At 37.5% G+C, this 72,089-nt stretch overlaps 1 non-coding gene across 1 annotated transcript; it reads left to right on the top strand.

Moving 5' to 3' along the window:
- The first annotated feature begins 58,953 nt into the window (after positions 1-58,953).
- On the top strand, positions 58,954-59,060 carry LOC134757654 (U6 spliceosomal RNA). The gene has a single exon (XR_010131886.1). It is a non-coding gene; the product is annotated as a U6 spliceosomal RNA (small nuclear RNA).
- The last annotated feature ends 13,029 nt before the right edge of the window (positions 59,061-72,089 follow it).

Here is a 72,089-nt window from a genome sequence, read left to right as displayed (position 1 = left end):
TATATATGTATATGGACACACACACAATGAAATACTATTCAGCCGTAAAAAAAGAATGAAATTCTGCCAGTTGCAACAACATGGATGACCCTGTAGGATACAATGTTAAGTGAAATAAGCCAGACACAGAAAGCAAATACCGCATGATCTCTCTCATATGTGGAATCTTAAAAAAAAAAATGTTAATTGAGAAGTAGAGTAGAATAGTGGTTACCAAACAGTGTGGAAGAAGTGGGGAGGGCAAAATGGAGATAGATTGGTTAACAGTTATGAAATCACAATTATATAGGAAGAATAAGTTGTAGTGTTCTTTGCAAAGCAGGGTGACTATCATTAAAAGTAAAGTATTGTATATTACAAAGTATCTAGAAGAAAGGATTTTGAAATTTCTTATGAAAAAGAAATGATGAATGCATGAGGTAAATAATACACTAAGTATCCTTATTGGATCATTAGACAATATACATATTCATTGAAACATCAAATTGTATCCTATAAATCTATATAATTACAATGTGCAAATTTTCTAAAAATAAATTAAAGAATTAAATAACAATTTTAAAATGTTCTCAGTGACCAACGCAATGTTTAGGAGCTTTGTTCTTGACTCAGCCTTAAGGCTGAAAACTAATGTGTTAGAAATATTTGTAGATCCTCTCAATTTTGAAAGAATCCTAGCTAAACTACTGAAATATAAAATATATTCTATGTAATATGCTCTTAGGTATATTCTTAGGTGAACTCTGCTTTTAGATGAAGCTTATAAAAATGAAAAACGTATCTGAAATAAAATTTTAAAGTATTTGGAAAATTACAGCTTAATCTATTAAAGACAAATTTTCTATACAGTAACCTTTTTATGTGCTTTTGAAACGGGATATACAATTATTTTCCCTGATGTGAAACAAAATATAGAAAGTTGGCATTTTATCTAAGAAGTTACCTTAGGAAGAAAGAGTGAGAGGCAGAGGAATGAGGGAAGAAAGGAAGGCTGATGATGGGATTCCTTATCAAGTTGCCTAATGCTGTATTGGAACCTAATACACCTTCTAAGGAGTTTTATTACATAATGCAAGACTCCTCAATCTGGGAGGAGGAAAGGGCTTTATTTTTGAGTGGTCACAGGTTGCCCCATGGGCATAAACTCTACCAAGCTTCTAGGTTACACCTACATGAGCATCCCACCTGCTTAAGTGAGAGCAGCCACTAACTGTGGGCCATTCCAGGTAAGTGTCATATCACACCTGCACCAACTAGTCAAAGCCTGGGTCAAAGCCTGTGCAGAACTGATTGCTACAGCAGAGGCTAAAATAAGAAATGGGGCTAAGAGAATGAAAAGCAGTGCCAATATGTATCCAAAAACAGGTTGAAGATATCTTTAGGAAGGAACAGATAATTTTTTTTATTCATACAATAACAGATGCATATGAACTCCTCGACTAGTCACCCATTCCTGTCAGCCCTTGGGCTTCATAACTAAATCATTCTTCCTTTGTAATCCAGTCCCACATTTTCAGCTATCTCTATATGTTTATTATCTTAAATATTTCTTTGCTCTATACTCTTCCCCTAGTCTTCAACCAATTTCTTTCTTTACTGTCCCAACCCACAGACTGTTATTTCCACTTTGATGTCCCATAGAAGCTTCAAGGGTTTGAAATACCTAAAAAACAACTCATCTTTCTCTCTAAAACTCCCTCTCCTTCTCCCACTTCAAAATTTCAACTAATGGCTCCCCCTGTTATTCCCACCAGAATCCTGAATGATCCGTTTCTCCTCATTCACTCCATACATGTAAATCTCATTAACGTTACTTTCTAGATATTTCATGAATCCTTTCCATTCATTCTGTACTAGAAAGTGTTCCCAGTTTAGACCCTGGTGGTTGGTGGCCTCTTACCTAGGCGCTCTCTCTCTCTCTCTCTCTCTCTCTGTGGCTGTGGGTGTGGGTGTGTGTGTCCTGAGAATTTATTTACTTCTGGTTTTTGTTTGTTTTTTAGTATCCAGAATCTACAGGGAACTTAAATCAATTAGAAAAAAAATAACACAATTAAAAAATGAGCAAAGGACATGAACAAACACTTCTCAAAAGAACACATACAAATGGCCAACAAATGCACGAAAAAAAATGCTTAGAATCACTAATCATCAGAAAATTGCAAATCAAAACACAATGAGATACCATTTCATACCGGTTGGAATGGCTATTATTAAAAAGTCAAAATACAACAGATGCCAGCAGGGCTGTAGACAAGAGGAAGTGTCTGTATATTTTTAGCTATAGCCCTACTTCAAACGTGTCCCCCTTACAGCCAAAAGAGCGGCCTATCTAAAGGACTGTTCTGATCAGCTCACTTACCTGACTGAAACCTTCAGTGACTCCCATGGCCTGCAGGTCAATGCACTAATTCATGACTATAACATCTGAGATATCCTTGATCTGGCTACTGGTCTAGCCCTCTCTGACTCACGCTTTATAAACCATGCATTCTGGAACTTTTTAGTTGTTTCCCACATCAGCATGCTACTTCCCATCCATGTAGATTTGCAGAGACCTCCTCATCTTTTTAATTCCCAGTTCCCACTCTCAACATGGGCCATCTCCTACCCACACTTCAAAACCTAAGCAAAACAACACCTTCCGTGACACCTCCATGCTGAGTCAGATGCCATCCCCTTTGTATTGTAGTTCTTTGCTTGTGTGCCTTTGTCTCCCTTTGTTCTCTTTAAAATAAACTCCATGAGGACAATGATCACCTGCTATTTGTGTTAATATCTGCACCTAGTGGCATAGTGTCTGGAGTATAGTAGGATCTATTTTCAAGGAACAAAAGATTATATCTATACCAATAGACATGAATTAGCGCTTTTTTTTAAAGATAAGCTCCCTTTGAACTAAGTCAATGTTTACAAGAAGAGTTATACTAAAAGGTTCACTTTTGCTGCTTACGTTTCATTTATTTCAGGCAATTAATTCATTGTTATTGGTAAATCGATACTTTTTATTGATACTGAAAAGAGAGAAATAAACTAATGTCTATCTCTGTTAGAGTAGATTTGTTCATATCTATCAGTAAAATGTTAATTATCTGAAAGTCAATAATAAAACAAACTGTGATCTTAAATGTTTTTTAGGGGCTCAAAAATAATTAGAATTCATGTCAGCATATAAAAAAAGATCAGAGTGTTTTTAAGATATGGTAAAATTTTATTTTAGTTTCTTAATAGGGATTTTTGTGACCTTATAGAGTTCAACTAATTATAATTTTAAAAATAGGATTGATAGAGTTTTAGAATTAGAAACAATTTATAGATTATTTTATTTTTCTTTTGAGGAATCAGGTCATCAGAAGATCAAGGAACACCTATAATGTCACTGGATCCTAATTTAATTTAAATTTTAGAATCCAGGTATTCTAACTCCTGTCTTGATACTATTTCTACTTTATTATGTTGCTTCCCAGGGCTTTAAAAAATAAAAGCTGGGAAATTACATTTGCTTTGCATATACAGCACCAATTATCAAATTCAACATAAAAGCATAACATGTGTACATCAAAAAGAAAACATAAAAACTTCATATTAAAAGTATCTCAAAACAATTGAATATAATAGGGAAACCTTATACAAATGCAACACTCCCCCATTAATAAAAAGAAACCAATTGGAGAAAAAAGAAATTCAATATAAACATGTTGGAATATAACCTAATTCATTTTAATCCAATGCTTCAAATTGAAAAAAATTAGCACTAATGTTATTTTCCTTCATCATTACAATCTTGCTTTTCATTACATTATGCTATGTTTTGTATTAAACATAAAATCAATTTTTCACCTTAACACATGCTAGAAATACAGTCACCATGTTGGAAATCAGTAGAAAGTGTCTTTGTTTCTACTTTTTTTTTCTCTGAAAAAGCTTTGGGAAAAAAAATCATTTACAATGTTTAATTTTAATAACTTAAAGAATGTAATTGATTTTTGTTTGTCTTTGACATGGAGTTTCACTCTTGTCACTCAGGCTGTAGTACAATGGCATGATCTCGGCTCACTGTAACCTCCACCTCCCAGGTTCAAATGATTCTCCTGTCTCAGCCTCCCGAGTAGCTGGGATGACAGGCACTCGCCACCACACCTGGCTAATTTTTGTATTTTTAGTAGAGATGGGGTTTCATCATGTTGGCCAGGCTGGTCTCAAACTCCTGACCTCAGGCGATCCACCCCCCTTGGCCTCCTAAAGAGCTGGGACTACAGGCGTGAGCCACCGCGCCCAGCCAATTGAATAGTTTTTAACTCAGAGGATAAATGCTTGAGGGGATGGAAAGCCCATTCCTCATGATGTGATTATTTCACACTGCATGCCTGTATCAAAACATCTCATGTACCCCACAAATATATAAACCTCCTATGTACCCACAAAAATTTTATGAAATAATGAAAATATTTTAAAACTAAAAAAAATTGTTTTCTAATTAAGCAACCTTATTTAAATAAAATCATTCTTCCTCATCCTCAGTCCTGGGATCTACCAGAAAGAATTAGCAACATCTTAAAGATGACAAAGTGTTAAAGATAAGCTGCTATTAAGTAAAAGTGTGAAGTGTGGAGGGGACAAGCTGGATGCCTGAACCATCTTGTTCTATCTTTAGGACAGTGAAAGAGCAAGAAGCAGGGTTGGGCTGGGGGACACATATTCTGTTGAGCATTGTCACCACTATATTCACTGAAATTCATCTGCATGCTTGTATGTATACTTTTGATTCGCCTGATACACTGAAAATTATATGAAATTGTTCTCTATTCTTTAGATAATTATAATCTAAGTGCTAATATGAAGCTTAGAATTTATATGAAATATTTATGCCCACAACAAGACATTTCAGCTATTTCCTAGATAATAATCTCACTTCACCCTGCACAAAACAGGCACATGATCATGTCACTCTGACCTGGTTTGAGTCCAAGGAGACTTTTGTTTTTAAAATAATTTAGGTTAGTAGTTAAAATATGAACTTTGGGCCAGGAGTGGTGGCTCATGCCTATAATCCCAGCACTTCGGGAGGCTGAGGCGGGCGGATGACTTGAAGTCAGGAGTTGGAGACTGGCCTGGCCAACATGCTGAAACCCCATCTCTACTAAAAAAAAAAAATGCAAAAATTAGCTGGGTGTGGTGGTCGGCACCTATAATCCGAGCTACTTGGGAGACTGAGGAGGAGAATTGCTTGAGCCTGGGAAGTGGAGGTTGCAGTGAGCAGAGATAATACCACTACACTCCAAAACAAACAACAAATAAAAAAACTCTAGAGTCACACTGAAAATCTTAACAACCTGCTTCTACTACTCATTTTTTTTAATTTTTATTTTGACCTGATTTTAGATTGATAGTAAAATGCACAAATAACACAAAGTGCCCCCTATGTCCCTCACCCTACTTCCCCTAATACTAACATTTTCAGAGCCATCCTTATTTTCTCTATAAAAGAGCAGAATTCTCCTTTTAGAGATTTGGAAATATTATTAAAAGATAAGTTACAAAATACAGTACCTGACACGTATAAAATATTAAATAAATATTAGCCATGCTTAATTATTTTGTTTTAAGTCTATATGAGTCAAGTTTTAGTAGAAATATGGGCTAGAAAAAAAAAGAAACAGAAAGCGGGACTCTGTGATCCGACTTGGGCTTATAGAACAGACTGTACTAGTTTGTTCCCATGCTGCTAATAAAGTCATACCCAAGACCGGGTAATTTAGAAAGGAAAGAGGTTTAATGAACTCACAATTGCACATGGCTGGGGAGGCCTCACAGTCACGGCAGAAGGCAAAAAAAGAAGCAAAGGCACATCTTAAATGGTAGCAGAGAAGAAAGCTTGTGTAGGAAAACTCCCATTTTAAAAGCATCAGATCTCGTGAGACTTATTCGCTACCAGGAGAACAGTAGGGGGAACCCGCCCCTATGATTCAATTATCTCCACCTGACTCCATCCTTGACATGCGGGGATAATTACAATCAAGGTGAGATTCGGCCGGAGACACAGCCGAATCATATCAATGACTAATGAGAGTTATGTCCAGAACCTAATGAAAACCTGTCTGAGGCCACATTCCCTGTAAAGCAGATTTGAGATAGAGATTTGTGTAGAGAACATTTAACTGGGTAAAATCCTAGGAACCAACAACTGTAGCGAAAAAGCTGAATTGGATAAAGGGAGTTGAGATGTGAGGCAGTCACAACAAATACCTCAGCTAATCTCAAGGGGGAGCTGAGAAGCTGGGGTGACCCTTCAGAGTTGCCCTAAATTGAGGCAGGAATATGGAGTTTTAATACCTTTCACTGGCCATTCTTCAGATACGAGTTGTCCCCAAGGATGGACATCAGCTTGACAAGATATTAATTAGATCTCCTGAGAATAAATTCTAGAGAGAATCAGCTGAGAGGCATGATTTGCCAACACTCCCAATAGCTGGGCAAACTTCAGTTTTGAGGGAGGATTTAGGTCACACACAAAAGTCTCCACAACCAATTATTCATGGGAAATTCTATGTACGCAGAGCTATTTCATGGCCAGTTAATCAAAACTACATAATCTATTTGGTTAAGCAAAAGAAATTAAAAAGATAAAATAAAATCTATATATTAACACTCAAAAGTTTTTAATGCATTTGCCTTGCATTTCGTATGTTTTGCCTTCCATTTCATATGTTTTGCCTTGCATTTGTTTGCTTTTAAGAACCTTTAGAGAACAATAATTACTAATATAATATGGAGTAGCACAGCATAGACGAGGGAAGCTAACTCTCTCCCTTTTCCCAGAACCTGGAACAGCTAAAGATCCTAAGAATTGTCAGCTTTGGTGTCTGACATAGTTTGGATGTTTGTCCCCTTCAAATCTCACGTTAAAATGTGATCCCCAATGTTGGAGACAGATGCCTCCTGAATGGCTTGGTGCTGTCTTCTTGGTAATGAATGAGTTCTTACACTGTGAGTTCATGCGATATCTGGTAGTTTAAAAGAGACTGACACCTCCTCCCTGTCTCTCTTGCTTCCTCTCTCAAAATGTGATATGCTGGTTTCCTTTCACCTTCCACCATGATTGGAAGGTTCCTGAGGCCCTCCCTGGAAGCAGGTGCCAGTACTATGCTTCATGTACAGCCTTCAGAACAAGGAGCCAAATAAACCTCATTTCTTTATAAATTACCCAGCCTCAGGTATTTCTTTATAACAATGCAAATGGGCTAACAGAGTATCATTCATGGACAGTGAATGTATTAGTCAATTTTCATGCTGCTGATAAAGACATACCCAAGACTGGGTAATTTATAAAGAAAAAGAGGTTTAATGAAATCACATATCTGCACCGCTACCTGTATAAACATGGAAATATCTTCACCGCTACCTGTACAAACATGGAAATATCTACAACGCTATCTGTAAACATGGAAATGTCTACACCGCTATCTGTGTAAACATGGAAATATCTACACCGCTATCTGTGTAAACATGGAAATATCTACACCGCCATCTCTATAAACATGGAAATATCTACACCGCCATCCGTATGAACATAGAAATATCTACAATGCCATCACTACGAAGGTAGAATTATCTACTCCACTATCTGTATGAACGTGGAAATATCTACACCGCTATCTGTATGAACATGGAAATATCTGCACCGCCATCTGTATGAACATGAAAATATCTACACCGCCATCGGTATTAAGATGGAAATATCTACACCGCTATCTGTATAAACATGGAAATATCTACACCGCTATCTGTATAAACATTTAAATAACTACAGCGCTATCTGAATAAACATGGAAGTATCTACACCGCTATCTGTATAAACATGGAAATATCTGCACCGCTATCTGCATGAACATGGAAATATCTACACCGCCCTCTGTATGAACATGTAAATACTTTCACCGCCATCTGTATGAACATGAAAATCTACACCGCCATCTGTATGAACATGGAAATATCAACACCGCTAACTGTATGAACATGGAGATATCTACCCCGCTACGTGTATGAATGTGGAAATACCTACACCGCTATCTGAATGAACTTGGAAATATCTACACCGCTACCTGTATGAACATGGAAATATCTACACCGCTATCTGTATGAACATAGAAATATCTACACCGCTATCTGTATGAACATGGAACTATCTACACAGCTATCTGCATATACATGGAAATATCAACACAGCTTTCTCTATAAACATGGAAATAACTACACCGCTATCTCTATAAACATGGAAATATCTACACCGCCATCTATATGAACAAGGAAATATCTACACCGCCATCTGTAGGAACATGGAATTATCTACACCGACATCTGTATTAAGATGGAAATATCTACACCGCTATCTGTTTAAACATGGAAATATCTACACCGCTATCTGTATAAACTTGGAAATATCAACACCGCTATCTGTATGAATATGGAAATATCTACACTGCTATCTATATAAAATTGGAATTATCTACACCGCTATCGCTATAAACATGCAACGTTCTACACCGCTGTCTGCATAAACATGGAAATATCTGCACCGCTATCTGTATAATCATGGAAATATCCACACCTCTATCTGTGTAAACATGGAAATACCTTCACCCCTATCTGTATAAACATGGAAATAACTACACAGCTATCTCTATAAACATGTAAATATCTACAATGCTATCTGTGTAAACATGGAAATGTCAACACGGCTATCTCTGTAAACATGGAAATGTCTACACCGCTATCTGTGTAAACATGGAAATGTCTACACCGCTATCTGTGTAAACATGGAAATATCTACACCGCCATCTCTATAAACATGGAAATATCCACACCACCGTCTGTATAAACATGGAAATATCTACACCTCCCTCTCTATAAACATGGAAATATCTACACCGCCATCTGTATGAACATGGAAATATCTACACCGCCATCTCTATAAACGTGGAAATATCTACACTGCCATCTCTATAAACGTGGAAATATCTACAACGCAATCTGTAAGAACATGGAATTATCTACACTGATACCTGCATAAAATTGGAAACACCTACACCGCTATCTCTATACACATGGAAATATCTTCACCACTATCTGTATCAACAAGAAAATATCTAGACAGCCAACTCTACAAACATGTAAATATCTACCCCGCTATCTCTATAAACTTGGAAATATCTACACCGCTATGCGTATCAACATGGAAATATCTACACCGCTATCTGTTCAAACCTGGAAATATCTAAACCGCCCTCTGTATAAACATGGAAATATCTACACCGCCATCTCTATAAACATGGATATATGTACACTGCCATTTGTATGAACAGGGAATTATCTACAACGCCATTCATATGAACATGGAAATATCTACACTGCCATCTCTATGAACATGGAAATACCTGCACCGCTATCTGTATAAACATGGAAATACCTACACCGCCATCTCTATAAACATGGAAATATCAACACCGCCAACTGCATAAACATGGAAATATCTACACAGCCTTCTTTTCAACATGGAAATATCTACACCACTATCAGTATAAACAAGAAAATATCTAGACCACCATCTCCATAAACATTGAAATGGCTACTCCGCTACCTGTACGAACATGGAAATATCTACACCGCCATCTGCATTAAGATTTAAATCTCTACACCGCTATCCATATAAACATGGAAATATCTACACCGCTATCTGTATAAACAAGGAAATATCTACACCGCTATCTGTATAAACATGGAAATATCTACACCGCTGTCTGTATAAACATGGAAATATCTGCACCGCTATCTCTCTAAACGTGGAAATATCTACACTGCTATCTGTATAAAGATGGAAATATCCGCACCGCTATCTATGTAAACATGGAAATATCTTCACCGCTATCTGTATAAACATGGAAATAACTACACCGCTATCTCTAAAAACATGTAAATATGTATAACGCTATCTGTGTAAACATGGAAATCTCTACACCGCTATCTGTATAAACATGGAAATATCTACAACGCCAACTCGATAAACATGGAAATATCTACACCGCCATCTGTATAAACATGGAAATATCTACACCTCCATCTCTATAAACATGGAAATATCTACACCGCCATCTGTATGAACATGGAAGTATCTTCACCGTCATCTCTATAAGCGTGCAAATATCTACAGCGCTATCTGTATGAACACGGAAATATCTACACAGCTATCTGTATAAAATTGGAATTATCTACACCGCTATCTCTATAAACATGGAAATACCTAAACCGGTATCTGTATAAACATGGAAATATCTGCACCGCTATCTGCATGAACATGGAAATATCTACACCGCTATCTGTATGAAAATGGAAATATCTACACCGCTATCTCTATGAACATGGAAATATCTTCACCGCTATCCGTATGAACATGGAAATATCTACACCGCTATCTGTACGAACATAGAAATATCTACACAGCTATCTGTATATCATTGGAAATATCTACACTGCTATCTCTATAAACATGGAAATATCTACACCGCTATCTGTATAAACATGGAAATATCTACACCGCCATTTGTATGAACTTGGAAAGATCTACACCGCCATCTGTATGAATATGGAAATATCTTCACCGCCATCAGTATGAACATGGATATATCTACACCGCCATCTGGATGAACATGGAAATATCTATACCGCCATCAGTATGAACATTCAAATATCTACACCGCCATCGCTATAGAGGTGGAAATATCTACACCTCTATCTGTATGAACATGGAAATATCTACACTGATATCTGTATGAACATGGAAATATCTACACCACTATCTGTATGAACATGGAAATATCTACACAGCTATCTGAATATCTTTGGAAATATCTACACAGCTATCTCTATAAACATGGAAATAACTACACCTCTATCTGTATAAACATGGAAATATCTACCCCGCCATCTCTATAAACATTTAAATAACTGCACTGCCATCTGTATAAACATGGAAATATCTGCACCTCCGTCTCCATAAGCATGGAAATATCTACGCCATCTGTATGAACTTGGAAATATCTACACCAACATCTCTATAAACGTGGAAATATCTACACTGCTATCTCTATGAACATGGAAATATCTACACTGCTATCTGTATAAAATTGGAAATATCTACACTGCTATCTCTATAAACATGGAAATATCTACACCGCTATCTGTATAAACATGGAAATATCTACACCGCCATCTCTATAAACATGGAAATATCTACACAGCCATCTGTATGAACAAGGAAATATCTACACCGCCATCTCTATAAAAGTGGAAATATCTACACCGCTATCTGTATGAACATGGAAATATCTACATTGCTATCTGTATAAAAATGGAAATATCTACACCGCTATCTCTGTAAACATGAAAATATCTACACCGCTATCTGTATAAAGAAGGAAATATCTAGACCGCCATCTCAATAAACATGGAAATATCTACACCGCCATCTGTATAAACATTTATCTACACCGCCATCTCTATAAACATGGAAATAGCTATACCGCCATCTCTATAAAGATAGAAACATCAAAACTGCCATCTGTATGAACATGGAAATATCTACATCGCTTTCTGAATAAACATGGAAATAACTACACCGCCATCACTATAAAGATGGAAATATCTACACCGCCATCTGTATGAACAAGGAAATATCTACACCGCCATCTGTATGAACATGAGAATACCTGCACCGCAATCTGTATGAACAAGGAAATATCTACAATGCCATCTGTATGAACATGGAAATATCTACACCGCTATCTGTATGAACATGGAAATATCTACACTTCTATCTGTATGAACATGGAAATATCTACACCGCTATCGGTAGGAACATGGAAATATCTGCACCGCCATCTGTAAGAACATGGAAATATCTACACCGCCTTCTCTATTAAGATGGAAATATCTACACCGCTATCTGTATAAACATGCATATATCTACACCGCTATCTGTATAAACATGGAAATATCTACACCGCTATCTGTATAAACATGGAAATATCTACAATGCCATCTCTATGAACATGTAAATATCTTCACCGCCATCTGTATGAACATGGAAATATCTACACCGCCATCTGCATGAACATGGAAATATCAACACTGCTAACTGTATGAACATGGAAATATCTACACCGCTATGTGTATGAACATGGAAATATCTACACTGCTATCTGTATGAACATGGAAATATCTACACCGCTACCTGTATGAACATGGAAATATCTACACCGCTCTCTGTACGAACATGGAAATATCTACACCACTATCTGTATGAACATGGAAATATCTACACAACCATCTGTATATTATTGGAAATATATACAGTGCTATCTCTATAAACATAGAAATAACTACACCGCTATCAGTATAAACATGGAAATATCTACACCGCCGTCTCTACGAATATGGAAATATCTACACCGCCATTTGTATGAACTTGGAAATATCTACACTGCCATCTGTAAATACATGGAAATATCTTCAGCGCCATCTGTATGAGCATGGATACATCTACAACGCCATCTGGAAGAACATGGAAATATCTACACCGCTTTTGATATGAACATGGAAATATCTACACAGCTGTCTGCATATACATGGAAATATCTACACAGCTTTCTCTATAAACATGGAAATAACTACACCGCTATCTGTATAAACTTGGAAATATCCACACCGCCATCTGTATGAACTTAGAAATATCTACACCACCATCTCTATAAATGTGGAATTATCTACACCGCTATCTGTATGACTATGGAAATATCTACACCGCTGTCTGTATGAACATAGAAATATCTACACCACCATCTGTATGAACATGGAAATATCTACAACGCTACCTGTATGAATGTGGAAATATCTACACCGCTATCTGTATGAACATGGAAATATCTACACAGCTGTCTATATATCATTGGAAATATCTACACTGCTATCTCTATAAACATGGAAATAACTACAACGCTATCTGTATAAACATGGAAATATCTACACCGCCATCTCTATGAACATGGAAATATCTCCACCGCCATTTGTATGACCTTGGAAATATCTACACCGCCAGCTGTATGAACATGGAAATAACATCACCACCATCTGCATGAACATGGATATATCTACACCGCCATCTGGATGAACATGGAAATATCTACCCCGCTATCTGTATGAACATGGAAATATCTACACGGCTATCTGTATAAACATGGAAATATCTTCACGTCCACCTCCATAAACATGGAAATATTTCAACCACCATCTGTATGAACATGGAAATATCTACACCGCCATCTCTATAAACATGGAAATATCTACACCGCTATCTGTATGAACATGGTAATATCTACACTGCTATCTGTTTAAAATTGGAATTATCTACACCGCTATCTCTACAAACATGGAAATATCTACACCACTATCAGCATAAACATGGAAATATCTTCACCGCTATCTGTATAAACATGGAAATATCTACACCGCTATCTGTATAAACATGAAAATATCTACAACGCTATCTCAATAAACATGGAAATATCTACACCGCTATCTCTATAAACTTGGAAATATCTGCACCGCTATGTGTATCAACATGGAAATATCTTCACCGCTATCTGTGTAAACATGGAAATATCTAAACCGCCCTCTGTATAAACATGGAAATATCTACACCGCCATCTCTATGAACATGGAAATATCTACACCGCCATTTGTATGACCTTGGAAATATCTACACTGCCAGCTGTATGAACATGGATATATCTACACCGCCATCTGGATGAACTTGGAAATATCTACCCCGCTATCTGTATGAACATGGAAATATCTACACGGCTATCTGCATAAACATGGAAATGTCTACAACACCATCTCTATAAACATGCAAATATCTACACCGCTATCTGTATAAACATGGAAATATCTTCACCGCTATGTGTATAAACATGGAAATAACTACACTGGTATCTCTACAAACATTTAAATATACACAACGCTATCTGTGTACACATGGAAATGTCTACACCGCCATCTGTATGAACATGGAAATATCTACACCGCTATCTGTATGAACATGGAAATATCTGCACCGCTATCTGTATTAAATTGGAAATATCTACACCGCTGTCTGTCTAAACATGAAAATAACTACACCGCTATCTCTATAAAGTTGGAAATATCTACACCACCATCTGTATGAACATGGAAATATCTGCAGAGCCATCTGTAGGAACATGGAAATATCTACACCAATATCTCTACAAACATGGAAATATCAACACCGCTATCTGTATAAACATGGAAATATCTGCATCGCTTTCTGTATAAACATGGAAATATCTGCATCACTAAATGTATAATCATGGAAATATCCACACCGCTATCTGTGTAAACATGGAAACGTCTTCACCGCTATCTGGAAAAACATGCAAATAACTACACCGCTATCTGTATAAACATGGAAATATCTACACCGCTATCTGTATAAACATGGAAATATCTGTACCGCTATCTGTGTAAACATGGAAATATCTACACCGCTATCTGTATAAACATGGAAATATCCGCACCGCTATCTGTGTAAACATGGAAATATCTTCCCCGCCATCGGTATAAACATGGAAATATCTACACCGCCATCTATATGAACATGGAAATATCTACATCGCCATCTGTATGAACATGGAAATAACTACACCGCCATCTCTATAATGGTGGAAATATCTACACGGCTATCTGTATGAACATGGAAATATCTACACCGCTGTCTGTATGAACATGGAATTATCTACACCGCTATCTGTATGAACATGGAAATATCTACACCACTATCTGTATAAACATGGAAATATCTACACAGCAATCTGTATAAACATTCAAATATCCACACCGCTATCTGTGTAAACATAGAAATATCTTCACCGCCATTGTATAAACATGGAAATATCTACACCGACTTCCGTATGAAAATGGAAATAACTGCACCAACATCTCTATGAACATGGAAATATCTATACCGCCATGTGTATAAACATGGAAATAACTACACCGCCATCTGTATGAACAGGGAAATATCTACACCGCCATCTGGATGAACATGGAAATATCTACACCGCTATCTGAATGAACATGGAAATATCTACACCGCTATCTGTAAGAACATGGAAACATCTGCACTGCTATCTCTATAAAATTGGATATATCATCACCACTATCTCCATAAACTTGGAAATAACTACACCACTATCTCTATAAACATGGAAATATCTAGACCGCCATCTCTATCAACATGGAAATATCTACACCGCCATTTGTATAAACATGGAAATATCTATACCGCTATCTGTATAAACATGGAAATATCTACACCGCTCTCTGTACGAACATGGAAATATCTACACCACTATCTGTATGAACATGGAAATATCTACACAACCATCTGTATATTATTGGAAATATATACAGTGCTATCTCTATAAACATAGAAATAACTACACCGCTATCAGTATAAACATGGAAATATCTACACCGCCGTCTCTACGAATATGGAAATATCTACACCGCCATTTGTATGAACTTGGAAATATCTACACTGCCATCTGTAAATACATGGAAATATCTTCAGCGCCATCTGTATGAGCATGGATACATCTACAACGCCATCTGGAAGAACATGGAAATATCTACACCGCTTTTGATATGAACATGGAAATATCTACACAGCTGTCTGCATATACATGGAAATATCTACACAGCTTTCTCTATAAACATGGAAATAACTACACCGCTATCTGTATAAACTTGGAAATATCCACACCGCCATCTGTATGAACTTAGAAATATCTACACCACCATCTCTATAAATGTGGAATTATCTACACCGCTATCTGTATGACTATGGAAATATCTACACCGCTGTCTGTATGAACATAGAAATATCTACACCACCATCTGTATGAACATGGAAATATCTACAACGCTACCTGTATGAATGTGGAAATATCTACACCGCTATCTGTATGAACATGGAAATATCTACACAGCTGTCTATATATCATTGGAAATATCTACACTGCTATCTCTATAAACATGGAAATAACTACAACGCTATCTGTATAAACATGGAAATATCTACACCGCCATCTCTATGAACATGGAAATATCTCCACCGCCATTTGTATGACCTTGGAAATATCTACACCGCCAGCTGTATGAACATGGAAATAACATCACCACCATCTGCATGAACATGGATATATCTACACCGCCATCTGGATGAACATGGAAATATCTACCCCGCTATCTGTATGAACATGGAAATATCTACACGGCTATCTGTATAAACATGGAAATATCTTCACGTCCACCTCCATAAACATGGAAATATTTCAACCACCATCTGTATGAACATGGAAATATCTACACCGCCATCTCTATAAACATGGAAATATCTACACCGCTATCTGTATGAACATGGTAATATCTACACTGCTATCTGTTTAAAATTGGAATTATCTACACCGCTATCTCTACAAACATGGAAATATCTACACCACTATCAGCATAAACATGGAAATATCTTCACCGCTATCTGTATAAACATGGAAATATCTACACCGCTATCTGTATAAACATGAAAATATCTACAACGCTATCTCAATAAACATGGAAATATCTACACCGCTATCTCTATAAACTTGGAAATATCTGCACCGCTATGTGTATCAACATGGAAATATCTTCACCGCTATCTGTGTAAACATGGAAATATCTAAACCGCCCTCTGTATAAACATGGAAATATCTACACCGCCATCTCTATGAACATGGAAATATCTACACCGCCATTTGTATGACCTTGGAAATATCTACACTGCCAGCTGTATGAACATGGATATATCTACACCGCCATCTGGATGAACTTGGAAATATCTACCCCGCTATCTGTATGAACATGGAAATATCTACACGGCTATCTGCATAAACATGGAAATGTCTACAACACCATCTCTATAAACATGCAAATATCTACACCGCTATCTGTATAAACATGGAAATATCTTCACCGCTATGTGTATAAACATGGAAATAACTACACTGGTATCTCTACAAACATTTAAATATACACAACGCTATCTGTGTACACATGGAAATGTCTACACCGCCATCTGTATGAACATGGAAATATCTACACCGCTATCTGTATGAACATGGAAATATCTGCACCGCTATCTGTATTAAATTGGAAATATCTACACCGCTGTCTGTCTAAACATGAAAATAACTACACCGCTATCTCTATAAAGTTGGAAATATCTACACCACCATCTGTATGAACATGGAAATATCTGCAGAGCCATCTGTAGGAACATGGAAATATCTACACCAATATCTCTACAAACATGGAAATATCAACACCGCTATCTGTATAAACATGGAAATATCTGCATCGCTTTCTGTATAAACATGGAAATATCTGCATCACTAAATGTATAATCATGGAAATATCCACACCGCTATCTGTGTAAACATGGAAACGTCTTCACCGCTATCTGGAAAAACATGCAAATAACTACACCGCTATCTGTATAAACATGGAAATATCTACACCGCTATCTGTATAAACATGGAAATATCTGTACCGCTATCTGTGTAAACATGGAAATATCTACACCGCTATCTGTATAAACATGGAAATATCCGCACCGCTATCTGTGTAAACATGGAAATATCTTCCCCGCCATCGGTATAAACATGGAAATATCTACACCGCCATCTATATGAACATGGAAATATCTACATCGCCATCTGTATGAACATGGAAATAACTACACCGCCATCTCTATAATGGTGGAAATATCTACACGGCTATCTGTATGAACATGGAAATATCTACACCGCTGTCTGTATGAACATGGAATTATCTACACCGCTATCTGTATGAACATGGAAATATCTACACCACTATCTGTATAAACATGGAAATATCTACACAGCAATCTGTATAAACATTCAAATATCCACACCGCTATCTGTGTAAACATAGAAATATCTTCACCGCCATTGTATAAACATGGAAATATCTACACCGACTTCCGTATGAAAATGGAAATAACTGCACCAACATCTCTATGAACATGGAAATATCTATACCGCCATGTGTATAAACATGGAAATAACTACACCGCCATCTGTATGAACAGGGAAATATCTACACCGCCATCTGGATGAACATGGAAATATCTACACCGCTATCTGAATGAACATGGAAATATCTACACCGCTATCTGTAAGAACATGGAAACATCTGCACTGCTATCTCTATAAAATTGGATATATCATCACCGCTATCTCCATAAACTTGGAAATAACTACACCACTATCTCTATAAACATGGAAATATCTAGACCGCCATCTCTATCAACATGGAAATATCTACACCGCCATTTGTATAAACATGGAAATATCTATACCGCTATCTGTATAAACATGGAAATATCTAGAACGCTATCTCTATAAACATGGAAATATCTACACCGCTATCTCTCTAAACTTGGAAATATCTACACCGCTATGTGTATCAACATGGAAATACCTTCACCGCTATCTGTGTAAACATGGAAATATCTAAACCGCGCTCTGTATAAACATGGAAATATCTACACTGCCATCTCTATAAACATGGAAATATTTACACCGCCATCTGTATGAACATGGAGATATCTCCACTGCCATCCGTATGAACATGGAAATATCTACACCGCCATCTCTATGAACATGGAAATATCTACACCGCCATCTCTATGAACATGGAAATATCTACACTGCTATCTGTATGAACATGGAAATATCAACACAGCTATCTGTATATCAATGGAAATATCTACACTGCTATCTCTATAAACATGTAAATAACTACACCGCTCTCTGTATAAACATGCTAATATATACACCGCCATCTCTATGAACATGGAAATATCTACACCGCCGTTTGTATGAACATGGAAATATCTACACCACTATCGGTATGAACATGGAAATATTTTCACCGCCATCTGTATGAACATGGATATATCTACACCGCCCTCTGGATGAACATGGAAATACCTACACCGCTATCTGTATGAACATGGAAATATCTACACAGCCATCTGCATATACATGGAAATATCTACACAGATTTCTCTATAAACATGGAAATATCTACACCACTCTCTGTATAAACTTGGAAATATCTTCACCGCTATCTGTATAAACATGGAAATATCTGCAACACTATCTGTATAAATACGGAAATATCTGCACCGCTATCTGTATAATTGCGGATATATCCACACCGCTATCTGTGTAAACATGTTAATATCTTCACCGCTATCTGTATAAACATGGAAATAACTACACCGCTATCTCTATAAACATGTAAATATCTACAATGCTATCTGTGTAAACATGGAAAGGTCTACACCACTATCTGTGTAAACATGGAAATATCTACAATACTTTCTGTATAAACATGGAAATATCTGCACCGCCATCTCTATAAACATGGAAATAGGTACACTGCCATCTGTATAAACATGGAAATATCTACACCGCCATCTCTATAAACAAGGAAATATGTACACCGCCATCTGTATAAACATGGAAATATCTACACCGCCATCTCTATAAAGGTGGAAATATCTACACTGCTATATGTATGAACATGGAAAAATCTATACATGCTACCTGTATGAACATGGTATTATCTACACCGCTATCGGTATGAACATGGAAATATCTACACTGCTATCTGTATGTACATGGAAATATCTACACCGCCATCTCTATAAACATGGAAATATCTACACGACCATCTGTATGAACATGGAAATACCTACACCGCCATCTGTAGGAACATGGAAATATCTACACCGCTTTCTGTATAAACATGGAAATATCTTCACCACTATCTGTGTAAACATGGAAATATCTTCACCACCAACAGTAGGAACATGGAAATATCTACACCGCTATCTCTATAAACATGGAAATATCTACACCGCCATCTGTATGAACATGGAAATAACTACAACGCCATCCGTATGAAAATGGAAATGTCTACACCACTATCTGTATGAACATGGAAATATCTACGCCGCTATCTGTATGAAGATGGAAATATCCACACCACCATCTCTATAAACATGGAAGTATCTACACCGCCATGTGTATGAACATGGAAATATCTACACCGACATCGGTATGAAAATGGAAATAACTGCACCAACATCTCTATGAACATGGAAATATCTACACCGCCATGTGTATAAACATGGAAATATCTACACCGCTATCTGTATGAACATGGAAATATCTACACCGCTATCTGTATGAACATGGAAGTATCTGCACCGCCATCTGTATGAACGTGGAATTATCTACAACGCCATCTGTACTAAGATGGAAATATCTACACCGCTCTCTGTATAAACATGGAAATATCTACACCGCTATCTGTATAAACATGGAAATGTCTACAGCGCTATCTGTACAAACATGGAAATATCTACCCTGCTATCTCTATAAACATGGAAATATTTGCAACGCCGTCTGTATGAGCATGGAAATATCTACACCGCCATCTGTATGAACATGTAAATGCTTTCACCGCCATCTGTATGAACATGGAAATACCTACACCACCATCTGCATGAACATGGAAATATCAACACCGCTAACTGTATGAACATGGAAATATCTACACCGCTATGTGGATGAACATGGAAATAACTACCCCGCAATCTGTATGAACATGGAAATATCTACACCGCTACCTGTATGAACATGGAAATATCTACACCGCTATCTGTATGAACATGGAAATATCTACACTGCTATCTGTATGAAGATGGAAATATCTACAAAGCTATCTGCATATACATGGAAATATCAACACAGCTTTCTCTATAAACATGGAAATAACTAAACCGCTATCTCTATAAACTTTGAAATATCTACACCGCCATCTGTATGAACATGGTAATAGCTACACCACCATCTGTAGGAACATGGAAATATCTACACCGCCATCTGTATTAAGATGGAAATATCTACACCGCTATCTGTATAAACATAGAAATATCTACACCGCTATCTGTATAAACTTGGAAATATCTACACCGCTATCTGTATAAACATGGAGATATCTGCACCACTATCTGTTGAAACATGGAAATATCTACACCGCTATCTGTATAAACAGGGAAATATTCACACCGCTATCGGTGTCAAAATGGAAATATCTTCACCGCCATCTGTATGAACATGGATACATCTACACCGCCATCTGGAAGAACATGGAAATATCTACACCGCTATTGGTATGAACATGGAAATATCTACACAGCTCTCTGCATATACATGGAAATTTCTATACAGCTTTCTCTATATGCATGGAAATAACTACACCGCTATCTCTATAAATTTGGAAATATCAACACCGCCATCTGCATGAACATGGAAATATCTACAGCGACATCTGTAGGAACATGGAAATATCTACACTGCTATCTGTATAAACTTGGAAATATCTACACCGCTATCTGTATAAAGATGGAAATATCTACACTGCTATCTGTATAAACGTGGAAATATCTGCACCGCTATCTGTAAAAACATGGAAATATCTGCACCGCTATCTGTGTAATCATAGAAATATCCACACTGCAATCTCTGTAAACATGGAAATATCTTTACCGCTATCTGTATAAACATGGAAATAACAACACCGCTATCTCTATAAACAAGTAAATATCTATAACGCTATCTGTGTAAACATGGAAAGGTCTACACCACTATCTGTGTAAACATGGAAATATCTACACCGCTTTCTGTTTAAACATGGAAATATCTACACCGCCATCTCTATAAAAATGGAAATATCTACACCGCCATCTCTATAAACGTGGAAATATCAACACCGCTATCTGTATGAAGAAGAAAATATCTAGACCGCCATCTCTATAAACTTGTAAATATCTACACCGCTATCTGAATAAACATGGAAATATCTACACCGTCATCTGTAGGAACATGGAAATATCTACTCCGCCATCTTTATGAACATGGAAATATCTACACTGCTATCTGTATGAACATGGAAATATCTTCACTGCTATCTGTATGAACATGGAAATACCTACACCGCTATCTCTATGAACATCTAAATATCTACACCGCTATCTCTATGAACACGGAAATATCTACACCGCTATCTGTATGAACATGGAAATATCTACACCAGTATCTGTATGAACATGGAAATATCTACTCAGCTATCTGTATATCATTGGAAATATCTACACTGCTATCTCTATAAACATGTAAATAACTACACCGCTGTCTGTATAAACATTGAAATATCTACACCGCCATCTCTAAGAACAAGGAAATATCTGCACCGCCATGTTTATGAACATGGAAATATCTACAAAGCCATCTGTATCAACATGGAAATACCTTCACTGCCATCTCTATGATATGGATATATCTACACCGCCATCTGGATGAACTCAGAAATATCTACAATGCCATCTGTAGGAATATGGAAATATCTACACAGCCATCTGTATTAAGATGGAAATATCTACACCGCTATCTGTATAAACATGGAAATCTCTACTCCGCTATCTGTATAAACTTGGAAATGTCTACACCGCTATCTGTATAAACATGGAAAATCTACACCACTAACTGTATAAAGATGGAAATACCTGTTACGCTATCTGCATAAACATGGAAATATCTGCACCACTATCTGTATAATCATGGAAATATCCACACCGCTATCTGTGTAAACATGGAAATATCTGCACCGCTGTCTGTATAAACATGGAAATAACAACACTGCTATCTCTATAAACTTGTAAATAACTACAATGCTATCTGTGTAAACATGGAAATGTCTACAGCGCTATCTGTGTAAACATGGAAATATCTACACCACTATCTGTAAAAACATGAAAATATCTACACTGCCATCTCTATAAACATGGAAATATCTACACCGCCATCTGTATAAACATGGAAATATCTACATTTCCATCTCTATAAACATGGAAATATCTACACCGCCATCTGTATGAACTTGGAAATATCTACACCGCCATCTCTATCAACATGGAAACATCTACAACGCTAACTGTATGAACATGGAAGTATCTAAACCGCTATCTGTATGAACATGGAAATATCTACACTGCTATCTGTATGAACATGGAAATATCTACCCCGCTATCTGTATGAACATGGAAATGTCTACACCGCTATCTCTATAAACATGGAAATATCTACACAGCCGTCAGTATGAACTTCAAAACATCTACACCGCCATCTCTGTAAAGATGGAAATATCTACACCACAGTCTGTATAAACATGGAAATATCTACACCGACATCTGTATGAACATAGAAATATCTACAATGCCATCTCTATAAAGGTGGAATTATCTACACCGCTATCTGTAAGAACATGAAAATATCTACACCGCTATCTGTATGAACATGGAAATATCTACACCGCTATCTGTATGAACATGGAAATATCTACACAGCTATCTGTATATCAGTGGAAATATATACACTGCTATCTCTATAAACATGAAAATAACTACACCGCTATCTGTATAAACATGGAAATATCTACACCGCCATCTCCGTGAACATGGAAATACCTACACTGCCATCTGTATGAACATGTAAATATCTTCACCGCCATCTGTATGAACACGAAAATATCTACACCGCCATCTGTATGAGCATGGAAATATCTACACCGCTAACTGTATGAACATGGAAATATCTACACCACTAACTGTATGAACATGGAAATATCTACACCGCTATCTGAACATGGAAATATCTACACCGCTATGTGTATGAGCATGGAAATATCTACACCGATATCTGTTTGAACATGGAAATATATACACCGCTATCAGTATGAACATGGAAATATCTACACCGCTATCTGTATGAACATGGTAATATCTACACAGCTATCTGTATATCATTGGAAATATCTACACTGCTATTTCTATAAACATGGAAATAACTACACCGTTATCTGTATAAACATGGAAATATCTACTCCGCCATCTGTATGAACATGGAAATACCTGCACCGCCATGTGTATGAACATGGAAATATCTACACCGCCATCTGTATGAACATGGAAATACCTTCCCCGCCATCTGCATGAACATGGATATATCCACACCGCCATCTGGATGAACATGGAAATATCTACACAGCTATCTGCCTATACATGGAAATATCTACACAGCTTTCTCTATAAACATGGAAATATCTACACCTCTATCTGTATAAACTTGGAAATATTTACACAGCTACTTTATATACATGGAAATATCTACACCACCATCTGTATGAACATGGAAATATCTACACCGCCATCTGTAGGAACATGGAAATATCTACCCCGCCATCTGAATTAAGATGAAATATCTACACCGCTATCTCTATAAACAAGGAAATATCTACACCATTATCTGTGTAAACATGGAAATATCTTCAGCACTATCTGTATAAACATGGAATTAACTACACCGCTATCTCTATATGCATGTAAATATCTACAATGCTATCTGATTAAACATGGAAAGGTCTGCACCGCTCTCTGTGTAAACATGGAAATATCTACACTGCTATCTCTATAAACTTGGAAATATTTACACCGCTATGTGTATCAATATGGAAATATCTACACCGCTATCTCTGTAAACATGAAAATATCTAAACCGCCCTCTGTATAAACATGGAAATATCTACACCGCCATCTCAATAAACATGGAAATATCTACACCGCCATCTGTATAAACATTTAAATATCTACACCGTCATCGCTATAAACATGGAAATATCTACACAGCCATGTGTATGAACATGGAAATACCTACACCGCCATCTCTATAAAGGTGGAAATATCCACACCGCTATCGGTGTAAGCAAGGAAATATCTAGACCGCCCTCTCTATAAACATGGAAATAACTACACCTCTATCTCTATAAACGTGGAAATCTCTGCACCACTATGAGTATCAACACGGAATTATCTACACCGCTATCTCCTTAAACATGGAAATATCTATACCGCCCTCTGTATAAACATGGAAATATCTACACCGCCATCTCTATAAACAAGGAAATATCTACACCGCCATATGTATGAACATGAAAATATCTACACGGCCATCTCTATAAACATGGAAATAGCTATACCGCCATCTCTATAAAGATGGAAATATCTAAACCGCCATCTGTATGAACATGGAAATATCTACACTGCTATCTCTATAAAGAAGGAAATATCTGCACCGCCATCTATATGAACACGGAAATATCTACACAGCAGTCTGTATAAAGATGGAAATATCTACACTTCTATCTGAATAAAAATGGAAATATCTATACCGCCATCGCTATAAACATAGAAACATCTACACCGCCATCTGTATGAACATAGAAATACCTACACCGCCATCTGTATGAACATGGAAATATCTACACCGCCATCTGTATGTACATGGGAATATCTGCACCGCAATCTCTATTAACAAGGAAATATCTACAACCCCATCTGTATTAAGATGGAAATATCTAAACCGCTATCTGTATAAACATGGAAATATCTACACCGCCATCTCTATAAACATGGAAACATCTACAGCGCCATCTGTATAAACGTGGAAATATCTACACCGCCATCCGTATGAACATAGAAATGTCTACACTGCCATCTCTATAAAGGTGGAGTTATCTACTCCGCTATCTGTATGAACATGGAAATACCTACACCGCTATCTGTATGAACATGGAAATATCTACACCGCTACCTGTATGAACATGGAAATATCTACACCGCTATCTGTATGAACATGGAAATATCTGCACCGCCATCTGTATGAACATGAAAATATCTACACCGCCATCTGTATTAAGATGGAAATATCTACACCGCTTTCAGTATAAACATGGAAATATCTACACCGCTATCTGTATAAACATTTAAATAACTACAGCGCTATCTGTATAAACATGGAAGTATCTACACCGCTATCTGTATAAACATGGAAATATCTGCACCGCTATCTGTATGAACATGGAAATATCTACACCGCCATCTGTATGAACATGGAAATATCAACACCGCTAACTGTATGAACATGGAGATATCTACACAGCTACGTGTATGAAGATGGAAATAACTACACCGCTATCTGTATGAACATGGAAATATCTACACCGCTACCTGTATGAACATGGAAATAACTACACCGCTATCTGTACGAACATGGAAATATCTACACCGCTATCTGTATGAACATGGAAATATCTACACAGCTATCTGCATATACATGGAAATATCAACACAGCTTTCTCTATAAACATGCAAATAACTACACCGCTATCTCTATAAACATGGAAATATATACACCGCCATCTATATGAACATGGAAATATCTACACCGCCATCTATATGAACATGGAAATATCAACACTGCCATCCGTATGAACATGGAAATATCATCACTGCCGTCCGTATGAACATGGAAATATCTACACCGCCTTCTCTATGAACATGGAAATATCTACACCGCCATCTGTATGAACATGGAAATAACGACAACGCTAACTGTATGAACATGGAAATATTTACACCGCTATCTGTATGAACATGGAAATATCTACACCGCTATCTGTATGAACATGGAAATATCTACACCGCTATCTGTATGAACATGGAAATATCTACACCGCTATCTGCACGAACATGGAAATGTCTACACCGCTATCTGTATGAACTTGGAAATATCTACACAGCTATCTGTATATCAATGCAAATATCTACACTGCTATCTCTATAAACATGGAAATAACTACACCGCTATCTGTCTAAACATGGAAATATCTACACCGCCATCTCTACGAACATGCAAATATCTATACCGTCATTTGTATAAACATTGAAATATCTACACCGCCATCTGTATGAACATGGAAATATCTTCAACGCCATCTGTATGAACATGGATACATCTACACCGCCATCTGGAAGAACATGGAAATATCTACACCGCTATCGGTATGAACATGGAAATATCTACACCGCTATCTGCATATACATGGAAATTTCTACACAGCTTTCTCTATAAGCATGGAAATAACTACACCAATATCTCTATAAATTTGGTAATATCTACACCGCCATCTATATGAACATGGAAATATCTACACCGCCATCTCTACGAACATGGATACATCTACACTGCCATCTGGATGAACACGGAAATATCTACACCGCTATCTGTATGAACATGGAAATATCTACACCGCTATCTGTATAAACATGGAAATATCTGCACCGCTATCTGTATAATCCTGGAAATATCCACACCGCTATCTGTGTAAACATTGAAATAACTTCACTGCTATCTGTATAAACATGGAAATGACTGCACGTCTATCTGTATAAACAAGTAAATATCTACAACACTATCTGTGTAAACATGGAAAGGTCTACAGCACTATCTGTGTAAACATGGAAATATCTACACCGCTTTCTGTATAAACATGGAAATATCTACACCGCCTTCTCTATAAACGTGGAAATACCTTCACCGCCATCTGTATAAACATGGAAATATCTACAGCGCCATCTCCATAAACATGGAAATATCTACACCACCATCTGTATGAACATGGAAATATCTTCACTGCCATCTCTATAAACGTGGAGATATCTGCACCGCTATCTGTATGAACATGGAAATATCTACATAGCTATCTGTTTGAACATGGAAATATCTACACCGCTATCTGTATGAACATGGAAATATCTACACCGCTATCTGTATGAACCTGGAAATATCTACAGCGCTATCTGTATGAACATGGAAATATCTACAGCGCTATCTGTATTAACATGGAAATATCTACACAGCTATCTGTATGTACGTGGAAAACTCTACACCGCTATCTCTATAAACATGGAAATAACTACTCCGCTATCTCTATAAACCTGGAAAAATATACACCGCCATCTGTTTGAACATGGAAATATCTACACCACCATCTGTATGAACTTGGAAATATCTACACCGCCATCTGTATTAAGACATAAATATCTACACTGCCATCTATATAAACCTGGAAATATCTACACCGCTATCTGTATAAATATGGAAATATCTACACCGCTATCTGTATAAACATGGAAATATCTACACCGCTATCTGTATAAACATGGAAATATCTGTACCGCTATCTGTATAAACATGGAAATATCTACACCGCTATCTGTGTAAACATGGAAATATCTTCCCCGCCATCTGTATAAACATGGAAGTAACTACACCGCAATCTCTATAAACATGTAAATATTTACAACGCTATCTGTGTAAACATGGAAATGTCTACACCGCCATCTGTGTAAATGCAAATCAAAACCACAATGAGATACCAGTTCACCCATTAGAATGGCTATTACCAAAAAGGTAAAAGATAACAAGAGTTTGCAAGGAAGTGGAGAAAAGGGAACACTTACACACTGTTGATGGGGTTGTAAACTAGTACAACCATTAAGCAAAACTTTATGGAAATTCGCTAAAAAATAAAAAAAAAACAAAAAAAAATCAATCGATCACATAACCCAGCAATCCCACTACTGGGTGTATATCCATAGGAAATGAAATCATTGTGTTTGAAAAATATCTGCACTCTTATGTTTACTGTAGCACTATTTCTAATAATCAGATAAGGAATCAATCTATGTGTCTAAAAACAAACAAGTGAATTATATATATACAATGTATATTTTGTATATTATATATAATATATATTGTATATTATATATAATATATATTATGTATATAATATATATCATGTATATTAGATATAATATATATTATGTATATTATATAATATATATGATGTATAATATATATATTATGAATATTATATATAATATATATTATGTATATTATATATAACATATTTTGTGTATATTATATATGATACATATTATGTATATTATACATAATATGTATATAATATACATAATATATATTATGTATATAATATAATATACATATTATATATGTATAATACATATTATATATAATATACATAACGTATATCATATATAATATACATAACGTATATTATGTATATTATATATAACACATATAATATATATTATTATATATATAATTATATATAATTATAATTATATATAATTTTATGTGTAATTATAATTATACGTAAAATTAATTATAATTATATATAATTTTATGTGTAATTATAATTATGCATAAAATTATATATATATATATGTATATGGACACACACACAATGAAATACTATTCAGCCGTAAAAAAAGAATGAAATTCTGCCAGTTGCAACAACATGGATGACCCTGTAGGATACAATGTTAAGTGAAATAAGCCAGACACAGAAAGCAAATACCGCATGATCTCTCTCATATGTGGAATCTTAAAAAAAAAAATGTTAATTGAGAAGTAGAGTAGAATAGTGGTTACCAAACAGTGTGGAAGAAGTGGGGAGGGCAAAATGGAGATAGATTGGTTAACAGTTATGAAATCACAATTATATAGGAAGAATAAGTTGTAGTGTTCTTTGCAAAGCAGGGTGACTATCATTAAAAGTAAAGTATTGTATATTACAAAGTATCTAGAAGAAAGGATTTTGAAATTTCTTATGAAAAAGAAATGATGAATGCATGAGGTAAATAATACACTAAGTATCCTTATTGGATCATTAGACAATATACATATTCATTGAAACATCAAATTGTATCCTATAAATCTATATAATTACAATGTGCAAATTTTCTAAAAATAAATTAAAGAATTAAATAACAATTTTAAAATGTTCTCAGTGACCAACGCAATGTTTAGGAGCTTTGTTCTTGACTCAGCCTTAAGGCTGAAAACTAATGTGTTAGAAATATTTGTAGATCCTCTCAATTTTGAAAGAATCCTAGCTAAACTACTGAAATATAAAATATATTCTATGTAATATGCTCTTAGGTATATTCTTAGGTGAACTCTGCTTTTAGATGAAGCTTATAAAAATGAAAAACGTATCTGAAATAAAATTTTAAAGTATTTGGAAAATTACAGCTTAATCTATTAAAGACAAATTTTCTATACAGTAACCTTTTTATGTGCTTTTGAAACGGGATATACAATTATTTTCCCTGATGTGAAACAAAATATAGAAAGTTGGCATTTTATCTAAGAAGTTACCTTAGGAAGAAAGAGTGAGAGGCAGAGGAATGAGGGAAGAAAGGAAGGCTGATGATGGGATTCCTTATCAAGTTGCCTAATGCTGTATTGGAACCTAATACACCTTCTAAGGAGTTTTATTACATAATGCAAGACTCCTCAATCTGGGAGGAGGAAAGGGCTTTATTTTTGAGTGGTCACAGGTTGCCCCATGGGCATAAACTCTACCAAGCTTCTAGGTTACACCTACATGAGCATCCCACCTGCTTAAGTGAGAGCAGCCACTAACTGTGGGCCATTCCAGGTAAGTGTCATATCACACCTGCACCAACTAGTCAAAGCCTGGGTCAAAGCCTGTGCAGAACTGATTGCTACAGCAGAGGCTAAAATAAGAAATGGGGCTAAGAGAATGAAAAGCAGTGCCAATATGTATCCAAAAACAGGTTGAAGATATCTTTAGGAAGGAACAGATAATTTTTTTTATTCATACAATAACAGATGCATATGAACTCCTCGACTAGTCACCCATTCCTGTCAGCCCTTGGGCTTCATAACTAAATCATTCTTCCTTTGTAATCCAGTCCCACATTTTCAGCTATCTCTATATGTTTATTATCTTAAATATTTCTTTGCTCTATACTCTTCCCCTAGTCTTCAACCAATTTCTTTCTTTACTGTCCCAACCCACAGACTGTTATTTCCACTTTGATGTCCCATAGAAGCTTCAAGGGTTTGAAATACCTAAAAAACAACTCATCTTTCTCTCTAAAACTCCCTCTCCTTCTCCCACTTCAAAATTTCAACTAATGGCTCCCCCTGTTATTCCCACCAGAATCCTGAATGATCCGTTTCTCCTCATTCACTCCATACATGTAAATCTCATTAACGTTACTTTCTAGATATTTCATGAATCCTTTCCATTCATTCTGTACTAGAAAGTGTTCCCAGTTTAGACCCTGGTGGTTGGTGGCCTCTTACCTAGGCGCTCTCTCTCTCTCTCTCTCTCTCTCTGTGGCTGTGGGTGTGGGTGTGTGTGTCCTGAGAATTTATTTACTTCTGGTTTTTGTTTGTTTTTTAGTATCCAGAATCTACAGGGAACTTAAATCAATTAGAAAAAAAATAACACAATTAAAAAATGAGCAAAGGACATGAACAAACACTTCTCAAAAGAACACATACAAATGGCCAACAAATGCACGAAAAAAAATGCTTAGAATCACTAATCATCAGAAAATTGCAAATCAAAACACAATGAGATACCATTTCATACCGGTTGGAATGGCTATTATTAAAAAGTCAAAATACAACAGATGCCAGCAGGGCTGTAGACAAGAGGAAGTGTCTGTATATTTTTAGCTATAGCCCTACTTCAAACGTGTCCCCCTTACAGCCAAAAGAGCGGCCTATCTAAAGGACTGTTCTGATCAGCTCACTTACCTGACTGAAACCTTCAGTGACTCCCATGGCCTGCAGGTCAATGCACTAATTCATGACTATAACATCTGAGATATCCTTGATCTGGCTACTGGTCTAGCCCTCTCTGACTCACGCTTTATAAACCATGCATTCTGGAACTTTTTAGTTGTTTCCCACATCAGCATGCTACTTCCCATCCATGTAGATTTGCAGAGACCTCCTCATCTTTTTAATTCCCAGTTCCCACTCTCAACATGGGCCATCTCCTACCCACACTTCAAAACCTAAGCAAAACAACACCTTCCGTGACACCTCCATGCTGAGTCAGATGCCATCCCCTTTGTATTGTAGTTCTTTGCTTGTGTGCCTTTGTCTCCCTTTGTTCTCTTTAAAATAAACTCCATGAGGACAATGATCACCTGCTATTTGTGTTAATATCTGCACCTAGTGGCATAGTGTCTGGAGTATAGTAGGATCTATTTTCAAGGAACAAAAGATTATATCTATACCAATAGACATGAATTAGCGCTTTTTTTTAAAGATAAGCTCCCTTTGAACTAAGTCAATGTTTACAAGAAGAGTTATACTAAAAGGTTCACTTTTGCTGCTTACGTTTCATTTATTTCAGGCAATTAATTCATTGTTATTGGTAAATCGATACTTTTTATTGATACTGAAAAGAGAGAAATAAACTAATGTCTATCTCTGTTAGAGTAGATTTGTTCATATCTATCAGTAAAATGTTAATTATCTGAAAGTCAATAATAAAACAAACTGTGATCTTAAATGTTTTTTAGGGGCTCAAAAATAATTAGAATTCATGTCAGCATATAAAAAAAGATCAGAGTGTTTTTAAGATATGGTAAAATTTTATTTTAGTTTCTTAATAGGGATTTTTGTGACCTTATAGAGTTCAACTAATTATAATTTTAAAAATAGGATTGATAGAGTTTTAGAATTAGAAACAATTTATAGATTATTTTATTTTTCTTTTGAGGAATCAGGTCATCAGAAGATCAAGGAACACCTATAATGTCACTGGATCCTAATTTAATTTAAATTTTAGAATCCAGGTATTCTAACTCCTGTCTTGATACTATTTCTACTTTATTATGTTGCTTCCCAGGGCTTTAAAAAATAAAAGCTGGGAAATTACATTTGCTTTGCATATACAGCACCAATTATCAAATTCAACATAAAAGCATAACATGTGTACATCAAAAAGAAAACATAAAAACTTCATATTAAAAGTATCTCAAAACAATTGAATATAATAGGGAAACCTTATACAAATGCAACACTCCCCCATTAATAAAAAGAAACCAATTGGAGAAAAAAGAAATTCAATATAAACATGTTGGAATATAACCTAATTCATTTTAATCCAATGCTTCAAATTGAAAAAAATTAGCACTAATGTTATTTTCCTTCATCATTACAATCTTGCTTTTCATTACATTATGCTATGTTTTGTATTAAACATAAAATCAATTTTTCACCTTAACACATGCTAGAAATACAGTCACCATGTTGGAAATCAGTAGAAAGTGTCTTTGTTTCTACTTTTTTTTTCTCTGAAAAAGCTTTGGGAAAAAAAATCACTTACAATGTTTAATTTTAATAACTTAAAGAATGTAATTGATTTTTGTTTGTCTTTGACAGGGAGTTTCACTCTTGTCACTCAGGCTGTAGTACAATGGCATGATCTCGGCTCACTGTAACCTCCACCTCCCAGGTTCAAATGATTCTCCTGTCTCAGCCTCCCGAGTAGCTGGGATGACAGGCACTCGCCACCACACCTGGCTAATTTTTGTATTTTTAGTAGAGATGGGGTTTCATCATGTTGGCCAGGCTGGTCTCAAACTCCTGACCTCAGGCGATCCACCCCCCTTGGCCTCCTAAAGAGCTGGGACTACAGGCGTGAGCCACCGCGCCCAGCCAATTGAATAGTTTTTAACTCAGAGGATAAATGCTTGAGGGGATGGAAAGCCCATTCCTCATGATGTGATTATTTCACACTGCATGCCTGTATCAAAACATCTCATGTACCCCACAAATATATAAACCTCCTATGTACCCACAAAAATTTTATGAAATAATGAAAATATTTTAAAACTAAAAAAAATTGTTTTCTAATTAAGCAACCTTATTTAAATAAAATCATTCTTCCTCATCCTCAGTCCTGGGATCTACCAGAAAGAATTAGCAACATCTTAAAGATGACAAAGTGTTAAAGATAAGCTGCTATTAAGTAAAAGTGTGAAGTGTGGAGGGGACAAGCTGGATGCCTGAACCATCTTGTTCTATCTTTAGGACAGTGAAAGAGCAAGAAGCAGGGTTGGGCTGGGGGACACATATTCTGTTGAGCATTGTCACCACTATATTCACTGAAATTCATCTGCATGCTTGTATGTATACTTTTGATTCGCCTGATACACTGAAAATTATATGAAATTGTTCTCTATTCTTTAGATAATTATAATCTAAGTGCTAATATGAAGCTTAGAATTTATATGAAATATTTATGCCCACAACAAGACATTTCAGCTATTTCCTAGATAATAATCTCACTTCACCCTGCACAAAACAGGCACATGATCATGTCACTCTGACCTGGTTTGAGTCCAAGGAGACTTTTGTTTTTAAAATAATTTAGGTTAGTAGTTAAAATATGAACTTTGGGCCAGGAGTGGTGGCTCATGCCTATAATCCCAGCACTTCGGGAGGCTGAGGCGGGCGGATGACTTGAAGTCAGGAGTTGGAGACTGGCCTGGCCAACATGCTGAAACCCCATCTCTACTAAAAAAAAAAAATGCAAAAATTAGCTGGGTGTGGTGGTCGGCACCTATAATCCGAGCTACTTGGGAGACTGAGGAGGAGAATTGCTTGAGCCTGGGAAGTGGAGGTTGCAGTGAGCAGAGATAATACCACTACACTCCAAAACAAACAACAAATAAAAAAACTCTAGAGTCACACTGAAAATCTTAACAACCTGCTTCTACTACTCATTTTTTTTAATTTTTATTTTGACCTGATTTTAGATTGATAGTAAAATGCACAAATAACACAAAGTGCCCCCTATGTCCCTCACCCTACTTCCCCTAATACTAACATTTTCAGAGCCATCCTTATTTTCTCTATAAAAGAGCAGAATTCTCCTTTTAGAGATTTGGAAATATTATTAAAAGATAAGTTACAAAATACAGTACCTGACACGTATAAAATATTAAATAAATATTAGCCATGCTTAATTATTTTGTTTTAAGTCTATATGAGTCAAGTTTTAGTAGAAATATGGGCTAGAAAAAAAAAGAAACAGAAAGCGGGACTCTGTGATCCGACTTGGGCTTATAGAACAGACTGTACTAGTTTGTTCCCATGCTGCTAATAAAGTCATACCCAAGACCGGGTAATTTAGAAAGGAAAGAGGTTTAATGAACTCACAATTGCACATGGCTGGGGAGGCCTCACAGTCACGGCAGAAGGCAAAAAAAGAAGCAAAGGCACATCTTAAATGGTAGCAGAGAAGAAAGCTTGTGTAGGAAAACTCCCATTTTAAAAGCATCAGATCTCGTGAGACTTATTCGCTACCAGGAGAACAGTAGGGGGAACCCGCCCCTATGATTCAATTATCTCCACCTGACTCCATCCTTGACATGCGGGGATAATTACAATCAAGGTGAGATTCGGCCGGAGACACAGCCGAATCATATCAATGACTAATGAGAGTTATGTCCAGAACCTAATGAAAACCTGTCTGAGGCCACATTCCCTGTAAAGCAGATTTGAGATAGAGATTTGTGTAGAGAACATTTAACTGGGTAAAATCCTAGGAACCAACAACTGTAGCGAAAAAACTGAATTGGATAAAGGGAGTTGAGATGTGAGGCAGTCACAACAAATACCTCAGCTAATCTCAAGGGGGAGCTGAGAAGCTGGGGTGACCCTTCAGAGTTGCCCTAAATTGAGGCAGGAATATGGAGTTTTAATACCTTTCACTGGCCATTCTTCAGATACGAGTTGTCCCCAAGGATGGACATCAGCTTGACAAGATATTAATTAGATCTCCTGAGAATAAATTCTAGAGAGAATCAGCTGAGAGGCATGATTTGCCAACACTCCCAATAGCTGGGCAAACTTCAGTTTTGAGGGAGGATTTAGGTCACACACAAAAGTCTCCACAACCAATTATTCATGGGAAATTCTATGTACGCAGAGCTATTTCATGGCCAGTTAATCAAAACTACATAATCTATTTGGTTAAGCAAAAGAAATTAAAAAGATAAAATCTATATATTAACACTCAAAAGTTTTTAATGCATTTGCCTTGCATTTCGTATGTTTTGCCTTCCATTTCATATGTTTTGCCTTGCATTTGTTTGCTTTTAAGAACCTTTAGAGAACAATAATTACTAATATAATATGGAGTAGCACAGCATAGACGAGGGAAGCTAACTCTCTCCCTTTTCCCAGAACCTGGAACAGCTAAAGATCCTAAGAATTGTCAGCTTTGGTGTCTGACATAGTTTGGATGTTTGTCCCCTTCAAATCTCACGTTAAAATGTGATCCCCAATGTTGGAGACAGATGCCTCCTGAATGGCTTGGTGCTGTCTTCTTGGTAATGAATGAGTTCTTACACTGTGAGTTCATGCGATATCTGGTAGTTTAAAAGAGACTGACACCTCCTCCCTGTCTCTCTTGCTTCCTCTCTCAAAATGTGATATGCTGGTTTCCTTTCACCTTCCACCATGATTGGAAGGTTCCTGAGGCCCTCCCTGGAAGCAGGTGCCAGTACTATGCTTCATGTACAGCCTTCAGAACAAGGAGCCAAATAAACCTCATTTCTTTATAAATTACCCAGCCTCAGGTATTTCTTTATAACAATGCAAATGGGCTAACAGAGTATCATTCATGGACAGTGAATGTATTAGTCAATTTTCATGCTGCTGATAAAGACATACCCAAGACTGGGTAATTTATAAAGAAAAAGAGGTTTAATGAAATCACATATCTGCACCGCTACCTGTATAAACATGGAAATATCTTCACCGCTACCTGTACAAACATGGAAATATCTACAACGCTATCTGTAAACATGGAAATGTCTACACCGCTATCTGTGTAAACATGGAAATATCTACACCGCTATCTGTGTAAACATGGAAATATCTACACCGCCATCTCTATAAACATGGAAATATCTACACCGCCATCCGTATGAACATAGAAATATCTACAATGCCATCACTACGAAGGTAGAATTATCTACTCCACTATCTGTATGAACGTGGAAATATCTACACCGCTATCTGTATGAACATGGAAATATCTGCACCGCCATCTGTATGAACATGAAAATATCTACACCGCCATCGGTATTAAGATGGAAATATCTACACCGCTATCTGTATAAACATGGAAATATCTACACCGCTATCTGTATAAACATTTAAATAACTACAGCGCTATCTGAATAAACATGGAAGTATCTACACCGCTATCTGTATAAACATGGAAATATCTGCACCGCTATCTGCATGAACATGGAAATATCTACACCGCCCTCTGTATGAACATGTAAATACTTTCACCGCCATCTGTATGAACATGAAAATCTACACCGCCATCTGTATGAACATGGAAATATCAACACCGCTAACTGTATGAACATGGAGATATCTACCCCGCTACGTGTATGAATGTGGAAATACCTACACCGCTATCTGAATGAACTTGGAAATATCTACACCGCTACCTGTATGAACATGGAAATATCTACACCGCTATCTGTATGAACATGGAAATATCTACACCGCTATCTGTATGAACATGGAACTATCTACACAGCTATCTGCATATACATGGAAATATCAACACAGCTTTCTCTATAAACATGGAAATAACTACACCGCTATCTCTATAAACATGGAAATATCTACACCGCCATCTATATGAACAAGGAAATATCTACACCGCCATCTGTAGGAACATGGAATTATCTACACCGACATCTGTATTAAGATGGAAATATCTACACCGCTATCTGTTTAAACATGGAAATATCTACACCGCTATCTGTATAAACTTGGAAATATCAACACCGCTATCTGTATGAATATGGAAATATCTACACTGCTATCTATATAAAATTGGAATTATCTACACCGCTATCGCTATAAACATGCAACGTTCTACACCGCTGTCTGCATAAACATGGAAATATCTGCACCGCTATCTGTATAATCATGGAAATATCCACACCTCTATCTGTGTAAACATGGAAATACCTTCACCCCTATCTGTATAAACATGGAAATAACTACACAGCTATCTCTATAAACATGTAAATATCTACAATGCTATCTGTGTAAACATGGAAATGTCAACACGGCTATCTCTGTAAACATGGAAATGTCTACACCGCTATCTGTGTAAACATGGAAATGTCTACACCGCTATCTGTGTAAACATGGAAATATCTACACCGCCATCTCTATAAACATGGAAATATCCACACCACCGTCTGTATAAACATGGAAATATCTACACCTCCCTCTCTATAAACATGGAAATATCTACACCGCCATCTGTATGAACATGGAAATATCTACACCGCCATCTCTATAAACGTGGAAATATCTACACTGCCATCTCTATAAACGTGGAAATATCTACAACGCAATCTGTAAGAACATGGAATTATCTACACTGATACCTGCATAAAATTGGAAACACCTACACCGCTATCTCTATACACATGGAAATATCTTCACCACTATCTGTATCAACAAGAAAATATCTAGACAGCCAACTCTACAAACATGTAAATATCTACCCCGCTATCTCTATAAACTTGGAAATATCTACACCGCTATGCGTATCAACATGGAAATATCTACACCGCTATCTGTTCAAACCTGGAAATATCTAAACCGCCCTCTGTATAAACATGGAAATATCTACACTGCCATCTCTATAAACATGGATATATGTACACTGCCATTTGTATGAACAGGGAATTATCTACAACGCCATTCATATGAACATGGAAATATCTACACTGCCATCTCTATGAACATGGAAATACCTGCACCGCTATCTGTATAAACATGGAAATACCTACACCGCCATCTCTATAAACATGGAAATATCAACACCGCCAACTGCATAAACATGGAAATATCTACACAGCCTTCTTTTCAACATGGAAATATCTACACCACTATCAGTATAAACAAGAAAATATCTAGACCACCATCTCCATAAACATTGAAATGGCTACTCCGCTACCTGTACGAACATGGAAATATCTACACCGCCATCTGCATTAAGATTTAAATCTCTACACCGCTATCCATATAAACATGGAAATATCTACACCGCTATCTGTATAAACAAGGAAATATCTACACCGCTATCTGTATAAACATGGAAATATCTACACCGCTGTCTGTATAAACATGGAAATATCTGCACCGCTATCTCTCTAAACGTGGAAATATCTACACTGCTATCTGTATAAAGATGGAAATATCCGCACCGCTATCTATGTAAACATGGAAATATCTTCACCGCTATCTGTATAAACATGGAAATAACTACACCGCTATCTCTAAAAACATGTAAATATGTATAACGCTATCTGTGTAAACATGGAAATCTCTACACCGCTATCTGTATAAACATGGAAATATCTACAACGCCAACTCGATAAACATGGAAATATCTACACCGCCATCTGTATAAACATGGAAATATCTACACCTCCATCTCTATAAACATGGAAATATCTACACCGCCATCTGTATGAACATGGAAGTATCTTCACCGTCATCTCTATAAGCGTGCAAATATCTACAGCGCTATCTGTATGAACACGGAAATATCTACACAGCTATCTGTATAAAATTGGAATTATCTACACCGCTATCTCTATAAACATGGAAATACCTAAACCGGTATCTGTATAAACATGGAAATATCTGCACCGCTATCTGCATGAACATGGAAATATCTACACCGCTATCTGTATGAAAATGGAAATATCTACACCGCTATCTCTATGAACATGGAAATATCTTCACCGCTATCCGTATGAACATGGAAATATCTACACCGCTATCTGTACGAACATAGAAATATCTACACAGCTATCTGTATATCATTGGAAATATCTACACTGCTATCTCTATAAACATGGAAATATCTACACCGCTATCTGTATAAACATGGAAATATCTACACCGCCATTTGTATGAACTTGGAAAGATCTACACCGCCATCTGTATGAATATGGAAATATCTTCACCGCCATCAGTATGAACATGGATATATCTACACCGCCATCTGGATGAACATGGAAATATCTATACCGCCATCAGTATGAACATTCAAATATCTACACCGCCATCGCTATAGAGGTGGAAATATCTACACCTCTATCTGTATGAACATGGAAATATCTACACTGATATCTGTATGAACATGGAAATATCTACACCACTATCTGTATGAACATGGAAATATCTACACAGCTATCTGAATATCTTTGGAAATATCTACACAGCTATCTCTATAAACATGGAAATAACTACACCTCTATCTGTATAAACATGGAAATATCTACCCCGCCATCTCTATAAACATTTAAATACCTGCACTGCCATCTGTATAAACATGGAAATATCTGCACCTCCGTCTCCATAAGCATGGAAATATCTACGCCATCTGTATGAACTTGGAAATATCTACACCAACATCTCTATAAACGTGGAAATATCTACACTGCTATCTCTATGAACATGGAAATATCTACACTGCTATCTGTATAAAATTGGAAATATCTACACTGCTATCTCTATAAACATGGAAATATCTACACCGCTATCTGTATAAACATGGAAATATCTACACCGCCATCTCTATAAACATGGAAATATCTACACAGCCATCTGTATGAACAAGGAAATATCTACACCGCCATCTCTATAAAAGTGGAAATATCTACACCGCTATCTGTATGAACATGGAAATATCTACATTGCTATCTGTATAAAAATGGAAATATCTACACCGCTATCTCTGTAAACATGAAAATATCTACACCGCTATCTGTATAAAGAAGGAAATATCTAGACCGCCATCTCAATAAACATGGAAATATCTACACCGCCATCTGTATAAACATTTATCTACACCGCCATCTCTATAAACATGGAAATAGCTATACCGCCATCTCTATAAAGATAGAAACATCAAAACTGCCATCTGTATGAACATGGAAATATCTACATCGCTTTCTGAATAAACATGGAAATAACTACACCGCCATCACTATAAAGATGGAAATATCTACACCGCCATCTGTATGAACAAGGAAATATCTACACCGCCATCTGTATGAACATGAGAATACCTGCACCGCAATCTGTATGAACAAGGAAATATCTACAATGCCATCTGTATGAACATGGAAATATCTACACCGCTATCTGTATGAACATGGAAATATCTACACTTCTATCTGTATGAACATGGAAATATCTACACCGCTATCGGTAGGAACATGGAAATATCTGCACCGCCATCTGTAAGAACATGGAAATATCTACACCGCCTTCTCTATTAAGATGGAAATATCTACACCGCTATCTGTATAAACATGCATATATCTACACCGCTATCTGTATAAACATGGAAATATCTACACCGCTATCTGTATAAACATGGAAATATCTACAATGCCATCTCTATGAACATGTAAATATCTTCACCGCCATCTGTATGAACATGGAAATATCTACACCGCCATCTGCATGAACATGGAAATATCAACACTGCTAACTGTATGAACATGGAAATATCTACACCGCTATGTGTATGAACATGGAAATATCTACACTGCTATCTGTATGAACATGGAAATATCTACACCGCTACCTGTATGAACATGGAAATATCTACACCGCTCTCTGTACGAACATGGAAATATCTACACCACTATCTGTATGAACATGGAAATATCTACACAACCATCTGTATATTATTGGAAATATATACAGTGCTATCTCTATAAACATAGAAATAACTACACCGCTATCAGTATAAACATGGAAATATCTACACCGCCGTCTCTACGAATATGGAAATATCTACACCGCCATTTGTATGAACTTGGAAATATCTACACTGCCATCTGTAAATACATGGAAATATCTTCAGCGCCATCTGTATGAGCATGGATACATCTACAACGCCATCTGGAAGAACATGGAAATATCTACACCGCTTTTGATATGAACATGGAAATATCTACACAGCTGTCTGCATATACATGGAAATATCTACACAGCTTTCTCTATAAACATGGAAATAACTACACCGCTATCTGTATAAACTTGGAAATATCCACACCGCCATCTGTATGAACTTAGAAATATCTACACCACCATCTCTATAAATGTGGAATTATCTACACCGCTATCTGTATGACTATGGAAATATCTACACCGCTGTCTGTATGAACATAGAAATATCTACACCACCATTTGTATGAACATGGAAATATCTACAACGCTACCTGTATGAATGTGGAAATATCTACACCGCTATCTGTATGAACATGGAAATATCTACACAGCTGTCTATATATCATTGGAAATATCTACACTGCTATCTCTATAAACATGGAAATAACTACAACGCTATCTGTATAAACATGGAAATATCTACACCGCCATCTCTATGAACATGGAAATATCTACACCGCCATTTGTATGACCTTGGAAATATCTACACCGCCAGCTGTATGAACAAGGAAATAACATCACCACCATCTGCATGAACATGGATATATCTACACCGCCATCTGGATGAACATGGAAATATCTACCCCGCTATCTGTATGAACATGGAAATATCTACACGGCTATCTGTATAAACATGGAAATATCTTCACGTCCATCTCCATAAACATGGAAATATTTCAACCACCATCTGTATGAACATGGAAATATCTACACCGCCATCTCTATAAACATGGAAATATCTACACCGCTATCTGTATGAACATGGTAATATCTACACTGCTATCTGTTTAAAATTGGAATTATCTACACCGCTATCTCTACAAACATGGAAATATCTACACCACTATCAGCATAAACATGGAAATATCTTCACCGCTATCTGTATAAACATGGAAATATCTACACCGCTATCTGTATAAACATGAAAATATCTACGCTATCTCAATAAACATGGAAATATCTACACCGCTATCTCTATAAACTTGGAAATATCTGCACCGCTATGTGTATCAACATGGAAATATCTTCACCGCTATCTGTGTAAACATGGAAATATCTAAACCGCCCTCTGTATAAACATGGAAATATCTACACCGCCATCTCTATGAACATGGAAATATCTACACCGCCATTTGTATGACCTTGGAAATATCTACACTGCCAGCTGTATGAACATGGATATATCTACACCGCCATCTGGATGAACTTGGAAATATCTACCCCGCTATCTGTATGAACATGGAAATATCTACACGGCTATCTGCATAAACATGGAAATGTCTACAACACCATCTCTATAAACATGGAAATATCTACACCGCCATCTGTATAAACATGGAAATATCTTCACGTCCATCTCCATAAACATGGAAATACTTCAACTGCCATCTGTATGAACATGGAAATATCTACACCGCCATCTCTATAAACGTGGAAATATCTACACCGCTATCTGTATGAACATGGTAATATCTACACTGCTATCTGTTTAAAATTGGAATAATCTACACCGCTATCTCTATAAACATGGAAACATCTACACCACTATCAGCATAAACATGGAAATATCTTCACCGCTATCTGTATAAACATGGAAATAACTACACCGCTATCTCTATAAACATGTAAATATCCACAACCCTATCTGTATAAACATGGAAATATCTACACCGCCATCTCTATAAACATGGAAATATCTACAATGCCATCTGTATAAACTTGGAAATATCTACACTTCCATCTCTATAAACATGGAAATATCTACACCGCCATCTGTATGAACGTGGAAATATGTACACTGCCATCTCTATAAACGTGGAAATATCTACACTGCAATCTGTACGAACATGGAAATATCTACACTGATATCTGTATAAAATTGGAAACACCTACACTGCTATCTTTATAAACATGGAAATATCTACACCGCTATCTGTATAAACAAGAAAATATCTAGACCGCCATCTCCACAAACATGGAAATATCTACTCCGCTATCTGTATAAACATGGAAATATCTACACCGCTATCTGTATAAACATGGAAATATCTTCACAGCTATCTGTATAAACATGGAAATATCTACAATGCCATCTCTATAAACTAGGAAATAAATACACCACTATCTCTATAAACATGGAAATATCTAGACCGCCATCTCTATAAACATGGAAATATCTACACCGCCATCTGTATAAACATGGAAATATCTATACCGCTATCAATATAAACATGGAAATATCTACAACGCTATCTCCATAAACACGGAAATATCTACACCGCTATCTCTATGAACTTGGAAATATCTACACCGCTATGTGTATCAACATGGAAATATCTTCACCGCTATGTGTGTAAACATGGAAATATCATCAGCGCCATCTGTATGAACATGGATACATCTACACCGCCATCAGGAAGAACATGGAAATATCTACACCACTATCTTTATGAACATGGAAATATCAACACCGCCATCTCTATGAACACGGAAGTATCTACACCGCCATTTGTATGACCTTGGAAATATCTACACCGCCATCTGTATGAACATGGAAATAACATCACCGCCATCTAAATGAACATGGATATATCTACACTGCCATCTGGATGAACATGGAAATATCTACCCCGCTATCTGTATGAACATGGAAATATCTACACGGCTATCTGTATAAACATGGAAATACCTACATCGCCATCTCTATAAACATGGAAATATCTACACCGCCATCTGTATAAACATGGAAATATCTACACTTCCATCTCTATAAACATGGAAATATCTACACCGACATCTGTATGAACATGGAAATATCTACACTGCCATCTCCATAAACGTGGAAATATCTACACTGCAATCTGTACGAACATGGAAATATCTACACTGATATCTGCATAAAATTGGAAACACCTACACCGCTATCTTTATAAACATGGAAATATCTACACCGCTATCTGTATAAACAAGAAAATATCTAGACCGCCATCTCTACAAACACGTAAATATCTACCCCGCTATCTGTATAAACATGGAAATATCTACACCGCTATCTGTATAAACATGGAAATATCTTCCCCTCTATCTGTATAAACATGGAAATATCTGCAATGCTATCTCTATAAATGAGGAACTAACTACACCACTATCTGTATAAACATGGATATATCTAGACCACCATCTCTATAAATATGGAAATATCTACACCGCCATCTGTATAAACATGGAAATATCTATACTGCTATCTGTATAAACATGAAAATATCTACAACGCTATCTCAATAAACATGGAAATATCTACACCGCTATCTCTATAAACTTGGAAATATCTGCACCGCTATGTGTATCAACATGGAAATATCTTCACCGCTATCTCAGTAAACATGGAAATATCTAAACCGCCCTCTGTATAAACATGGAAATATCTACACCGCCATCTCTATAAACATGGAAATAACTACACCGCCATCTGTATGAACATGGAAATATCTACACCGCCATCCGTATGAACATGGAAATATCTACACCGGCATCTCTATGAACATAGAAATATCTCCACCGCCATCTGTATAAACATGGAAATATCTACACCGCCATGTGTATGAACATGGAAATATCTACACCGCCATCTGTATGAACATGGAAATATCTTCGCCGCCATCTCTATGAACATGGATATATCTACACCACCATCTGGATGAACATGGAAATATCTACACCGCTATCTGTATGAACATGGAAATTTCTACACACCTATCTGCATATACACGGAAATATCTACACAGCTTTCTCTATAAACATGGAAATATCTACACCAATATCTGTATAAACCTGGAAGTATCCACTACGCTTTCTGTATAAACAAGGAAATATCTACACCGCTATCTGTATAAACATGGAAATATCTACACTGCCATCTGTATGAACATGGAAATATCTACACCGCCATCTGTAGGAACATGGAAATATCTACACCGCCATCTGTATTAAGATGGAAATATCTACACCGCTATCTATATAAACATGGAAATATCTGCACCGCCGTCTCTATAATCATGGAAATATCTGCAATGCCATCTGTATAAACGTGGAAATATCTACAGCTCCATCTCTATAAACATGGAAATATCTACAACGCCATGTGTATGAACATGGAAATATCTACACCGCCATCTCTATTAACGTGGAAATATCTACACCGCAATCTGTATGAACATGGAAATATCTACACTGCTATCTGTATAAAATTGGAAATATCTACAATGCTATCTCTATAAACATGGAAATATCTATACCGCTATCTGTAAAAAGAAAATATCTAGACCGCCATCTCTACAAACATGCAAATATCTACACCGCTATCGGAATAAACATGGAAATATCTACACCGCTATCTGTATAAACACGGAAATATCTGCACCGCTTTGTCTATAAACTTGGAAATGACTACAACACAATCTCTATAAACATGGAAATATCTAGACCGCCAGCTCTATAAACATGGAAATATCTACACCGCCATCTGTATAAACATGGAAATATCTATACCACTATCTTCATAAACATGGAAATATCTACACTGCTATCTCTCTAAACATGGAAATATCTACACCGCTATCTCTATAAACTTGAAAATATCTACACCGCTAAGTATATCAGTATGGAAATATCTACACCACTATCTCTGTAAACATGTAAATATCTAAACCGCCATCTGTATAAACATGGAAATATCTACACTGCCATCTCTATAAACATGGAAATACCTACACCGTAATCTGTATAAACATTTAAATATCTACACCGCCATCTCTATAAACATGGAAATATCTACAAAGCCATCTGCATAAACATGGAAATACCTACACCGCCATCTCTATAAAGGTGGAAATATCTACACCGCTATCTGTATGAACATGGAAATATCTTCATTGCTATCTGTATAAAAATGGAAATATCTACACCGCTATCTGTATAAACATGGAAATATACACACCGCTATCTGTGTAAACATTTAAATATCTTCACCGCTCCCTGTATAAACATGGAAATAACTACACCGCTATCTCTATAAACATGTAAATATCTACGATATCTGTCTAAACATGAAAATGTCTACACCGCTATCTGTACAAACCTCGAAATATCTGCACCGCAATCTGAATAAACATGGAAATATCTACACCGCAATCTCTATAAACATGGAAATATCTACACCACCATCTCTATAAAGGCTAAAATTTCTACACCGCTATCTGTATGAACATGGAAATATCTACACGGCTATCTGTATAAAAATGGAAATACCTACACTGCTATCTCTATAAACATGGAAATATCTACACCGCTATCTGTATAAACATGGAAATATCTACACCGCCATCTCTATGAACACGGAAATATCTACACCGCCATCTGCATAAACATGGAAATATCTACACCTCCATCTCTATAAACAAGGAAATATCTACGCCGCCATCTGTATGAACATGGAAATATCTACACCGCCATCTCTATAAACGTAGAAATATCTACACCACTATCTGTATGAACATGGAAATATCTACACTGCTACCTGTATACAATTGGAAATATCTACACCACTATCTCTATAAACATGGAAATATCTACACCGCTATCTGTATAAACATGGAAATATCTGCACCGCTATCTGTATAAACATGGAAATATCTACATTGCTATATCTATAAACTTGGAAATAACTACAACACTATCTCTATAAACATGGAAATATCTAGACCGTCATCTCAATAAGCATGGAAATATATACACCGCCTTCTGTATAAACATGGAAATATCTATAAAGCTATCTGTATATACATGGAAATATCTACAATGCTATCTCTATAAACATTGAAATATCTGCACCGGTATCTCTATTAACTTGGAAATATCTACACCGCTATGTGTGTCAACATGGAAATATCTACACCGCAATCTCTATGAACATGGCAATATCTACACCGCCATCTCTATGAACATGGAAATATCTACACAGCCATCTGTATGAACATGGAAATATCTACACCGCCAACTCTATGAACATGGAAATATCTACACAGCCATCTGTATGAACATGAAATATCTTCACAGCCATCTACATGAACATGGAAATATGTACACCGACATCTGTATGAAAATGGAAATATCTACACCACTAACTGTATGAACTTCGAAATATCTACACCGCTATCTGTATGAACATGGAAAGATGTACACCCCTATCTGTTTGAACACAGAAATATCTACACCGCTATGTGTATGAACATGGAAATATCTACACTGCTATCGGTATGAACATGGAAATATCTACACCGCTATCTGTATGAACATGGAAATATCTACCCCGCTATCTGTATGAACATGGAAATATCTACACTGCTATCTGTATGAACATGGAAATATCTATACCGCTATCTTTAGGTACATGGAAATATCTACACAGCTATCAGTATATCATTGGAAATATCTACACTGCTATCTCTATAAACACAGAAATAAGTACACCGCCATCTGTATAAACATGGAAATATCTACACCGCCTTCTCTATGAACATGGAAATATCTGCACCACCATTTGTATGAGCATGGAAATATCTACACCGCCATCTGTATGAACATGGATATATCTACACCGCCATCTGGAAGAACATGGAAATATCTACACCGCTATCTGTATGAACATGGAAATCTCTACACCGCCATCTGTATGAACTTGTAAATATCTACACCAATATCTGTATAAACATGGAAATATCTAAACCGTTTTCTGTATAAACATGGAAATATCTACACCGCCATCTCTATAAACATGGAAACATCTACACCGCCATCTGTATAAACGTGGAAATATCTACACTGCCATCTGTATGAACATAGAAATATCTACACCGCCATCTCTGTAAAGGTGGAATTAGCTACACCGCTATCTGTAAGAACATGGAAATATCTACACCGCTATCTGTATGAACATGGAAATATGTGCACCGCCATCCGTATGAACATGGAAATATCTACACCGAAATCCGTGTTAAGATGGAAATATCTACACCGCCATCTCTATAAACATGGAAACATCTACACCGCCATCTGTATAAACGTGGAAATATCTACACTGCCATCTATATGAACATAGAAATATCTACACCGCCATCTCTGTAAATGTGGAATTAGCTACACCGCTATCTGTATGAACATGGAAATATGTGCACCGCCATCTGTATGAACATGGAAATATCTACACCGAAATCCGTGTTAAGATGGAAATATCTACACCGCTATCTGTATAAACATGGAAATATCTAAACCGTTTTCTGTATAAACATGGAAATATCTACACCGCCATCTCTATAAACATGGAAACATCTACACCGCCATCTGTATAAACGTGGAAATATCTACACTGCCATCTGTATGAACATAGAAATATCTACACCGCCATCTCTGTAAAGGTGCAGTTAGCTACACCGCTATCTGTAAGAACATGGAAATATCTACACCGCTATCTGTATGAACATGGAAATATGTGCACCGCCATCTGTATGAACATGGAAATATCTACACCGAAATCCGTGTTAAGATGGAAATATCTACACCGCCATCTCTATAAACATGGAAACATCTACACTGCCATCTCTATATACATGGAAATAACTACACCGCCATCTGTATAAAGATAGAAATATCTACACCGCCATCTGTACAAACATGGAAATATCTACACCGCTATCTGTATAAACATGGAAATATCTACACCGCTATCTGTATAAACATGGAAATATCTACACCGCCATCTCTATAAACATGGAAATATCTACACCGCCATCTGTATGAACATGGAAATATCTACACCGAAATCCGTGTTAAGATGGAAATATCTACACCGCTATCTGTATAAACATGGAAATACCTAAACCGCTCTCTGTATAAACATGGAAATATCTACACCGCTATCTGTATAAACATGGAAATATCTGCACCTCTATCTGTACGAACATGGAAATATCTACACCGCCATCTATATGAACATGTAAATACCTTCACCGCCATCTGTATGAACATGGAAATATCTACACCACCATCTGTATGAACATAGAAATATCAACACCGCTAACTATATGAACATGAAAATATCAAAACCGCTATCTCTATAAACATGGAAATAGCTATACCGCCATCTCTATAAACATGGAAATATCTAGACCACCATCTCTATAAACATGGAAATACCTATGCCGCCATCTGTATAAACATGGAAATATCTACACCGCCATCTGTATGAACATGGAAATATCTACTCTGCCATCTGCATGAACATGGAAATATCTACACTGCCATCTGTATAAAGATGGAAATATCTACACAGCTATCTGTATGAACATGGAAAACACTACACCACTTGCTGTATAAACATGGCAATATCTACACCGCTTTATCAACATGGAAATTTCTACACAGCTATCTGTATGAACAAGGAAATATCTACAGTGCCATCTCTATAAACATGGAAATATCTACATAGCTATCTGTATGAAAATGAAAATATCTACAGCGCCATCTATATAAACAGGGATGTATCTATACCGCTATCTCTTTACACATGGAAATATCTACACCGCCATCTCTAAAAAGATGGAAATACCTACGCCATCTGTAAGAACATGAAAATATCTACACCGCCATCTCTATAAACATGCAAATACCTACACCACCATCTGTACGAACATGGAGATATCTACATCGCCATCTATATTAACATGGAAATATCTACATGGCCATCACTATGAAGATGGAAATACCTACAATATTATCTGCATAAACATGGGAATATCTACAACGCTGTCTCTATAAACATCTTAATATCTACACCGCTATGCATATAAACATGGAAATATCTACACCGCTATCTCTATAAACATGGAAATATCTACACTGCCATCTGTATAAACATGGAAATATCTACAACGCCGTCTCTATCAACATAGAAATACCTTCACCGCCATCTGTATGAACATGGAAATATCTACACCTCCATCTGTATACAGATTTAAATATCTACACCGCTATCTGTATGAACATGGAAATATCTACATCGCTATCTGTGTAAACGTGGAAATATCTACAAGGCTATCTGTATAAACATGGAATTATCTACACCGCTATCTGCATAAACAAGGAAATATCTACACCGCTGTCTCTATACACATAGAAATATCTACACTGCCATCTGTATAAACATGGAAATATCTACAACGCCGTCTCTATCAACATAGAAATACCTTCACCGCCATCTGTATGAACATGGAAATATCTACACCTCCATCTGTATACAGATTTAAATATCTACACCGCTATCAGTATAAACATGGAAATATCTACACCCCTATCTGTATAAACATGGATATATCTACACCGCTGTCTACACCTTCTTTCTACACCTTCTTTCTAGGACCCACTGACTCTCTTTTAATCTGATCTTCCATTCAGACTTCCCTCCCAGGCATTGTGGAGTTTCATCTGCAAGCTACTCTCTACACAGTATTTCTGAAAAGGATTGCTTCATTCTTACAAAGTGATGTCAGACTTCTAGAGTGAATTTATTTTGGAGGTGTTCGTCAAGACCGAATGCTGCCAGGGAGCCCCCTAGAGCTCAGACTCATGTCCTCCCACAGGCATTGGAATTGGATTTGTTGTCAATGGCGTTTTACAAAACTCTGATTTTTTTTTGTTTTTGTTTTTGTTTTTTTGAGACAGAGTCTTGCTCTGTCACCCAGACTGGAGTGCAGTGGTGCGATCTCGGCTCACTGTAACCTCCAACTCCTGGGTTCAAGTGATTTTCCTGCCTTAGCTGGGACTACAGCACACGCCACCATGCCTAGCTAATTTTTTGTATTTTTAGTAGAGACGGTGTTTCACCTTGTTAGCAGGGATGGTCTTGATCTCCTGACCTCGTGATCTGCCCGGCTTGGCCTCCCAAAGTGCTGGGATTACAGGTGTGAGCCACTGCGCCTGGCCTGCAAAGCTCTTTCTTAATAAAAGCTGAGACTGGTCTCAGAGAACACAACAGCAAGAAGAGAAAAATTCATCCCTGGTTCAAGGACCACACAGGCAGGGATCAAGGTGGAAAGAGATGGTTGTTGGAGAGAATGTCATAGAGACCCATGTTTAACTCATTCATGTCCTCAAGTTGAACAGTGCTTTGTTGTTGGGGGCCGAATGCCTCAGGTCTCCAGGATGTGCAGTTCAGATGCCCAACACTTTCCAGACGGTAGATTAAAACTCTCTGCTTAAATATTGAGGCTGGTGGTTCTGTTACTGAGAGCTGTACACTTAAGAGCCTCCAACACATGCTTGTGGGTGTCCCACAGTAAAACACTTGCTGCTATATTCAACCCCAGACTTGGCTTGAAGAGGAAGATCCCTTCTGATGGTGAGGAGGAGGATGCCGAACCATCCAAGGTCAAGGTGGAGACCCTGCATAAGCTGTGCTAGTCAATACAGGCAGGACTCCTTGCACCTCAGATAATTATCTGATTGGGACTCCATAGGCCATAAGTTTAAAGAAGGTACTGCTCAAACCCAAGTGGATCATTTCTTGGGCAAAACTTAAAGACCCAATGAAGTGAAAACACCTATCATTTTGCTCTGGTGATGGGGAAGAGGATATCTCCTGTTAGCATACGGCAATGGTATACCTAGCAATTCAGATACTAGTTTGTCTGGGAGCAGTCAGGAAACACGAACAGGAAGCAGAAGAGTCACCCCATTCCCTTGAATAAATGAGCTCTGATGACCCTGGAGGATGGAGCTCTAAATGAAAAAAATGGAACAATCAGACTGGGTGCCAGAGGTCAGCAGTGAGACAGATGGTGAGGCCAGGTAAAGTCACATGCAGCACCCAACAACCTCTCTCATTCCTAATAAAAAGATAGTAAGGGCTCCTTTGACTCTCAGCTTATAAAGATTAGCCTACATCTGGCAGGCTCTCTAGAGGTGAGATTCTGGGACTCTGAGTCTGGAAAAAACATTACTGGAAACTAGGATCAGGGAAGAAGCTGTCCCCTCTAGTCATCCTCAGCCTTCATTCACGCTGCCACTGTAGAGCAGTCATATAGACTCTGAGCATGACATCCTCAGTGTTAGACAGAGCTTGTCTGGGGTCACAGCATGGTGAGAAAAGGAGCCAGAACTGGATAGAGAGGCGCTGGAGAGGACAGAGGGAGAGATGTTGGTTAACACTCAGTAAGGAGGGCTGCCCAATCCATACTTGAGCATGCGAAGCCTGGCATCACCTCATATATAGAAATATGACCCTGGGGACAGAGTTCTGAGACACAGCAGAGCAAAAAACCATGTCGTCTTTACCTCCAAGAAGAAAAGTTTAAGTGAAGTTGGAAGAGACTTTTGCAGGTACTGTGAAGAACACACTAGGGAGAAAGAGAAATAAACATTCTCTGCACTCTCTTGGAGGCTTTATTCTTCCAGATGCTTAGATTGCAAGTAATAATAACCCAGACTACATTAACAGGAAAAAGAATAATGTATTAGCTCATAGAACTGAAAGCACAGGAATAAGTGCCTGTTTCAGGCAAAATTAGATCCAAGGCCTCCAACAATGTTTTCTGGAAATTGTTGCTCTGATTCTGCTTTCCTCTTGATGTGATTTGGATGTGTGTCACTGCCCAAATCTCATTTTGAATTATAATCTCCAATGTTAGCAGTAGGGCCTGGTGGGAAGTGATTTAAATCATGGGGGCAAATTTCTCATGAATTGTTCGGCACAGTCCCCTTGGTGCTGTCCTCAAAATAGTGAGCAAGTTCTCGAGAGATCTGGCCATTTAAAAGTGTATGAAACCGAGACAGCCAAGTGTAAAGGGGTCCCCAGAGAAACTCCAAATGGCCTGCGCACTGGGAGGGGTGCACACTGAGGTGGAGCCTCGGGAAGTTGGTGCTGTTTGCAGCCGGAAGGAGCCTGGCCCCTCCTCTTCCTGGGTGGAACGTGGGATTCAGTCTGCAAGGCGGGAAGCACACTAGCAGGGTTCTGGCTTTGTAGAAGGTCCCTGTTGGGGTTTTTTTCCCTTTTGCCCAATAATTTCCATTTATTCTCACCCTTCAAAGTGTCTGCAATCCTGATCTCTCATGGCCATGTGACAAGAACCCAGCTCTTAGCTGAACTAAGGGAAAAGTCCTACAACAAAACCTCCCTCCCCACTCTCTATCTCTCTTCCTCCTGCTCCAACTATGAGAGAAGCCTGCTCTCCTTTCACCTTCCCCCATGATTGTGCAGCCTGAAGAACCATGAGCCAATTAAACCTCTTTTCTTATAAATTATCCAGTCTTAGGTATTTATTTATAGCAATGTGAGAATGAACTAATAGACTTCTCTATTAAGCTTCATTTTCAGGCAGACTCCCTCACCCCTTCTGGAGAACATCAGCTACTCTAGGCTTACAGTCTACAGTTTAACAATCCCAGGGAAAAAAACAAGACCCTTTTTCAATATTTCCAGCAAAAGTCCAGGCATTGATACCAATTGGTACAGCTTGGTCCTGTGCCCATCACTGGTTGGGCCAATTAGTGTGCCTAGAAGAACACGTGGTCTGATACATTAAGCTCACATCATGACCTTGCCTCTGACACCAGTAGGAGGGATGAGAGCTCCTCTTTATAGGACTGAATTGAGAGTGGGAGGGCTTAGCTCTCCAGAAGAAAACAGGTAAACTGTTCCTCAAAGAAGGAGTGTTGGGAAGGTGAAACAAGTGTTCACTCACCCAGTGGCCTAGGAAGCCACTTCTGCCATAAAATTGCAATACGGGTAAATTCTGGTGCTCTGAACACAGGCAAGGGTGGGCTTGAGTCCTTATGACTTATTAGTATGAGCTCAGTGAGTGATTTCACTCCTCTAGGCCTCAGGTTTCTCACTGTAAAGTGAGAATACTGCCTTCTTTGTGGGTATACTGGGAGAGTGAAATGAAACAATATTAAATATTCATTCAAAGCTAAAACTAATAGTACCTTTTCCCAACCTCCCCTAGCAGCTTCAGCTTAGATTAAACTGAAAGTAGATTTTGTCTGCTTTGTTCATAACTATTTCCCTATTCTTTATAGAAAGTAGGCATCCTTGTATACAGTTGCCATAGTGTCAACATTTGTTGAATAAATGAATGAATGATGACAAAATTAATACATTTCTGGAGAATTCCTACTTTTCAAATATCAGCTCCCAAGCCCTAGCAAACAGAATGAATTATCCCCTCCTCTGTGTCTGCTGGTATTTTTAATTAACTCCTCTTCCAGCTCTTATCAGCCAGAATGTGAACCAGGACTGTGTGTGACTCAACTCAAGCTCCTACTGCCTAGCACCCAGCCCAGTTTATGTTGCTGAATAAAAAAGATCAGCTAGTCCAAACGCCTCACTTTGCAGATGTTCTAATAGAGCCCCAGAGAGGTTAATTTGCCAGAAGCCCCACAGCTTACCGAGTGATCCATGACTTCTAGTCTATTCTTTTTTCTACTTCATACTCAGGACTCTGTTTTTTTCATGCTGCCATGAGCAATGCACACTGCCAGGAATAAAGCGAAGTTCTTGGTCCTCTAGAAAGGAAGAGGCATCTTCAGTATGAAAAGTCATCATCCTTAAAGAGTGGCATCAAGTACCAAATGCAAGTGTAAGGGTCATTCACTTGCTTCATACCACATATAAACACATTTTTAGTTTCAACATTTTTGTTTTTATTTTTGTTTTTGCAACCTTTGCTTCTTTCCAATAACTCAGGCAAGGCTCAGCCATTCCTACCCATCCTCCCCACACATGCATACCCAATTCCCAACTATGGTTGGAGGAGGCCAACAGGCCTTATTCGGGCTGGAGACTGAATGCTAAGCCCACAGCAGTGGGTTGTTAACCTCCTCACACTATGCCATCCCTTTTTCTGTCTGAAGGAAGAGGTCCCAGCAGGTACTAAGCTAGCATCTCCCCTTCCCTGACTGCTCCTAAACCCAGTTTCCCAAAATCCACGTACCCTGCCCAGTTAAATTCTATTCAAACAGAATCCACCAGAAACACATTCAAGATTATTTATGCTATTTTCCTTACTGGAGACTATGAAAAGACATTTCTCTTATTCATTTACTAATTCGACAAACATTTTAGCAGATACCTGTACTATGTGCCAGGCACTGAGCGTACGAGAACAAATAAATGAATCATGAAGAATGTATGCAGGGCTAAGGCAACTATGTAATCCCTTAGTAGTTTTTGTATCAGAATCCCCAAAGCAGAACTTTCTCATTCACCAACCTCTCCCCGCACCCCTCCCCCCACAAACACCAATATTTAACTCAAAGAGCATGTCGTTAATAGCTTTTTAATTAAGAGGAAAGTTTCTTTCAACGTAAGCTGAATCTTTTGGCTGCAAAAAGGTGTTCTTCTTATAAAAATAAAAAAAAACAGCAGGTAGGTCTCTCATATTGATAGAAAGAAGGTTGATGGTGATGTATTCACTGCTTCCTTAATACCAGGAGGAAGGGCTGAATCTAAACTCAAAGTACGTGGAATGTTTTGATGTGAGAAGAAAGCAAAACATGTAAGACTCCATCAAAAATCCCGTTTGGAGGAGCTCAGAGGAGCAAGACATTTCTCCAAGACTCAGGTGCACAGCTAATATATCTGAATGAATTAACTCGGCTATGCATATTTTTCTTCCTCTCTTATTCCTAATGAATTCATTCATCTTGAAAATTTAATGACCCTAACTTAGTAGTGTTAAGCCAGGCTTCTAGAATGTTCCCTAGTATTCCAAAGCTCCTTCCTTGCTAATTGTAAAAAAGTTTCCTTTTCAATTTATAAAAAGAGACATCTTGGCTTCTCATTTCTGCAAATATGTCATTTTCGAGTGAGGAAACTGAGACCCAGAGTGCACAGCTAAGTAGCTCTAGATCCAAGACCCAAGCCTCTTAACTACAAATTGAGAATTACACTTAAAGAAGTCCATTCGATAACTGTATTCCTTGAAATTTACATAATAGTCTACCAATTATTAAGGGTCTATTATGTACTAGGTACTTTACATATTTTTTTCTTTTAAGCCTCAAGTAAAACCTCCAAGATAGGGGTCACTAATGGATGCTGTTGAAGTGTTTAAATAATACCATTATATAGCACTTAGGGTGTACTGAATACTTCCTACATATCATCTCCAATTTTCACAAAAACCCTGCAAAGTATCATCAACCTTGTTTCATAGATACAAGACCTGGGTCTCGGAGGGATAAAGCAACTTGCGAAGCTCACGCAGCTAGGACATGAGTAGGGCTGCATCCAGATCTCAAAGCCTGTGTGCTACCCCTGAAATGCTGCCCATGTAGGCAGCCATAGACCTATCTCAGCCCAAATAAATAGCATCAAAGACTCTTTCTCTCAGCGGGCCTATTGTACACCATAGAAACACTCCCCAGCATGAGGTAGCTAACTAGAGTGATGGTGCAACTGATAAGGTAGGTGACACTTCCAGGCAGGGCCGAGCTCTCAGCATAGTAGTGCCATGTAAGGGGACCTTGCATTATGGTTCTATCTGGGCCTTGGCTCGTCAGAGCCTGGAATTTCGCCCTAACATTTCATTTAGGGGTGGCCGGTATCCTTAAATTTTATTTAATTTTAGCTGTATCACAAAACAACTATCATATAATGATTATAACGATGATGATGCTGATAACTACCATTTATTGAGTCCTATGTCACATGATGTGCTTTATGTACTTTGTCTCTAATTACTATGGAGATTGACTTACCCACCTAAAATGAAGCCCATTTCTCTTTCAGGACACATCCCCTTGTTGAATTGTGGTGTTTAAGAGATTTTTTTTCAGAACTGTTGCAGACAGAGGTGAGTTCCTATCTCCTTCTGCAATTACCTGCTGAATATCCTTGAGTGAGAGGTCATTGCCATAAAAATAACTTGCCAAAAGTTAATTTTCCTTATGCATAAGTCGTTGTTTTAGTCTGTTCAAGCTGCTATAACAAAATGCCATGGGCAGAAATTAATTACTCATGGCCCTAGAGGCTGGAAGTGCAAAGTCAAGACACTGGCAGATTTGGAGTCTGGTGAGGGTCTGCTTCCTGGATCATAGATGGATGTCTTTTTCTGTGTTTTCACATGGTAAAAGGGGTGAGGAATCTTTCTGGGGTCTCTTTTATAGGGCCACTTGCTCTTTTAAATAAGGGTCCCACGGTGTTGCCAAGTGTACAAAAATAGCAGAAAAGCTAAAATCAAAATGTTGGACTAAGATTAGATGCAGGAAAAGATGTAGACAGGATGTAAAAAAACAAGTATGTAGAGTCATGAATGGCTCAAAGTCAGACACAACAGCATCACAAATAACAGTCTAAACACTGGTCATCTCTGAGATGTCTTCCACAGATTAATCTCACCCATTGCACACAGATGCTTCCATTTTATCTTAACATTTCGAGGTGATTCATTTTATTTTGAGGACCTACGTGTCATTCATTTTCTTCCACAGCTGCACCAACATACACACACATGCTCAAACATTAGTCTCAACCAAAAATTATATACACAAACAGACTGAAGCTGGGGATGCAGTCAGTCAGCCAGAAGTTGTTTGGTAAATTATCTATTCATTTGGAAGAAAAACAAAGTTAGATCCCTATCTCAAGCTACTGAATGAACAAAATTAAAACTCCAAAATGTAAACATTAAAAAAAACTATAAACATACGAGAGATGATACTTCAAGTTAGAGCAGCCTAAAAAGGTGGACAAATCCTCTCCCCGCCAAAACAAATATAAAAGTATAAAGTTGTTTTGCTCACTTCAGCAGCACGTGAACTAAAATTGGAATGATACAGAGAAGATTAGCATGGCCCCTGCACAAGGATGACACGCAAATTCGTGAAGCATTTCATTTTAAAAAAAGTATAAAATTGTTTAAACAAGCGTTTTAGGACTGGAAATCAACCAAAAGCAAATAATAAACTAAAAAGGGTCTATTCATGAAATCTACCCAAATGTCATATAAGAACAGCAAGAGTCTGAACTTACGGATTATTTCCTTCTATCATCTCACATCTATAGACATAGATAGATGAGTAGAAATTATCCTTTCTGCAGCCAGGCGAGGTGGTTCACACCTGTAATCCCTGCACTTTGGGAGGCCGAGGCAGGTGGATCACCTGAGGTCAGGAGTTCGAGACCAGCCTGGCCAACAATGATGAAACCCCACCTCTACTAAAAATACAAAAGTTAGTCGGGCATGATGGCGGGTGCCTGTAATCCCAGCTACTTGGGAGGCTGAGGCAGGAGAATCACTTGAACACAAGAGGCAGAGGTTGCAGTGAGCCAAGATAGTGCCACTGCATTGTGGGTGACAAGAGCAAAACTCTACCTCAAAAAAAAAGAAAGAAAGAAAGAAAGAAAGAAAGAAAGAAAGAAAGAAAGAAAGAAAAATTATCCTTTCTGAAGAACACAGAAAAAAAAGGCTGGAGAAAAATGATCAGAGCCTCAGAGACCTCTGGGACAACATCAAGCACACAAACATACATATAATAAGAGTCCTGAAGGGGAGGAGAGCAGAAAAAAGGTTAAAAAATTTTTTTTGAAGAAATAATGCCCTGAAAACCTCCCAACTATGCTGAAAAACATTAATCAGCAGGTTCAAGAAGCCCCACAAACCTAGGTAAGAAAAACACAAAGAGATTTGCACATCATAGTTAAATTGCTAAAAGCCAAAGACAATTTAAAAATCTTGAATGCAGTAAGAGAAAAATAACTCCCATGTACAGAAGAACAACAACATATTTAACAGCTGAGTTTCCATCAGAATCAATAGAGGCCAAAAGGCAGTAGAACAACATATTCAAAAGACTCAAAGAAAACAGTGTCAACCAATATGTCCAGCAAAATCCAGCATATAAACAGAACCAAAGACAAAAACCACATGGTTATCTCAATAAATGCAGAAAAGGCCTTTGACAAAATTCAACAGCACTTCATGCTAAAAACGCTCAATAAATTAGGTATTGATGGGACGTATCTCAAAATAATAAGAGCTATCTATGACAAACCCACAGCCAATATCATACTGAATGGGTAAAAACTGGAAGCATTCCCTTTGAAACCTGGCACAAGACAGGGATGCCCTCTCTCACCACTCCTAGTCAACATAGTTCTGGCCAGGGCAATCAGGCAGGAGAAAGAAATAAAAGGTATTCAATTAGGAAAAGAGGAAGTCAAATTGTCCCTGTTTGCAGATGACATGATTGTATATCTAGAAAACCCCATCGTCTCAGCCCAAAATCTCCTTAAGCTGATAAGCAACTTCAGCAAAGTCTCAAGATACAAAATCAATGTGCAAAAATCACAAGCATTCTTATACACCAATAACAGACAAACAGAGAGCCAAATCATGAGTGAACTCCCATTCACAATTGCTTCAAAGAAAATAAAATACCTAGGAATCCAACTTACAAGGGATGTGAAGGACCTCTTCAAGAAGAACTACAAACCACTGCTCAATGAAATAAAAGAGGATACAAACAAATGGAAAAACATTCCATGCTCATGGATAGGAAGAATCAACATTATGAAAATGGCCATACTGCCCAAGGTAATTTATAGATTCAATGCCATCCCCATCAAGCTACCAATGATTTTCTTCACAGACTTGGAAAAAACTACTTTAAATTTTATATGGAACCAAAAAAGAGCCTGCATTGCCAAGTCAATCCTAAGCCAGAAGAACAAAGCTGGAAGCATCCCACTACCTGACTTCAAACTACACTACAAGGCTACAGTAACCAAAACAGCATGGTACCGGTACCAAAACAGAGATATAAACCAATGGAACAGAACAGAGCCCTCAGAAATAATACCACACATCTACAACTATCTGATCTTTGACAAACCTGACAAAAACAAGAAATGGGAAAAGGATTCCCTATTCAACAAATAGTGCTGGGAAAACTGGCTAGCCTTATGTAGAAAGCTGAAACTGGATCCCTTCCTTACACCTTATACAAAAATCAATTCAAGATGGATTAAAGACTTAAATGTTAGACCTAAAACCATAAAAACCCTAGTAGAAAACCTAGGCAGTACCATTCAGGACATAGGCATAGGCAAGGACTACATGTCTAAAACACCAAAAGCAATGGCAACAAAAGCCACAATTGACAAATAGGATCTAATTAAACTAAAGAGCTTCTGCACAGCAAAAGAAACTACCATCAGAGTGAACAGGCAACCTACAGAATGGGAGAAAATTTTTACAATCTACCCATCTGACATAGTGCTAATATCCAGAATCTACAAAGAACTCAAACAAATTTACAAGAAAAAAAAACCCCATCAACAAGTCAGCAAAGGATATGAACAGACACTTCTGAAAAGAAGACATTTATGCAGCCAACAGACACATGAAAAAATGCTCATCATCACTGGCCATCAGAGAAATGCAAATCAAAACCACAATGAGATACCATCTCACACCAGTTAGAATGGCGATCATTAAAAAGTCAGGAAACAACAGGTGCTGGAGAGGATGTGGAGAAATAGGAACACTTCTACACTGTTGGTGGGAATGTAAACTAGTTCAACCATTGTGGAAGTCAGTGTGGCGATTCCTCAGGGATCTAGAACTAGAAAAACCATTTGACCCAGCCATCCCATTACTGGCTATATACCCAAAGGACTATAAATCATGCTGCTATAAAGACACATGCACACGTATGTTTATTGTGGCACTATTCATAATAGCAAAGACTTAGAACCAACCCAAATGTCCAACAATGATAGACTGGATTAAGAAAATGTGGCACATATACACCATGGAATACCATGCAGCCATAAAAAATGATGAGTTCATGTCCTTTGTAGGGATATGGATGAAGCTGGAAACCATCATTCTCAGCAAACTATCGCAAGGAAGAAAAACCAAACACCGCATGTTCTCACTCATAGGTGGGAATTGAACAATGAGAACACATGGACACAGGAAGGGGAACATCACACACTGGGGCCTGTTGTGGGGTGGGGGGAGGGGGGAGGGATAGCATTGGGAGATATACCTAATGTTAAATGACGAGTTAATGGGTGCAGCACACCAACATGGCACATGTATACATATGTAACAAACCTGCATGTTGTGCACATGTACCCTATAACTTAAAGTATAATAAAAATATATATATATATAAAGAAGCTAAAATAAATTCATTCAAAGATATAAAAAAACAGGCCGGGCACAGCAGCTCACGCCTGTTATCCCAGCATTTTGGGAGGCCGAGGCGGATGGGTCACTTCAGCGCAGGAGTTTGAGATCAGCCTGGCCAACATGGTGAAACCCCATCTCTACAAAAAATACAAAAATTAGCTGGGCGTGGTGGCAGTCACCTATAGTCCCAGCTACTCTGCAGACTGAGGCACAAGAATCACTTCAACTCCGGAGGTGGAGGTTGCAGTGAGCCAAGATCGTGCCACTGCACTCCAGCCTGGGTGACAGAGCGAGATTCTGCTCAAAAGAAAGATGAACAAAAACAGAATCTGTAGCTAGCAGAACTGTCCCATGAGAAATACTAAAGGAAGACTTTCAGGTTGAAAGAAAATGGTACCAGAAAATGAATCCGCAGAAAGAAATGAAGAGCAATGGAAATGATAAATATGTGGGTTAGCATAAAGGGCTGTATGAACAGGGAGTTTGTTTTAAATGTTCTGTTTAAATATATATTTATAGATTATGTAAGTTCATATGATATATATATACATTTTTAATATAAAATAGTTTAAAATGTTTAAATATTATATGACTGCATAAGGCAATCACTCTATCACTGTTCTGTCGGATTTATGGCATATATAAGTATAATAAATATAGCATTAATGGCTCAAAGAATGGGGAAGTGGAGCTATATTAGAACAAAGTTGTTATATTTTTCAAAATTCCCAGCATTAAGCTAAAGTAGATTGTGATAAGATATGTATTATAATCCCTAGAGTAACTACAAAGAAAATTAAATTTCAAAATAGTTAATAAAATAACCTAGGACTTAAAATGTCTCACACTTAAAAAAAAAAAAAGGATGTGTTTAACACAAGAGAAGGCAGCAAAATAGGATGGGGGGAAAAAAGACATGGGACATACAAAAACAAATAGTAAAATGGCAGATGTAAATCCAAAGATATCAACAATTAAATTAAATGTAATGGATTAAACACTCCAATCAAAAGGCAGTCATTATCAACATGTACGAAAAAGCACGGTCCAATACAGTCGTGTGCTACACCATGACATTTCAGTCAATGACAGGCCGCATATAGGACGGTGGTCCCATAGGATTATAAAGAAGCTGAAAAATTTCTGTTGCCTCGTGATGTCATATCTGTGGTAACGCTGCAGCACAAAGCATTACTCATGAGTCTCTGGTGAAGCTGGTGTAAACAAATCTACTACCAGTCATATAAAAGTATAGCCCACATAATTGTAGTTGCAGTCTCTAATGCTTGATAAAGATAATAAATGACTACGCTACTGGTTTATGTATACACCATACTATACCTTTTTTTGTTGCTATTTTAGAGTGTACACCTACTTATTTTTTTTAACTGTAGAGCAGCCTCAGGCAGGTCCTTCAGGAGATATTCCCAAAGAAATTATTGCTGTCATAGGAAGTGACAGCTCCGTCCATGTTACTGACCCTGAAGACCTTCCAGTGGGACAAGATGTGGAGGTGGGAAACAGTGATATTGATGATCCTGACCCTCCCTGTAGAGCCCTAGACTAATGTGTGTGTTTGTCTCTTCATTTTTAACAAAGAAGTTTGAAAAGTAGGAAAAAAAATTACAAATTTTAAAAATAAATATTGAATAAGGCTATAAAGAAAATACTTTTGTACAGCTGTACAATATATGCTTTAAGCTAAGTGTTACTGCAAAAAAGTCAAAAAGTTAAAATATTAAAAAGGATAAAAGCCAAGCTTGGTGGCTCATGCCTGTAATCCCTGCACTTTGGGAGGCCAAGGTGGGCAGATCACAAGGTCAGGAGATTGAGATTATCCTGGCCAACATGGTGAAACCCCATCTCTACTAAAAATACAAAAATTAGCTGGGAGTGGCACCACGTGCCTGTAATTCCAGCTACTCAGGAGGCTGAGGCAGGAGAATCGCTTGAACCCAGGAGGCAGAGGCTGCAGTGAGCCAAGATCACACCACTGCACTCCAGCTTGGCAACAGAGCTAGGCTCTGCCTCAAAAAAATAAAAGGGTATAAATTTAAAAAGTTGTAGTATGTAATGTTATTTTATTATCGAAGAAAGAAAACCATTTTTAATCAATTAAGTGTAGCCTAAGTGTACAGTGTGTATAAAGTCTGCAGTAGGGTACAGTAATGTCCTAGGCATTCACATTCAATTACCATTCACTCACTGACTCACCCAAAGCAACTTTAGTCCTACAAGCTCCATTCATGGGAAGTGCTCTATACAGGTGTTACATTTTTTATCTTTTATATCATATTTTTACTCTATCTCTTCTATCTTTAGAAATGTTTATATACACAAATAGTCATGATTATGTTACAATTTCCTGCAGTGTTGAGTACAGTAACATGCCGTACAGGTTTGTAGCCTAGGATCACTAGGTTATACCCTATAGTCTAGGTGTGTAGCAGGCTATACCATCTAGGTTTCTGGAAAGGTACATTTCTCAAAACATCCCTGTCGTTAATTGACACATGACTACATAAGCTGTCTTCAAGAAAAGCACTTTTAATTCAGACAAAAGTAGTTACAAAGTAAAAGAATGGGGAAAATATAGCTGGCTCATGCCTGTAATCCCAGCACTTTGGGAGGACCAGGTGGGCGAATCGCTTGAAGTCAGGAATTCGAGACCAGCCTGGCCAACATGGTGAAACCCCATCTCTACTAAAAATACAAAAATTAGCTGGGCCTGGTGGTGCACACTTGTAATCTCAGCTACTCAAGAGGCAGGAGGCTGAGGCAAGAGAATCGCTTGAACGTGGGAGGCAGAGGTTGCAGTGAGCTGAGATTGCACCAGTGCACTCCAGCCTGGGTGACAGAGAGAGACTCTGTCTTAAAAAAAAAAAAAAAAAAAAAAAAGAATGGAGAAAATATATGTAAATCATACAAAATGTTACCATAAGGGAGTTGAAGTACTTATGTTAATATCAGAAAAAAATAGAATTTAAATCAAGAAATATTGGTAGGGATAAATAGCAACAATATTTCATAATGATAAAAGTATCAAAACATCAGAAACATAAAACAATTATAAAGACATAGGCATTGAATAACACATACATGCAGCAAACATTGACAGAATGGAAAGGAGAAATGGACAATTTAGTAATTGTAATTAGAAATTTTAAGTCCCTTCTCTAAGTAACTGATAGAATGGCTAGGCATAAAATGAATAAGGATATATAAATCTTGCACAACTGTCAACCAACTTTACCCAGCTAACATATAGAATGCTCCCACCCAACAGCAGGGTATACAGTCCTTTCACATCCACATGGAACATTTTCCAGGATAGAGCCTTTGCTGGATCACGAAACTAGTCTCAATAAACTTAAAAGGATTGAAGTCATCTGAAGTATGTCCTCCAACCCTGATGGAACTAAATTGAAAATTAACGACAGAAAGAAATTTGGTAAACCCTCAAACATTTGAAAAACATACTTCTAAATAACCAAGGAGGCCAGGAGCGGTGGCTCATGCCTATAATTCCAACAATTTGGGAGGCTGAGGAGGGTAGATTACCTGAGGTGAGGAGTTCGAGACCAGCCTGGCCAACATGGCGAAACCCCATATCTACTAAAAATACAAAAATTAGCCAGCATGGTGGCACGCACCTGTAGTCGCAGCTACTCAGGAACCTGAGGCAGGAGAATTACTTGAACTGGGAGGCAGAGGTTGCAGTGAGCTGAGACTGAGCCACTGCACTCCAGTCTGGAAGACAGCATGAGACTCCGTCTGTGAAACCCCGTATCTACTAAAAATACAAAAAATTATCTGGCATGGTGGCACACGCCTGTAGTCACAGCTACTCAGGAGGCTGAGGCAGGAGAATCACTTGAACCTGGGAAGTGGATGCTGCAGTGAGCCGAGGTCGTGCCATTGCACTCCTGTCTGGCCAATAAGAGCAAAACACCACCCCCCCCAAATAAAATAATAAATAAATAAATAATTTAATAACCATGGGTCAAAGAAAAAAAATCATAAGGTTAATTAGAAAACATTTCAAACTGAATGAAAACAAAACCACTGAAATCTCTGAGGGTAGCTAATGCAAGGCCTAAAAGAAAGTTTATAGCTTTAAATGCTTAAATTAGAAGGAAGAAAGATCTATAATCCATAATCTAATCTTTCACTTCAAAAGGTAGAAAAAGAAGGGCAAATTAAACCCAAAGTAAAGTGAAGGAAACAATAGCGATCAAAATACAAATCAATAAAATAAAAACAGTAAGGAAGAAAGTCAAAAGCTGATTATTTGAAAAGAGAAATACAGTTGATAAAATTTTCTCTAGACTGACAAAGAAAAAAAGAAATAAGACATAAATTATGAAAATCAGGAATGAAAAGGGAATGTAGCTACTGACCCTACAGAAAGGATTTTAAGAGAATACTATGAACAGCTTTATGCCAGCAAATTACACAACATAGATGAAATGTATAAATTCCTAGAAAGACAAAAATTACCAAAACTGACTCAATCAGAAATTTAAAATCTGAGGAGACTGATAACAAATAAGAAATTGAATTAGTAACTTAAAATCTTCCCACAAAAAAAAACTCTAGGCCCAGATGACTTTATTGGTCAATTGTATCCAATATTTAAGGAAGCAATCTTGCCAATCCTATACAAACTCTTCAGAAAATCTGTGTATTTGTTTATGAGGGCTGCCATCACAAAGTACTGCACTATGTGGCTTAAACTATGGAAATTTACTGTCTCACAGTTCTAGAGGCTACAAGTCCAAGACCAAGGTGTTGGTAGGTTGGTTCCTTCCAAGGACTGTGAGGGAAGGGTCTGTTCCAGGCCTCTTTCACTGGCTTGCAGAGTCATCTTCCGCCTGTCTTCACATTCTCTCCCCTCTGTCTGTGTCCAAATTTCCGCTTCTTACAAGAACACCAGTCGTATTGGATTGGGACCCACCCTAAAGACCTCATTTTAACTTGATTACCTCTATAGAAACCTCATCTCCAAATAAGAGCACATTCTGAGGCACTGGCACTTAGCATTTTAACGTATACATTTGGGAAGGAGGGCACAGTTCAACCGATACCAATAGGTGAGGAGGAAATATTTCCTAACTCATTCGATGAGGCCAGTATCATTACCCGGATACCAACACAATACAAAGATATCAGAAGTAGGAAAAACTATCAACTAAAATCTCTCATAAAAATAGATGCAAAAACTCTTTAAAAATAATACTAGCAAACTGAATACATAAACATATATTTTTAAGTACCCACCATGACAAAGTGGGAATTACCCCAGGAAAGTAAGGTTAGATTAACATCTTAAAATATATTAATATTACATACCATATTAATAGAATAAAGAATAAAAATCGCATGATTATCTCAATAGATATAGGAAAATCATTTGACAAAGTCCATGATAAAATAAAAAGAACTTTCCACAAAGTAGAAAAAAGCAGAACTTCTTCAACTTTATAAAGAGCTTTTCTCAAGAAACCTGTATCTATGTGATATTTGATGGTGAAAGACTGAGATCAGAAACAAGACAAGCATGTTCATTCTTAACACTTCTATTGAAAATTTTACTGAAAGTTATAGCCAGGGATAGACTGGAAAAAAATAATAAAAGGCATCCAGACTGGGAAAAAAGAAATAAAACTGTCCTTAATCACAGAAGATGTGTGTAGAAAATCTGATGGAATCTATTTTAAAAAACCTGCTAGAACTAATGAGTAAGTTTAGGAAGGTTGCAGGATATAAAACCAATATAAAAAATCAATTGTATTTTATATGCTAGCAATGAACAATCTAAAATGATATTAAGGAAAAAAATTGCACTCACAATACAATAAAAAATAATAAAACACTTGGGAAAATATCAACAGAAGAAGTGTAAGACTCATACACTGAGAATTTCGAAACAATGTTTTGTGAAGATCTAAATAAATGGAGAAATATGTTATGTTCCATGGCATTTTATTATATTTATAGCATAGTTTTATTATAGTTATAAAATCAGTTTTTTTTCTTTTTAATGGAGTTCTTTTTCAAGTTTGATTTTTTCTTTTTTCTTTTCTTTTTTTTTTGTGTGTGTTTGTTCGTTTGTTGAGACAGGGTTTCACTCTGTCACCTAGGCTGGAGTGCAGTGGCACGACCTCAGCTCACTGCAACCTCCACCTCCTGGGTTCAAGCCATTCTCCTACCTTAGCCTCCAGAGTAGCTGGGACTAAAGGTAGGCACCACTACGCCTGGCTAATTTTTGTATTTTTTTGTAGAGACAGGGTTTCACCATGTTGGTCAGGCTGGTCTCGAACCCCTGACCTCAAGTGATCCACCCACCTTGGCCTTCCAAAATGCTGGGATTACAGGTGTGAGCTACTATGCCTAGCCCCGAATTTGATTTTATTATACCAATATTATCTTCTCCCCCTCCCACAGTTCCCCAATCACTTCTCTACACACTCTGGTCTGGCACAGTTTCAAATTTGTGGAGTTGATATCTGGGGCTCCTACTGGAAGTAGGATAAAAACAGAAGGAATTTGGCACGGGGCTCCTCCATCTTCCACACATGCGGCATTTGTTCTGAGAATGTCACCTCCCTCACAGTGCATGTCAGAATGGCACGCCAGCATGGGCCTCTGGTCTAGCACACAGAAAGGGTAAAAAGTACACATGGTGACCATTGTCACTTTGCAGATTTCCTGCCTCCCACTCACAAGTCTGAGACCAGTTTTGCTACTGTTGCACCGCTAACCACAGAAGCCAGAAAGGGAAACTACTTTCTTTCTTTTTTTTCTTCTTTTTTTTTTTTTTGAGATGAAGTCTCACTTTGTCGCCAGGCTGGAGTGCAGTGGCACGATCTCGGCTCACCGTAACCTCCAACTCCCTGGTTCAAGCTATTCTCCTGCCTCAGCCTCCCAAGTAGCTGGGATTACAGGCATGCACCACCACACCCAGCTAATTTGTGTATTTTTAGTAGAGACAGGATTTCACCATGTTGGCCAGGCTGGTCTTGATCTCCTGACTGTGTGATCCACGCGCCTTGGCCTGTCAAAGTGATGAGATTACAGGCGTGAGCCACTGCGCCCAGCCAGGGAAAATAAGTTTTCAATAGAGAATTTTCTATTAAGGAAGAGAGTGTTCTTTCAGCAAAGACAGGCTTTAGCCACACCTGTTTTTATAAGGATTTGAGGGGAGGGAAATATGCCAAGAGACAACTTCAGAAGTTTATAAAGACAAGAGCGACCTCTCCAAAACAGCTAGGAGAGTGGGTCTTTAGTGGTGAGGTCTTCATCTCTGTCTGATCTCTCTAGGCTGAAGGACAGATGTGAATTTGCTGTGAAGGCATATTCTTCTCAAGGACACTTACCGTCTGTTTCCTGGGGATAGGAAGGTAAGTCATCAGTGTCAAGAACCTTACTGGTAAAACAATAAAACAATGTATTCATTCGGATTTGTGCTCTTTAAGTGAGAGGGGTTCTAGAACAGCCTTTCTGTCTGGACCCCTCGATGGTAAACCATCCCGTGTGAGGTCTGCTCTTTACTGTGTGGACGAGGCCAGGGCTGTCATTTGACATCCGTGGCCACAGCCCGGAGTCGGCCAGCTCCGGTGCGATTGTACTTAGTACATCAGTAGTCACGAGAAAACTGGCTAAGAAAACACGGAGCTTCAACTGGAACAAAATGTTATACGTGCAACACCCATGACCGTGTGGCTGTTTTATCCCCATTGCTCCTTTCTTTTCTGCAGAAGGTTCTTTTTAAATTTTAACGTATATTTGTCCAATTGTTTGGTAATGCATTTCCATGTTTTCAGAAATAGTGAATCAAATCTGGACTGGAACAACACTCCCTCACTTACCTCCTGCACCCAGAGCCTGCCTCGCTGTGGGAATGCTCCATCCTTGGTGTCTTAAAATTTGCAGAGCGTCTTTACTTGTACATGAGACATGTACATATACAGAGCAAAAATTCTACATGACCTCACTTACGTGTGGACTCTAAAAATGTCACACTCACAGAAGTGGAGAGTAGAATGATGGTTACCAGAGGCTGGAGGGAGGGGCGGGCAGGGAAAGGGGAGAGGTTGGTCAATGGGTACAAAGTTATCATCAGTTAGAAGGATTAAGTTCTGATGCTCTATTGCACCGCGTGATGACTATAGTTAATACTAATGTATTGTGTATTTGAAAAGACCTGAAGGAGAGGATTTTCAATGTTCTCACCACAAAGAAATGGTAACTATCGGAGGTGATGGATATGCTAATTAGCCTGGTTGTATCATTCCCCAGTGTATATGTGTATCAAAGCATCACACTGTATCCCATAAATACATGCAATTATTTTTTAATTAATTTTTTTTAAAAACTTAGGCCAGGCTTGGTGGCTCATGCCTGTAATCCCAGCACTTTGGGAGGCTGAGGAGGGGGGATCATTTGAGGTCAGGAGTTTGAAACCAGCCTGACCAACACAGGGAAACCCCCTCTGTACTAAAAATACAAAAATCAGCCAGGTGTGGTGGCATGTGCCTGTAATCCTAGCTACTCAGGAGGCTGAGGCAGGAGAATCACTTGAACCCAGGAGGTAGAGGTTTCAGTGAGCCGAGATCACACCACTGTACTCCAGCTTGAGCGACAGAGCACAGGCTCTGTCTCAAAAAAAAAAAAAAAACCTAAAAACTTCAAAAATAAATGTGTATCTTATTGTCCCAAATGTTTCACACACCAAAAAACCATTCTGTTCTAAACCTTGTTTTTCTTTTCATTGAACAATAATTTTTGGAGAGCTTTCCAAAGCAGCACATACAGAAATTCATTTTTTGTAGCCCTATAGTATTTTATCTTTGCACAATTTATTTCAAAGCCTCTATTGAGGGACACGTGGACTGTTTACAATGCTTTACTATTATTAAAAAAAAAAGAATGCTGCAGTGAATTACCTTACACATATATCTTTTGCGTTGTATCTATGGAATAAATTCCTAGAAATAGAATTGGGAGAGATATACATTTGCAATAAATATCACCAGACTGTCCTTTGTAGGCTTTGGCTTATCACTTTATAACATAAAAATTTTTATAAGATATATCCTTACCTCATACCGTATAAAAAATTAACTCAAAATGAAACAAAAGCCTACATGTAAGAGAATACACAGGGATAAATCCTGATGATCTCAGATTTGGCAATGGGTTCTTTGTTCTGAGAATCCTGACTCCCTCACAGTGTGTGTCAGAAGCTCAAGCAACAAGAGAAAAACATAGATGAAATGAATTTCAACAAAATTTTAAACTTTTGTGCATTGAAGAACTCTATCAAAAAAGTGAAATGACAACCCACAGAATGAGAGAATGAGTTTGCCAACTGTATATATCTGTTCAGGGTCTGTCTAATATTGTCCTGTGATTTCCCAGATTTTTTTTTTTTTGAGATGGAGTCTCGCTCTGTTGCCCAGGTGGGAGTGCGGTGGCACGATCTCAGCTCACTGAAACCTCCACCTCCCATGTTCAAGCCATTCTCCCACCTCAGCCCCCCAATTAGCTGGGATTACAGGCACACGCCACCACACCTGGCTAATTTCTGTATGTTTAGTAGAGATGGGGTTTCACCATTTTGACCAGGCTGGTCTCAAACTCCTGAACTCAAGTGATTTGATCTCAAGTGATCTGCCCGCCTTGGCCTCCCAAAGTGCTGGGATTACAGGCGTGAGCCACTGTGCCT

This window comes from Gorilla gorilla, chromosome 19 (genome assembly GCF_029281585.2).
Source record: "Gorilla gorilla gorilla isolate KB3781 chromosome 19, NHGRI_mGorGor1-v2.1_pri, whole genome shotgun sequence".
NCBI lineage: Eukaryota > Metazoa > Chordata > Mammalia > Primates > Hominidae > Gorilla > Gorilla gorilla.
The sequence above is the reverse complement of the archived record's forward strand: the minus strand, read 5'-3'. Positions and strand labels throughout refer to the sequence as shown.